The sequence below is a fragment of the Ambystoma mexicanum genome, chromosome 13 (assembly GCF_040938575.1).
Source record: "Ambystoma mexicanum isolate Mex_15411 chromosome 13, UKY_AmexF1_1, whole genome shotgun sequence".
In the NCBI taxonomy this organism is placed as follows: domain Eukaryota; kingdom Metazoa; phylum Chordata; class Amphibia; order Caudata; family Ambystomatidae; genus Ambystoma; species Ambystoma mexicanum.
The window spans coordinates 804698503-804770591 of record NC_090938.1 but is presented as its reverse complement, the minus strand read 5'-3'; positions in this window follow the sequence as shown (position 1 = coordinate 804770591).

The window sequence follows — 72089 nt, the reverse complement described above, 5'->3', positions numbered from 1 at the left end:
GACGCTGCATGGAAAGCACCATCGATAGCAATTTTCTTCAATACACATGTCTACCATGAACTCTCCCTGATGCTGTATGACATGTAGCATCGATAATCATTCACTCCGCGTGCCTACCATGAACTCTCCCGGATGCTGCATGACATGTGCCATAGATAGTCATTCACTGCACATGCCTACAACGACCTCTCCCTAACGCTGCATGACATATACCATCGATAGTCATTCACTGCACATGCGTACCGCAACCTCGCCCTGATGCTGCATGGCAAGTACCATCGATCGTCATTCACTTCACATGCCTACCACAACCTCTCCCTGATGCTGAATGGCAACTACAATTGATAGTCATTCACTGCACATGCCTACCACAAACTCTCCCTGACACTGCATAGCAAGTACTATCAATAATCATTCACTGCACATGCCTACCACAAACTCTCTGTGACGCTGCATGGCAAGTGCCATTGACAGTCATTCACTGCACATGACTACCACAAACTCACCCTTACGCTGCATGACATGCACGATCGATAATCATTCACGGCACATGCCTAAAATGAACTCTCCCTGACGCTGCATGGCAAGTACTATTGATAGTCATTCACTGCACATGTGTCCCACAACATCTCCCTGATGCTGCATGGCAAGTGCCATCGATAGCCGTTCACTTCAATACACATGCCTACCATGAGCTCTGCCTGACGCTGCATGCAAGTACTATTTATAGTCATTCACTGCACATGTGTCCCACAACATCTCCCTGATGCTGCATGGCAAGTGCCATCGATAGCCGTTCACTTCAATACACATGCCTACCATGAGCTCTGCCTGACGCTGCATGCAAGTACTATTTATAGTCATTCACTGCACATGTGTACCACAACATCTCCCTGATGCTGCATGGCAAGTACAATTGATAGTCATTCACTGCACATGCCTACCACAAATTCTCCCTCACACTGCATAGCAAGTACCATCAATAATAATTAACTGCACATGCCTACCACAAACTCTCTGTGACGCTGCATGGCAAGTACCATTGATAGTCATTCACTGCACATGACTACCACGAACTCTCCCTGATGCTGCATGACAGGTACGATCGATAGTCACTCACTGCACATGCCTAACATGAACTCTCCCTGAAGCTGAAGGGAAAGCACCATCGATAGCAATTTTCTTCAATACACATGTCTACCATGAACTCTCCCTAATGGTGCATGACATGTACCATCGATAATCATTCACTGCGGATGCCTACCATGAACTCTCCCTGATGTTGCATGACATGTACCATCGATAGTCATTCACTGCACATGCCTACAATGACCTCTCCCTGACACTGCATGGCAAGTACCTTCAATAGTCATTCACGGCACATGCCTACCATGAACTCTCCCTGGCTCTGCATGGCAAGTATAATCGATAGTCATTAACTGCACATGCCTAACCTGAACTCTCCCTGATGCTGCATGACATGAACCATCGATAGTCATTCACTGCACATGCCTACCATGAACTCTCCATGATGCTGCATGACATGTACCATCGATAGTAATTCACTGCACATGTCTACCATGAACTCTCCCTGATGCTGCATGACATGCACAATCGATAATCATTTACTGCGCATGCCTACCATGAACTCTCCCTGATGCTGCATGACATGTATCATCGATAATCATTCACTCCGCTTGCCTACCATGAACTCTCCCGGATGCTGCATCACATGTACCATAGATAGTCATTCACTCAGCTTGCCTACCATGAACTCTCCCGGATGCTGCATGACATGTACCATAGATAGTCATTCACTGCACATGCCTACAACGACCTCTCCCTAATGCTGCATGACATACACCATCGATAGTCATTCACTGCACATGCCTACAATGAACTCTCCCTAACGCTGCATGGCAAGTACCTTCGATAGTCATTCATGGCACATGCCTACTACAAACTCTCTGTGACGCTGCATGGCAAGTACCATTGACAGTCATTCACTGCACATGACTACCACAACCTCTCCCTGATGCTGCATGGCAACTACAATTGATAGTCATTCACTGCACATGCCTACCACAAACTCTCCCTGACACTGCATAGCAAGTACTATCAATAATCATTCACTCACATGCCTACCACAAACTCTCTGTGGCGCTGCATGGCAAGTACCATTGACAGTCATTCACTGCACATGACTACCACAAACTCTCCCTTATGCTGCATGACATGTACGATCGATGGTCATTCACAGAACATGCCTAAAATGAACTCTCTCTGACACTTCATGGCAAGTGCCATCGATAGCCGTTCACTTCAATACACATGCCTACCATGAACTCTCCCTGACGCTGCATGCAAGTACCATTGATAGTCATTCACTGCACATGTGTACCACAACCTCTCCTTGATGCTGCATGACATGTACCATTGATAATCATTCACTGTGCATGCCTACCATGAACTCTCCGTGATGCTGCATGACATGTACGATCGATAGTCATTCACAGCACATGCCTAAAATGAACTCTCTCTGACACTGCATGGCAAGTGCCATCGATAGCCGTTCACTTCAATACACATGCCTACCATGAACCCTCCCTGACGCTGCATGCAAGTACCATTGATAGTCAGTCACTGCACATGACTACCACAAACGCTCCCTGACGCTGCATGACATGTACCATCGATAATCATTCACTGCGCATGCCTACCATGAACTATCTGTGATGCTGCATGACATGTACCATCGATAGTCATTCACTGCACATGCCTAACCTGAACTCTCCCTGACGCTGCTTGACATGTACGATCGATAGTCATTCACTGCACATGCCTACCATGAACTCTCCATGATGCTGCATGACATGTACCATCGATAGTCATTCACTGCACATGCCTACCATGAACTCTCCCTGATGCTGCATGACATGTACCATCGATAGTCATTCACTGCACATGCATACAATGACCTCTCCCTAACGCTGCATGACATACACCATCGATAGTCATTCACTGCACATGCCTACCACAAACCCTCTGTGACGCTGCATGGCAAGTACCATCGATAGCCATTCACTTCAATACACATGCCTACCATGAACTCTCCCTGATGCTGCATGATATGAACCATCGATAGTCATTCACTGCACATGCCTACCATGAACTCTTCCTGACGCTGCATGACATGTACGATCGATAGTCATTCACTGCACATGCCTACCATGAACTCTCCATGATGCTGCATGTCATATACCATTGATAGTCATTCACTGCCCATGTCTACCATGAACTCTCCCTGATGTTGCATGACATGTACAATCGATAATCATTTACTGTCCATGCCTACCATGAACTCTCCCTGATGCTGCATGACATATACCATCGATAGTCATTCACTGCACATGCATACAACGACCTCTCCCTAAGCTGCATGACATACACCATCGATAGACATTCACTGCACATGCCTACCACAAACTCTCTGTGACGCTGCATGGCAAGTACCATTGATAGTCATTCACTGCACATGACTACCACAAACTCTCGCTGATGCTGCATGACAGGTACGATTAATAGTCATTCACTGCACATGCCTAACATGAACTCTCCCTGACGCTGCATGGAAAGCACCATCGATAGCAATTTTCTTCAATACACATGTCTACCATGAACTCTCCCTGATGCTGTATGACATGTACCATCGATAATCATTCACTCTGCGTGCCTACCATGAACTCTCCCGGATGCTGCATGACATGTACCATAGATAGTCATTCACTGCACATGCCTACAACGACCTCTCCCTAATGCTTCATGACATACACCATCGATAGTCATTCACTGCACATGCCTACCATGAACGCTCCGTGATGCTGCATGGCAAGTACCTTCGATAGTCATTCATGGCACATGCCTACCTTGAACTCTCCCTGGCTCTGCATGGTAAGTATCATCGATAGTCATTCACTGCACATGCCTAACATGAACTCTCCCTGATGGTGCATGGCAAGTACTAATGATAGTCATTCACTGCACATGTGTACCACAACCTCTCCCTGATGCTGCATGGCAAGTGCCATCGATCGTCATTCACTTCACAAGCCTACCATAACCTCCCCCTGATGCTGCATGGCAAGTACAATTGAGAGTCATTCACTGCACATGCCTACCACAAATTCTCCCTGACACTGCATAGCAAGTACCATCAATAATAATTAACTGCATGTGCCTACCACAAACTCTCTGTGACGCTGCATGGCAAGTACCATTGATAGTCATTCACTGCACATGACTACCACAAACTCTCCCTGACGCTGCATGGAAAGCACCATCGATAGCAATTTTCTTCAATACACATGTCTACCATGAACTCTCCCTGATGCTGTATGACATGTAGCATCGATAATCATTCACTCCGCGTGCCTACCATGAACTCTCCCGGATGCTGCATGACATGTGCCATAGATAGTCATTCACTGCACATGCCTACAACGACCTCTCCCTAATGCTTCATGACATACACCATCGATAGTCATTCACTGCACATGCCTACCATGAACTCTTCCTGACGCTGCATGGCAAGTACCTTCGATAGTCATTCACTGCACATGCCTAACATGAACTCTCCCTGACGCTGCATGGAAAGCACCATCGATAGCAATTTTCTTCAATACACATTTCTACCATGAACTATCCCTGATGCTGCATGACATGTACCATCGATAGTCATTCACAGCACATGCCTACCAGGAACTCTTCCTGACGCTGTATGGTAAGTACCATCGATAGTCATCCACTGCGCATGCCTACCATGAACTCTCCCTGGCTTTGCATGGCAAGTATCATCGATAGTCATTCACTGCACATGCCTAACCTGAACTCTCCCTGACGCTGCATAGCAAGTACCATCGATAGCCATTCACTTCAATACACATGCCTACCATGAACTCTCCCTGATGCTGCATGATATGAACCATCGATAGTCATTCACTGCACATGACTACCACAAACTCTCCCTAACGCTGCATGACAGGTACGATCAATAGTCATTCACTGCACATGCCTAACATGAACTCTCCCTGACGCTGCATGGAAAGCACCATCGATAGCAATTTTCTTCAATACACATGTCTAACATGAACTATCCCTGATGCTGCATGACATGTACCATCAATAATCATTCACTCCGCTTGCCTACCATGAACTCTCCCTGATGCTGCATGATATGAACCATCGATAGTCATTCACTGCACATGCCTACCATGAACTCTTCCTGACGCTGCATGACATGTACGATCGATAGTCATTCACTGCACATGCCTACCATGAACTCTCCATGATGCTGCATGTCATATACCATTGATAGTCATTCACTGCCCATGTCTACCATGAACTCTCCCTGATGTTGCATGACATGTACAATCGATAATCATTTACTGTCCATGCCTACCATGAACTCTCCCTGATGCTGCATGACATATACCATCGATAGTCATTCACTGCACATGCATACAACGACCTCTCCCTAAGCTGCATGACATACACCATCGATAGACATTCACTGCACATGCCTACCACAAACTCTCTGTGACGCTGCATGGCAAGTACCATTGATAGTCATTCACTGCACATGACTACCACAAACTCTCGCTGATGCTGCATGACAGGTACGATTAATAGTCATTCACTGCACATGCCTAACATGAACTCTCCCTGACGCTGCATGGAAAGCACCATCGATAGCAATTTTCTTCAATACACATGTCTACCATGAACTCTCCCTGATGCTGTATGACATGTACCATCGATAATCATTCACTCTGCGTGCCTACCATGAACTCTCCCGGATGCTGCATGACATGTACCATAGATAGTCATTCACTGCACATGCCTACAACGACCTCTCCCTAATGCTTCATGACATACACCATCGATAGTCATTCACTGCACATGCCTACCATGAACGCTCCGTGATGCTGCATGGCAAGTACCTTCGATAGTCATTCATGGCACATGCCTACCTTGAACTCTCCCTGGCTCTGCATGGTAAGTATCATCGATAGTCATTCACTGCACATGCCTAACATGAACTCTCCCTGATGGTGCATGGCAAGTACTAATGATAGTCATTCACTGCACATGTGTACCACAACCTCTCCCTGATGCTGCATGGCAAGTGCCATCGATCGTCATTCACTTCACAAGCCTACCATAACCTCCCCCTGATGCTGCATGGCAAGTACAATTGAGAGTCATTCACTGCACATGCCTACCACAAATTCTCCCTGACACTGCATAGCAAGTACCATCAATAATAATTAACTGCATGTGCCTACCACAAACTCTCTGTGACGCTGCATGGCAAGTACCATTGATAGTCATTCACTGCACATGACTACCACAAACTCTCCCTGACGCTGCATGGAAAGCACCATCGATAGCAATTTTCTTCAATACACATGTCTACCATGAACTCTCCCTGATGCTGTATGACATGTAGCATCGATAATCATTCACTCCGCGTGCCTACCATGAACTCTCCCGGATGCTGCATGACATGTGCCATAGATAGTCATTCACTGCACATGCCTACAACGACCTCTCCCTAATGCTTCATGACATACACCATCGATAGTCATTCACTGCACATGCCTACCATGAACTCTTCCTGACGCTGCATGGCAAGTACCTTCGATAGTCATTCACTGCACATGCCTAACATGAACTCTCCCTGACGCTGCATGGAAAGCACCATCGATAGCAATTTTCTTCAATACACATTTCTACCATGAACTATCCCTGATGCTGCATGACATGTACCATCGATAGTCATTCACAGCACATGCCTACCAGGAACTCTTCCTGACGCTGTATGGTAAGTACCATCGATAGTCATCCACTGCGCATGCCTACCATGAACTCTCCCTGGCTTTGCATGGCAAGTATCATCGATAGTCATTCACTGCACATGCCTAACCTGAACTCTCCCTGACGCTGCATAGCAAGTACCATCGATAGCCATTCACTTCAATACACATGCCTACCATGAACTCTCCCTGATGCTGCATGATATGAACCATCGATAGTCATTCACTGCACATGACTACCACAAACTCTCCCTAACGCTGCATGACAGGTACGATCAATAGTCATTCACTGCACATGTCTAACATGAACTATCCCTGATGCTGCATGACATGTACCATCAATAATCATTCACTCCGCTTGCCTACCATGAACTCTCCCGGATGCTGCCTGACATGTACCATAGATAGTCATTCACTGCACATGCCTACAACGACCTCTCCCTAATGCTGCATGCCATACACCATCGATAGTCATTCACTGCACATGCCTACCATGAACTCTCCCTGACGCTACATGGCAAGTACCTTCGATAGTCATTCATGGCACATGCCTACCACAAACTCTCTGTGACGCTGCATGGCAAGTACCATTGACAGTCATTCACTGCACATGACTACCACAAACTCTCCCTTACGCTGCATGACATGTACGATCGATAGTTATTCACGGCACATGCCTAAAATGAACTCTCTCTGACATTGCATGGCAAGTGCCATCGATAGCTGTTCACATCAATACACATGCCTACCATGAACTCTCTCTGACACTGCATATCAAGTACTCTCAGTAATCATTCACTGCACATGCCTACCTCAAACTCTTTGTGACGCTGCATGGAAAGTATCATTAATAGTCATTCACTCCACATGACTACCATGAACTCACCCTGACGCTGCATGACAAGTACCATCGATAGTCATTCACCACGCATGCCTACCATGAACTCTCCCTGACGCTGCATGACACGTACCATTGATAGTCATTCACTGCGCATGCCTACAACGACCTCTCTCTAATGCTGCATGACATACACCATCGATAGTCATTCTCTGCACATGCCTACCATGAACTCTCCCTGACGCTGCATGGCAAGTACCATTGATAGTCATTCACTGCACATGCCTACCAAGAACTCTCCCTGACGCTGCATGGCAAGTACCATTGATAGCCATTCACTGCACATGCCAACCACAAAAATTCCTTGATACCACATGACAAGCACCATCAATAGTCTTCACTACACATGCCTACCATAAGCTCTCACTGACGCTGCATGGTAAATACCATTGATAGTCATTCACTGCACATGCCTACCAAGAACTCTCCCTGATGCTGCATGACATGTACCATCGATAGTCATTCACAGCACATGCCTACCAGGAACTCTTCCTGACGCTGCGTGGTAAGTACCATCGATAGTCATCCACTGCGCATGCCTACCATGAACTCTCCCTAATGCTGCATGGCATGTACCATCGATAGTCATTCACTGGAAATGCCTACCATGAACTCTCCCTGATCCTGCATGGCAAGCAACATCAATAGTCATTCACTGTGCATGCCTACCATGAACTCTCCATGATGCTGCATGACATGTACCATCGATCGTCATTCACTTCACATGCCTTCCACAACCTCTCCCTGATGCTGAATGCAACTACAATTGATAGTCATTCACTGCACATGCCTACCACAAACTCTCCCTGACACTGCATAGCAAGTACTATCAATAATCATTCACTGCACATGCCTACCACAAACTCTCTGTGATGCTGCATGGCAAGTACCAATGATAGTCATTCACTGCACATGACTACCACAAACTCTCCCTTACGCTGCATGACATGTACGATCGATAGTCATTCACGGCACATGCCTAAAATGAACTCTCCCTGACGCTGCATGGCAAGTGCCATCGATAGCCGTTCACTTCAATACACATGCCTACCATGAACTCTCCCTGACACTGCAGGCAACTACAATTGATAGTCATTCACTGCACATGCCTACCACAAACTCTCCCTGACACTGCATAGCAAGTACTATCGATAATCATTCACTGCACATGCCTACCACAAACTCTCTGTGACGCTGCATGGCAAGTACCATTAATAGTCATTCACTGCACATGACTACCACAAACTCTCCCTTACGCTGCATGACATGTACGATCGATAGTGATTCACGGCACATGCCTAAAATGAACTCTCCCTGACGCTGCATGGCAAGTGCCATCGATAGCCGTTCACTTCAATACACATGCCTACCATGAACTCTCCCTGACGCTGCATGCAAGTACTATTGATAGTCATTCACTGCACATGTGTACCACAACCTCCCCCTGATGCTGCATGGCAAGTACAATTGATAGTCATTCACTGCACATGCCTACCACAAATTCTCCCTGACACTGCATAGCAAGTACCATCAATAATAATTAACTGCACATGCCTACCACAAACTCTCTGTGACACTGCATGGCAAATACCATTGATAGTCATTCACTGCACATGACTACCACAAACTCTCCCTGACGCTGCATGACTGGTACGATCGATAGTCATTCACTGCACATGCCTAACATGAACTCTCCCTGATGCTGCATGACATGTACCATCGATAGTCATCCACTGCGCATGCCTACCATGAACTCTCCCTAAAGCCGCATGGTAAGTACCATCGATAGTCATTCACTGCGCTTGCCTACCATGAACTCTCCCTGATGCTGCATAACATGTCTGATCGATAGTCATTCCCTGCACATGCCTAACATGAACTCTCCCTGATGCTGCATTGCAAGAACCATTGATAGCCATTCACTTCAGTACACAAGCCTACCACAAACTCTCCCTGATGCTGCATTACATGTGCAATCGATAGTCATTCACGGCACATGCCTACCAAACCTCTCCCTAACACTGCATGGGAAGAACCATCAATAGCCATCCACTTCATTACACATGCCTACCATGAACTCTCTGTGATGCTGCATGGCATGTACCATCGATAGTCATTCACTGGAAATGCCTACCATGAACTCTCCCTGATCCTGCATGGCAAGCAACATCAATAGTCATTCACTGTGCATGCCTACCATGAACTCTCCATGATGCTGCATGACATGTACCATCGATCGTCATTCACTTCACATGCCTTCCACAACCTCTCCCTGATGCTGAATGCAACTACAATTGATAGTCATTCACTGCACATGCCTACCACACACTCTCCCTGACACTGCATAGCAAGTACTATCAATAATCATTCACTGCACATGCCTACCACAAACTCTCTGTGATGCTGCATGGCAAGTACCATTGATAGTCATTCACTGCACATGACTACCACAAACTCTCCCTTACGCTGCATGACATGTACGATCGATAGTCATTCACGGCACATGCCTAAAATGAACTCTCCCTGACGCTGCATGGCAAGTGCCATCGATAGCCGTTCACTTCAATACACATGCCTACCATGAACTCTCCCTGACGCTGCATGCAAGTACTATTGATAGTCATTCACTGCACATGTGTACCACAACCTCTCCCTGATGCTGCATGGCAAGTGCCATCGATGGTCATTCACTTCACATGCCTACCATAACCTCCCCCTGATGCTGCATGGCAAGTACAATTGATAGTCATTCACTGCACATGCCTACCACAAATTCTCCCTGACACTGCATAGCAAGTACCATCAATAATAATTAACTGCACATGCCTACCACAAACTCTCTGTGACACTGCATGGCAAGTACCATTGATAGTCATTCACTGCATATGACTACCACGAACTCTCCCTGACGCTGCATGACAGGTACGATCGATAGTCATTCACTGCACATGCCTAACATGAACTCTCCCTGACGCTGCATGGAAAGCACCATCGATAGCAATTTTCTTCAATACACATGTCTACCATGAACTCTCCCTGATGTTGCATGACATGTACCAGCGATAATCATTCACTGCGCATGCCTACCATGAACTCTCCCTGATGCTGCATGACATGTACTATCGATAGTCATTCACTGCACATGCCTACAACGACCTCTCCCTGATGCTTCATGGCAAGTACCTTCGATAGTCATTCACGGCACATGCCTACCATGAACTCTCGTTGGCTCTGCATGGCAAGTATCATCGATAGTCATTCACTGCACATGCCTAACCTGAACTCTCCCTGATGCTGCATGGCAAGTACCATCGATAGCCATTCACTTCAATACACATGCCTACCATGAACTCTCCCTGATGCTACATGATATGAACCATCGATAGTCATTGACTGCACATGCCTACCATGAACTCTCCCTAATGCTGCATGACATGAACCATTGATAGTCATTCACTGCACATGCCTACCATGAACTCTTCCTGATGCTGCATGACATCTACGATCGATAGTCATTCAATGCACATGCCTACCATGAACTCTCCATGATGCTGTATGACATGTACCATCGATAGTCATTCACTGCACATGTCTACCATGAACAATCCCTGATGTTGCATGACATGTACAATCGATAATCATTTACTGCACATGCCTACCATGAACTCTCCCTGATGCTGCATGACATATACCATCGATAGTCATTAACTGCACATGCATACAACGACCTCTCCCTAACGCTGCATGACATACACCATCGATAGTCATTCACTGCAGATGCCTACCACAAACTCTCTGTGATGCTGCATGGCAAGTACCATTGATAGTCATTCACTGCACATGACTACCACAAACTCTCCCTGACGCTACATGACAGGTACGATCGATAGTCACTCACTGCACATGCCTAACATGAACTCTCCCTGACGTTGCATGGAAAGCACCATCGATAGCACTTTTCTTCAATACACATGTCTACCATGAACTCTCCCTGATGTTGCATGACATGTACCATTGATAATCATTCACTGCACATGCCTACCATGAACTCTCCCTGATGCTGCATGACATGTACCATCGATAGTCATTCACTGCACATGCCTACAACGACCTCTCCCTGACGCTGCATGGCAAGTACCTTCGATAGTCATTCACTGCACATGCCTACCATGAACTCTCCCTGGCTCTGCATGGCAAGTATCATCGATAGTCATTCACTGCACATGCCTAACCTGAACTCTCCCTGACGCTGCATGGCAATTACCATCGATAGCCATTCACTTCAATACACATGCCTACCATGAACTCTCCCTGATGCTGCATGATATGAACCCTCGATAGTCATTCACTGCACATGCCTACCATCAACTCTCCCTGATGCTGCATGACATGAACCATCGATAGTCATTCACTGCACATGCCTACCATGAACTCTCCCTGACACTGCATGACATGTACGATCGATAGTCATTCACTGCACATGCCTAACATGAACTCTCCATGATGCTGCATGACATGTACCATCGATAGTCATTCACTGCACATGTCTACCATGAATTCTCCCTGATGCTGCATGACATGTACAATCGATAGTCATTCACTGCACATGTCTACCATGAATTCTCCCTGATGCTGCATGACATGTACCATCGATAGTCATTCACTGCACATGCCTACAACGACCTCTCCCTGACTCTGCATGGCAAGTACCTTGGATAGTCATTCACTGCACATGCCTGCCATGAACTCTCCCTGATGCTGCATGAGATGTACCATCGATAGTCATTCACTGCACATGCATACAACGACCTCTCCCTAACGCTGCATGACATACACCATCGATAGTCATTCACTGCACATGCCTGCCACAAACTCTCTGTGACGCTGCATCACAAGTACCATTGATAGTCATTCACTGCACATGACTACCACAAACTCTCCCTGACGCTGCATGACAGGAACGATCGATAGTCATTCACTGCACATGCCTAACATGAACTCTCCCTGACGCTGCATGGAAAGCACCACCGATAGCAATTTTCTTCAATATACATGTCTACCATGAACTCTCCCTGATGCTGCATGACATGTACCATCAATAATCATTCACTCCGCTTGCCTACCATGAACTCTCCCGGATGCTGCATGACATGTACCATAGATAGTCATTCACTGCACATGCCTACAACGACCTCTCCCTAATGCTGCATGACATACACCATCGATAGTCATTCACTGCACATGCCTACCATGAACTCTCCCTGACGCTACATGGCAAGTACCTTCGATAGTCATTCATGGCACATGCCTACCACAAACTCTCTGTCATGCTGCATGGCAAGTACCATTGACAGTCATTCACTGCACATGACTACCACAAACTCTCCCTTACGCTGCATGACATGTACGATCGATAGTTATTCACGGCACATGCCTAAAATGAACTCTCTCTGATGCTGCATGGCAAGTGCCATCGATAGCCGTTCACTTCAATACACATGCCTACCATGAACTCTCTCTGACACTGCATAGCAAGTACTCTCAATAATTATTCACTGCACATGCCTACCTCAAACTCTCTGTGACGCTGCATGGAAAGTATCATTAATAGTCATTCACTCCACATGACTACCATGAACTCACCCTGACGCTGCATGACAAGTACCATCGATAGTCATTCACCGCGCATGCCTACCATGAACTCTCCCTGACGCTGCATGACACGTACCATTGATAGTCATTCACTGCGCATGCCTACAATGAACTCTCCCTGATGCTGCATGACAAGTACCATCGATAGTCATTCACTGCGCATGCCTACAATGAACTCTCCCTGACGCTGCATGACAAGTACCATCGATAGTCATTCACTGCACATGACTACCACAAACTCTCCCTGACGCTACATGACAGGTACGATCGATAGTCACTCACTGCACATGCCTAACATGAACTCTCCCTGACGCTGCATGGAAAGCACCATCGATAGCACTTTTCTTCAATACACATGTCTACCATGAACTCTCCCTGATGTTGCATGACATGTACCATTGATAATCATTCACTGCACATGCCTACCATGAACTCTCCCTGATGCTGCATGACATGTACCATCGATAGTCATTCACTGCACATGCCTACAACGACCTCTCCCTGACGCTGCATGGCAAGTACCTTCGATAGTCATTCACTGCACATGCCTACCATGAACTCTCCCTGACGCTGCATGGCAATTACCATCGATAGCCATTCACTTCAATACACATGCCTACCATGAACTCTCCCTGATGCTGCATGATATGAACCCTCGATAGTCATTCACTGCACATGCCTACCATCAACTCTCCCTGATGCTGCATGACATGAACCATCGATAGTCATTCACTGCACATGCCTACCATGAACTCTCCCTGACACTGCATGACATGTACGATCGATAGTCATTCACTGCACATGCCTAACATGAACTCTCCATGATGCTGCATGACATGTACCATCGATAGTCATTCACTGCACATGTCTACCATGAATTCTCCCTGATGCTGCATGACATGTACAATCGATAGTCATTCACTGCACATGTCTACCATGAATTCTCCCTGATGCTGCATGACATGTACCATCGATAGTCATTCACTGCACATGCCTACAACGACCTCTCCCTGACTCTGCATGGCAAGTACCTTGGATAGTCATTCACTGCACATGCCTGCCATGAACTCTCCCTGATGCTGCATGAGATGTACCATCGATAGTCATTCATTGCACATGCATACAACGACCTCTCCCTAACGCTGCATGACATACACCATCGATAGTCATTCACTGCACATGCCTGCCACAAACTCTCTGTGACGCTGCATCACAAGTACCATTGATAGTCATTCACTGCACATGACTACCACAAACTCTCCCTGACGCTGCATGACAGGAACGATCGATAGTCATTCACTGCACATGCCTAACATGAACTCTCCCTGACGCTGCATGGAAAGCACCACCGATAGCAATTTTCTTCAATATACATGTCTACCATGAACTCTCCCTGATGCTGCATGACATGTACCATCAATAATCATTCACTCCGCTTGCCTACCATGAACTCTCCCGGATGCTGCATGACATGTACCATAGATAGTCATTCACTGCACATGCCTACAACGACCTCTCCCTAATGCTGCATGACATACACCATCGATAGTCATTCACTGCACATGCCTACCATGAACTCTCCCTGACGCTACATGGCAAGTACCTTCGATAGTCATTCATGGCACATGCCTACCACAAACTCTCTGTGATGCTGCATGGCAAGTACCATTGACAGTCATTCACTGCACATGACTACCACAAACTCTCCCTTACGCTGCATGACATGTACGATCGATAGTTATTCACGGCACATGCCTAAAATGAACTCTCTCTGACGCTGCATGGCAAGTGCCATCGATAGCCATTCACTTCAATACACATGCCTACCATGAACTCTCTCTGACACTGCATAGCAAGTACTCTCAATAATTATTCACTGCACATGCCTACCTCAAACTCTCTGTGACGCTGCATGGAAAGTATCATTGATAGTCATTCACTCCACATGACTACCATGAACTCACCCTGACGCTGCATGACAAGTACCATCGATAGTCATTCACCGTGCATGCCTACCATGAACTCTCCCTGACGCTGCATGACACGTACCATTGATAGTCATTCACTGCGCATGCCTACAATGAACTCTCCCTGACGCTGCATGACAAGTACCATCGATAGTCATTCACTGCGCATGCCTACCATGAACTCTCCCTGACGCTGCATGACATGTACCATTGATAGTCATTCACTGCGCATGCCTACCATGAACTCTCCCTGACGCTGCATGACAAGTACCATCGATAGTCATTCACTGCACATGCCTACCATGAACTCTCCCTGACGCTGCATGACACGTACCATTGATAGTCATCCACTGCGCATGCCTACCATGAACTCTCCCTGACGCTGCATGACATGTACCATCAATAGTCATTCACTGCGCATGCCTACCATGAACTCTCCCTGGCTCTGCATGGCAAGTACCATCGATAGTCATTCACTGCCTCTATTTGCTTACAACAAAAGCAGATCTCTGAAATATCATCTGATTAAATCAGACTTCAGCCAAAAAAAAGAAGAATATCAATTCAGAGGGACTGTACCTTGCAACAATTGCAGCTGCTGTCACAATGTTATGAAAGGTCACTTCATCCACCATCTGCATAGTGGAAAAAAGATCTCACTAATGCACACCTCGCCCTGTGCCACAATGAACATAGTAGATGGGGAGAGCATAAGTCTAACATCCAAAACCATTCAATTAAAACCCCAGTGGCCCAACATTTTGATGAACAAAAACTCTCAATTGCTCAGATTCAATTTGTAGTCTTAGAACAGTTGAAACTTCCAAGGGGAGGAAATTTGACCAAACTTCTCCAACAGAGCGAAATATTTTGGATAGAAAAACTTGACACGATGTACCCTCGGGGGATCAATCTTGAATGGGACCTAAATTGTTATTTGTGATTGGAACTGGTTGCTAACATGTATGAATTTGCATATTGTTACTATTATTACTGACATATAACTTACAATTACTGTATGTAATTACAGACAGATGTAAAATATAGTGACATGTAACTGGTATAAAACATCAGGAAGATGCATCACCCCACTAAGGTAATTGAGACAGATATGTTGTGATTGAATATAAAGGCATTGATTATGTGCATTGAATTATTTTCAACTCCCACACAGGAGATTAGGATCACAGACACCTAGTAGTTATCAATGACTTGGAAGGATTTATCGAGATTCCTCAAATGACACAATATGAGGACTAGAACACGTAATTTAAAAACATTTAATATGTAGGGAGATCATGCAATACACTTCTTGATGAGAAGTAGAGCACTAGAAGAAAATAACTTTAGTCTAATTATTGAATGAGCGTGAATGTTTCCCAGAATAACTAACGCATAGAATATATCACCATACTCTCCCAAAATGGCGACCGACTTGTGCCGAGTAAACTAGAGCGAGCGCTCTAGTGGGGAAATCTTGTCCCGTTGCTAAGCGACGCTTTGTTTGCGGCGCAGCAGGTGGGGAAGGACACGCGAGCGGAGCTCCGTACGAGTCTCAAAGCTTCCCACTAGTGCAGGTAAGCCGCACCGACACGAGACGCCAAAAGACACGTTTCACAACACATCGAACGGTTGACAGTGAATCTCGCATCCTTCTTTCAGGAAAGCTATCACCAGTGTCCGGGTAGAATTCAAGATAGACCAAGAACAACCACGCTGGGAAGACCAGAGTTGGCATGGTAACCCGACAGCACTCTACAAGCAATATATTAATTGCTTTAAGGTAGGCATTTTGCCCCAATAACACACTGTATAAATGCGGACCCCGGAGTTAGGGTCTCCATGTTGAATACCTTTATTATTATTATCTCTAGTGGGAAATCCAAAGAGGTGCACAAACCACATTATTTCTCCTACCGATGTACATTATCCAATAGAGTCTCGCCCAGGAAAGACTGCACTGCGGGTAAGTCTCTTGCAACTTAAATGACTCTTATTGAGAATCACAGACTCTAGGTTGCGTGCAGGTGGACCCAGCGCTTTTTTACAGCACCTTGTCCCTCTCCGGACCACCGTGTATAAACCACAGAACATGTTAGTTACTGTATTTTATTAGCTCTTTCTTTCTTATCTGATAGCTACAAAGTCACGTCTTACAAGTATAGGCAGGGAGCCTGTAACAGAGAACCAATTTGCAGGTTAGTGTACATTAGCCATGGTATCAAGAGGATAGTACTTAACACATATTATGAACATTCGGAGTAGTAATGGAGAACATATTGTTTACGTTTTACAGCACATTGAAAAGAAAATCCAATATCTCAAACCTGAAGAAGGTCGGCACACGCCCGAAACGCGTAGTTTCAGATAGGGCATCACACTCTCTCTCAACCTATAGAGAACAAGGATTGCATACTATCAAGAGATGGATTGTATTCATGTGAAACAACAGATTGTAACATGAATTGAATATGTGAACACGGACCATAGCTATGAGGATGGACAGAAACGCAGTCGCGAAATCATATACACAAATATAAATGTATTTCACCAGATAAGACTCAAATGAAAAATACTGCACTGACAGAACAAGGACTGACTGTCAATGCAGTATTTTTCATTTGAGTCTATATGTATATATTCAGGGTCTGGAAATGCCAGCCCTCTGCCTTCTCCACCCTGGATCTGCTTCCAGAAGGATTCAGGTTCTTTTCTCTGCTTCTTTTAGGGGAATCATCTTGGTCCCTGCGGCTGTAGCCCTCTCTGTGGATAAACAAGGGGGGTCCTGGGAGGGTCTCTCTATTGGCCTATATCCCGGGTTACAGTCTCAACCATAGTCTTTAGCTCACCACCCTTTCACAGAAGAGAAATGTCCACTGCCTATCAGTCTTTCTCCTGCCCTGGGGCAGTCCAGCACCGAAATGCCTGGCACTTCTCTTCTGAACAAGATTACCAACAGCAACCCCATACACGTGTTTTGGCCTGGTTATGCCTCATCAGTGAGGGGGAGCTGTGCAAGAAGAGTGACCAAGGGTTCCACGTCTGGAGGAGAATTGCCTAACATTTCGGTGCTAGACTGGCCCACCTACATCCTCTGTGTGGGTAAGGTGGTTAGCTGGTGGTGAAATTGCTGTATTACATCTGCCCCAGGGCAGGACAAAGACGGATATGTTTTGGATATTTCTTCTCTGTGAAAGATAGTGGCCTAAATAATATGGGTAAGGCTCTTGCAACCAGGACTAATGTCTGGCAGAGAGAGTCCCAGGACCACTTTGTTAATTTGCCTTCTCTGAACCCACATGTATCCGTTCTAAAGTCCGCGGCCTCAGGTGCAAGGCCTTCATCTACACCAGTGCATAGACCGGGGATAGTGAGTGGGCACGGAGCCGCTGCCTGCCACTCCACTCACCCACGTCACGAGGCAGTCACTCCAGGGTGTCGCTCCCTTCATCAGGGCAGCTCTCACCTCCATTATCTTACACCTTAAGTCCTCGTTTTCCATTGGGTGTAGAATGGTTCGGAAGCGGAACCAGGACACAAGAGCTGCCTTGTGAAGCACGTCAGGGCCGTTCGGATTAGGCTTGCAGCATAGGACTGCGGCCACGGAGAGTAACCTGTTCCGTGCAGGAAATACGCCCGGGTCTCCACCAGCAACTAGATTTGAGGCGGGACTAGAAGCTGGAATTCCTGCCTCGTGAAAAGCAGGCGGAATCCAAAGGGTTCCAATGTAATGGCGGCGGCTATACACGTACATGGCGGCCGGCGTTACCGCTTCTTTCCTGGTGGGAATGCAAAAAAGGGCCAGAATCCCAGCATCTTCCAGAGTTCCAGGCCTTTTCTAGACCCACCCCAAGAAGCAATCACTACTCCCGGGAGTGGACCGCGGACACGCATGAGTTACTGCGCCGCTCCTACCAAGGAATATACGCGCCACTCAAAAGGACCTTATTGGCGTTACCTCTTGTACAGAGCTATGTTGAGATGCCCGCCTACTCTACAAGAATTTGACATTTTAAAGTCAATCATATATTCATCAATTGTTTTCTTTTTTATATAAAGATGTATTGCTGTCCAATGGAAACAAAGTGCAAAGTCGAATATGTTAACATGCATGTCCTCATAAACCCTCCTACTAGCACACTCATAATCCACGCCCTTGTGATATTTAACCTCTACAGTATAAATAAATATTTCAGGGACATTGGACAAGTAGATCATGGAAATCTAGATCAATAGAGCAATACTCATCTCTCTCTCTCTCTCTCTCTCTCTCTCTCTCTCTCTCTCTCTCTCTCTCTCTCTCTCTCTCTCTCTCTCTCTCTCTCTCTCTCTCTCTCTCTCTCTCTCTCTCTCTCTCTCTCTCTCTCTCTCTCTCTCTCTCTCTCTCTCTCTCTCTCTCTCTCTCTCTCTCTCTCTCTCTCTCTCTCTCTCTCTCTCTCTCTCTCTCTCTCTCTCTCTCTCTCTCTCTCTCTCTCTCTCTCTCCCATAGCACGAGCATAGTGTACAGGGATTGCTTTGTCCAGTGGCTCCAAATTCCTGAGTTCTAGTGACCAGTCTTTGGTGATTTCCTGATCCCTTCCCTTGGGAACCGACCTTGGCCTAGGAGGCCACATTTCTTGGGCTGGTAGCCAGCCAAGGGATCTCTAGGCAAGCATTTAATACACCCCCGCTCCTGATACCCCTGGACTCTCCTTCGACAGGTTCTCTGGAGGAGTCAGGATTGGACTGACTTAGGCTGGTGTTAACGGAATCCACCAGAAGACGGCGTGGCGTTGACTTGGATCATCGTCAAGACTCACCCAACATGTCCTGAGGATCCGTTGCACTCCCCGGAAGGTGTCCCTGGCACTTCAGAAGGTAGAACAGAACCTAAGCTCAGGGTGCAGACGATGCACCAAACGAGCGGATGGTGCCAGAATCAGAGGGTGGGAACCATCTATGCCAGGAAGCAAGCAAGAAGGAGAAGATCTTCGGAGAAGGCCTTTTGAGGGGACAGCACTGTGGCACCAAGGGACAGTGGTGCAGCGTGCCTTTCTGAGAACATTCCAAATATTGCCAATAGAAAGATACCTACGAAAGGATAGCCTGGCTGGGGCAGTAAGATGCATTAGAAGCCTCGACAACCAATTAGAGGCAGGTCTACTGTGGGTAAGGGGAGCATCGGTTACCCTGATGAACCTTGCACCAGGACGCAGGCACCTCAGATCACCGCATGGCTTTCCTGCAGGAGATCCAGTAGATCCTTTTCCAATCCACTTCTAAGTTTATTACCCTAGTTTGGGTCCATTTTTGATGCACAGTCCATCAAGGACATAAGAACGAAATTACGCCTCTCTGCAGTGGCTCAGAAGTTGCAGGAAAGACCACCTGCGCGCGTTCATGCAGGAGGGTGCACGCGCAGCTCCGCACTCGCAGCAGATGTTGCATGGCTGAGATGCACTTCTGCATCGCTGGCTGTTGCCCTCAGCCACCCATTACTGGATCACCGAAAAGGGGCGCTTCCCTGGTGAACCCAATCTTTTCTGCGTGCACGTCTGTGATCTGCTAAGACAGGGGGTGTTTTACATGAACCGATTCACTCTCGGAGCTGGAAGAGGTTCACAGAGAACGGTGTTAAAGAGTGGTGTTTAGAGAACAGTGTTAAAGAGTGGTGTTCACAGAGAACGGTGTTAAAGAGTGGTGTTTAGAGAACAGTGTTAAAGAGTGGGGTTCACAGAGAACAGTGTTAAAGAGTGGTGTTTAGAGAACAGTGTTAAAGAGTGGGGTTCACAGAGAACAGTGTTAAAGAGTGGTGTTTAGAGAACAGTGTTAAAGAGTGGTGTTTAGAGAACAGTGTTAAAGAGTGGGGTTCACAGAGAACAGTGTTAAAGAGTGGTGTTTAGAGAACAGTGTTAAAGAGTGGTGTTTAGAGAACAGTGTTAAAGAGTGGGGTTCACAGAGAACAGTGTTAAAGAGTGGGGCTCGGTGCAAGAGAAATTCATTAGCTGCTGGCAAATAATATTGGGCATGTTATCAGCAAACTGTATAGTTGCATTTCTCAAATTAAATATCAAAAAGAACCTGGATCTGCTTTTTATTAACATATAAGTGTGTTAAAAAGCCATATTAGATAAGGCCACAGATGATGCCACATCATTTGGTGTTATGTGTAAACAACCCCTTCATGCCACATAATTCGCCCATCCACGGTACGTGGTTTGGTCCTGCCTCTCCTTGCATAATATGCAGCATAAATAGCGCTGTCCATGCCACATAGTGCAGCCATCGGTGCCACACAATAGGGCCCTGCCCTGCCACATATAGCACGTTACTTGCCACCGCTCCCACATGCGCCCCCAAATCCTAGTGCTTTAGAGCCAGCTGATGCCAACTGCTCATCCACTGTGACCACTCAGACAGTTCTTGGGAAGACCACTATAGGAGCTGGTAGGGAATTATGGGTGCCCGCAAGTCATGCCCTCACCTGTGACAGACCCCTCCGCTCCTGCTGCAAAGAGTGAGGACACCCCAGTGTCTGACTGCACCCCAGCCCTCAAATGGGCTAGACGCATCTATCCCCAATGCTACAGCGTGATGGCGCACACACACACACACACACACACACACACACACACACACACACACACACACACACACACACACACACACACACACACACACACACACACACACACACACACACACACACACACACACACACACACACACACACACACACACACACACACACACACACACACACACACACACACACACACACACACACACACACACACACACACACACACACACACACACACACACACACACACACACACACACACACACACACACACACACACACACACACACACACACACACACACACACACACACACACACACACACACACACACACACACACACTCCCCCCTCCACTCTCTGCGAGTGGGCCTAACTGCTCCCAGCAGAGTGTAAATGGATGAGTATGAACTCCACACCATGAGGCACAACCTCACCTTTTAGGTGGAAGTTCTGGGAGCTCAGTCTCACTCAAAGGAGTTGAGCGTCACACGTTGGACGACAACTCCCCTTCTCAGCTTTGAGCATCATTAATTGACATCATTTTAGCCACTCAGTCGGAAATTCAAATCATGGACCACCGTCTCACTCATTCATTAATTGAGAATCATCTCAGCCATTGAGTCCAATATTCACATCATGGACCACCGTCTCACTCATTCATTAATTGGGAATCATCTCAGCCATTGAGTCCAATATTCACATCATGGACCACTGTCTCATTCATTCATTAATTGACACCATATCAGCCATTGAGTCCAATATTCACATCATGGACCACCGTCTCACTCATTCATTAATTGGGAATCATCTCAGCCATTGAGTCCAATATTCACATCATGGACCACCGTCTCACCCATTCATTAATTGGGAATCATCTCAGCCATTGAGTCCAATATTCACATCATGGACCACTGTCTCATTCATTCATTAATTGACACCATCTCAGCCATTGAGTCCAATATTCACATCATGGACCACCGTCTCACTCATTCATTAATTGGGAATCATCTCAGCCATTGAGTCGAATATTCACATCATGGACCACTGTCTCATTCATTCATTAATTGACACCATCTCAGCCATTGAGTCCAATATTCACATCATGAACCACCGTCTCACTCATTCATTAATTGGGAATCATCTCAGCCATTGGGTCCAATATTCACATCATGGACCAACATCTCACTCATTCATTGATTGGGAATCATCTCAGCCATTGAGTCCAATATTCACATCATGGACCACTGTCTCACTCATTCATTAATTGGCAATCATGTAAGCCATTGAGTCCAATATTCACATCATGGACCAGCGTCTGACTCATTCATTAATTGGGGATCATCTCAGCCATTGGGTCCAATATTCACATCATGGACCACTGTCTCACTCATTCATTAATTGCCAATCATCTCAGCCACTCAGTCGGAAATTCAAATCATGGACCACCGTCTCACTCATTCATTAATTGAGAATCATCTCAGCCATTGAGTCCAATATTCACATCATGGACCACCGTCTCACTCATTCATTAATTGGGAATCATCTCAGCCATTGAGTCCAATATTCACATCATGGACCACTGTCTCATTCATTCATTAATTGACACCATCTCAGCCATTGAGTCCAATATTCACATCATGGACCACCGTCTCACTCATTCATTAATTGGGAGTCATCTCAGCCATTGAGTCCAATATTCACATCATGGACCACCGTCTCACCCATTCATTAATTGGGAATCATCTCAGCCATTGAGTCCAATATTCACATCATGGACCACTGTCTCATTCATTCATTAATTGACACCATCTCAGCCATTGAGTCCAATATTCACATCATGGACCACCGTCTCACTCATTCATTAATTGGGAATCATCTCAGCCATTGAGTCGAATATTCACATCATGGACCACTGTCTCATTCATTCATTAATTGACACCATCTCAGCCATTGAGTCCAATATTCACATCATGAACCACCGTCTCACTCATTCATTAATTGGGAATCATCTCAGCCATTGGGTCCAATATTCACATCATGGACCAACGTCTCACTCATTCATTGATTGGGAATCATCTCAGCCATTGAGTCCAATATTCACATCATGGACCACTGTCTCACTCATTCATTAATTGGCAATCATGTAAGCCATTGAGTCCAATATTCACATCATGAACCACTGTCTCACTCATTCATTAATTGACAACATCTCAGCCATTGAGTTCAATATTCACATCATGGACCACCATCTCACTCATTCATTAATGGGGAATCATCTCAGCCATTGAGTCCAATATTCACATAATGGACCACCATCTCACTCATTCATTAATTGACACCATCTCAGACATTGAGTCCAATATTCACATCATGGACCACCGTCTCACTCATTCATTAATTGACACCATCTCAGCCATTGAGTCCAATATTCACATCATGAACCACCATCTCACTCATTCATTAATTGACACCATCTCAGCCATTAAGTCCTATATTCACATCATGGACCACTGTCTCACTCATTCATTAATTGGCCATCATCTCAGCACTGAGTCTGAGATTCACATCATGGCCCACAGTCTCAATCATTCCTTAATTGTCGATCATCTCAGGCAGTGTGGCTGAGATTCACATCATGAACCACTGTCTCACTCACTCATTAATTGACACCATCTCAGCCATTCAGTCCAATAGTCACATCACCGACCACTGTCTAACTCATTCATTAATTGGCCATCATCTCAGCTACTGAATCTGAAATTCACATCATGGACCACCATCTCACTCATTCATTAATTGGCAATCAACTCAGCCATTTGGTCTGAGATTCACATCATGAACCACTGTCTCACCCATTCATTAACTGGCAATCATCTCAGCCACTGAGTCTTAGATTCACCTCATGGACCACCGTCTCACTCATTCATTAATTGGCAATCATCTCAGCCATTGGGTCTGAGATTCACATCATGAACCACTGTCTCACTCATTCATTATTAGCAATCATCTCAGCCATTGAGTCTGAGATTCACCTCATGGACCACTGTCTCACTCATTCATTTATTGGCAATAATCTCAGCCATTGGGTCTGAGATTCACATCATGAACCACTGTCTCACTCATTCATTAATTGACAATCATCTCAGCCACTGAGTCTGAGATTCACATCATCGACCACTGTCTCACTCATTCATTAATTGGGAATCATCTCAGCCATTGAGTCTGAGATTCACATCATGGACCACTGTCTCACTCTTTCATTAATTGGGAATCATCTCAGCCATTGTGGCTGCGATTTACATCATGAAGTACCGTCTCATTATTTAGTTGACAATCAGCCACTGAGTCTGAGATTCACACCATGGACCACTGTCTCACTCATTCATTAATTTTCAATCATCTCAGCCATTGAGCCTGTAATTCACATCATGGACCACAGTCTCACTCATGTATTAATTGACAATCATCTCAGCCACTGAGTCTGAGATTCACATCATGGACCACCATCTCACTCATTCATTAATTGGCAATCTTCTCAACCACTAAGTCCAATATTCACATCATGGACCACCGTCTCACTCATTCATTAATTGGGAATCATCTCAGCCATTGAGTCCAATATTCACATCATGGACCAGCGTCTCACTCATTCATTAATTGGGAATCATCTCAGCCTTTGAGTCTGAGATTCATATCATGGACCACCGTCTCACTCATTCATTAATTGACACCATCTCAGCCATTGAGTCCAATATTCACATCATGGACCACTGTCTCACTCATTCATTAATTGGGAATCATCTCAGCCATTGAGTCCAATATTCACATCATGGACCACCATCTCACTCATTCATTAATTGGGAATCATCTCAGCCATTGAGTCCAATATTCACATCATGGACCAGCGTCTCACTCATTCATTAATTGGGAATCATCTCAGCCTTTGAGTCTGAGATTCACATCATGGCCCACCGTCTCACTCATTCAATAATTGCCAATCATCTCAGCCATTGAGTCTAATATTCACATCATGGACCACTGTCTCATTCATTCATTAATTGACACCATCTCAGCCATTGAGTCCAATATTCACATCATGAACCACCGTCTCACTCATTCATTAATTGGGAATCATCTCAGCCATTGAGTCCAATATTCACATCATGGACCACTGTCTCACTCATTCATTAATTGACACCATCTCAGCCATTGAGTCCAATATTCACATCATGGACCACTGCCTCACTCATTCATTAATTGGCAATCATCTCAGCCACTCAGTCTAAAATTCACATCATGGACCACCGTCTCACTGATTCATTAATTGACAACATCTCAGCCATTGAGTTCAATATTCAGATCACGGACCACCATCGCACTCATTCATTAATTGGGAATCATCTCAGCCATTGAGTCCAATATTCACATAATGGACCACCATCTCACTTATTCATTAATTGACACCATTTCAGCCATTGAGTCCAATATTCACATTATGAACCACCGTCTCACTCATTCATTAATTGACACCATCTCAGCCATTGAGTCCAATATTCACATCATGGACCACTGTCTCACTCATTCATTAATTGGCCATCATCTCAGCACTGAGTCTGAGATTCGCATCATGGCCCACAGTCTCACTCATTCCTTAATTGTCCATCATCTCAGCACTGAGTCTGAGATTCACATCATGGACCACCATCTCACTCATTCATTAATTGGCAATCAACTCAGCCATTTGGTCTGAGATTCACATCATGAACCACTGTCTCACCCATTCATTAACTGGCAATCATCTCAGCCACTGAGTCTTAGATTCACCTCATGGACCACCGTCTCACTTATTCATTAATTGGCAATCATCTCAGCCATTGGGTCTGAGATTCACATCATGAACCACTGTCTCACTCATTCATTATTGGCAATCATCTAAGCCATTGAGTCTGAGATTCACCTCATGGACCACTGTCTCACTCATTCATTTATTGGCAATAATCTCAGCCATTGGGTCTGAGATTCACATCATGAACCACTGTCTCACTCATTCATTAATTGACAATCATCTCAGCCACTGAGTCTGAGATTCACATCATTGACCACTGTCTCACTCATTCATTAATTGGGAATCATCTCAGCCATTGAGTCTGAGATTCACATCATGGACCACTGTCTCACTCTTTCATTAATTGGGAATCATCTCAGCCATTGTGTCTGCGATTTACATCATGAACTACTGTCTCATTATTTAATTGACAAACAGCCACTGAGTCTGAGATTCACATCATGGACCACTGTCTCACTCATTCTTTAATTTTCAATCATCTCAGCCATTGAGTCTGTAATTCACATCATGGACCACAGTCTCACTCGTGTATTAATTGACAATCATCTCAGCCACTGAGTCTGAAATTCACATCATGGACCACCATCTCACTCATTCATTAATTGGCAATCTTCTCAACCACTGAGTCTGAGATTCACATCATGGACCACTGCCTCACTCATTAATTAATTGGCAATCGCCTCAACCACTGAGTCTGAGATTCACATTGTGGAGCACTGTCTCACTCATTCATGAATTGTCAATCATCTCAGCCACTGAGTCTGAGATTCACATCATGGACCATTGTCTCACTCATTCATTAATTGGCAATCATCTGAGGCATTTAATCTGTGATTCGCATCAGGGAGCACAGTTGCACTCATGTATTAATTGACAATCATCTCAACCACTGAGTCTGAGATTCGCCTCATGGACCAGTCTCGCTCATTAATTAATTGCCAATTATCTTAGCCATTGGGTCTGAGATTCACATCACAAACCACCGTCTCACTCATTCATTAATTGGGAATCATCTCAGCCACTGAGTCTGAGATTCACACGATGGACCGCTGTCTCACTCATTCATTAATTGGGAATCATCTCAGCCACTGAGTCTGAGATTCACATCATGAACCACTGTCTCATTCATTATTTGACAATCAGCCACTGAGTCTGAGATTCACATCATGGACCACTGTCTCACTCATTCATTAATTGTTAATCATCTCAGCCACTGAGTCTGAGATTCACATCATGGACCACTGTCTCACTCATTCATTAATTGGGAATCATCTCAGCCATTGAGTCCAATATTCACATCATGGACCACCGTCTCACCCATTCATTAATTGGGAATCATCTCAGCCATTGAGTCCAATATTCACATCATGGACCACTGTCTCATTCATTCATTAATTGACACCATCTCAGCCATTGAGTCCAATATTCACATCATGGACCACCGTCTCACTCATTCATTAATTGGGAATCATCTCAGCCATTGAGTCGAATATTCACATCATGGACCACTGTCTCATTCATTCATTAATTGACACCATCTCAGCCATTGAGTCCAATATTCACATCATGAACCACCGTCTCACTCATTCATTAATTGGGAATCATCTCAGCCATTGGGTCCAATATTCACATCATGGACCACCGTCTCACTCATTCATTAATTGGGAATCATCTCAGCCATTGAGTCCAATATTCACATCATGGACCACTGTCTCATTCATTCATTAATTGACACCATCTCAGCCATTGAGTCCAATATTCACATCATGGACCACCGTCTCACTCATTCATTAATTGGGAGTCATCTCAGCCATTGAGTCCAATATTCACATCATGGACCACCGTCTCACCCATTCATTAATTGGGAATCATCTCAGCCATTGAGTCCAATATTCACATCATGGACCACTGTCTCATTCATTCATTAATTGACACCATCTCAGCCATTGAGTCCAATATTCACATCATGGACCACCGTCTCACTCATTCATTAATTGGGAATCATCTCAGCCATTGAGTCGAATATTCACATCATGGACCACTGTCTCATTCATTCATTAATTGACACCATCTCAGCCATTGAGTCCAATATTCACATCATGAACCACCGTCTCACTCATTCATTAATTGGGAATCATCTCAGCCATTGGGTCCAATATTCACATCATGGACCAACGTCTCACTCATTCATTGATTGGGAATCATCTCAGCCATTGAGTCCAATATTCACATCATGGACCACTGTCTCACTCATTCATTAATTGGCAATCATGTAAGCCATTGAGTCCAATATTCACATCATGAACCACTGTCTCACTCATTCATTAATTGACAACATCTCAGCCATTGAGTTCAATATTCACATCATGGACCACCATCTCACTCATTCATTAATGGGGAATCATCTCAGCCATTGAGTCCAATATTCACATAATGGACCACCATCTCACTCATTCATTAATTGACACCATCTCAGACATTGAGTCCAATATTCACATCATGGACCACCGTCTCACTCATTCATTAATTGACACCATCTCAGCCATTAAGTCCTATATTCACATCATGGACCACTGTCTCACTCATTCATTAATTGGCCATCATCTCAGCACTGAGTCTGAGATTCACATCATGGCCCACAGTCTCAATCATTCCTTAATTGTCGATCATCTCAGGCAGTGTGGCTGAGATTCACATCATGAACCACTGTCTCACTCACTCATTAATTGACACCATCTCAGCCATTCAGTCCAATAGTCACATCACCGACCACTGTCTAACTCATTCATTAATTGGCCATCATCTCAGCTACTGAATCTGAAATTCACATCATGGACCACCATCTCACTCATTCATTAATTGGCAATCAACTCAGCCATTTGGTCTGAGATTCACATCATGAACCACTGTCTCACCCATTCATTAACTGGCAATCATCTCAGCCACTGAGTCTTAGATTCACCTCATGGACCACCGTCTCACTCATTCATTAATTGGCAATCATCTCAGCCATTGGGTCTGAGATTCACATCATGAACCACTGTCTCACTCATTCATTATTAGCAATCATCTCAGCCATTGAGTCTGAGATTCACCTCATGGACCACTGTCTCACTCATTCATTTATTGGCAATAATCTCAGCCATTGGGTCTGAGATTCACATCATGAACCACTGTCTCACTCATTCATTAATTGACAATCATCTCAGCCACTGAGTCTGAGATTCACATCATCGACCACTGTCTCACTCATTCATTAATTGGGAATCATCTCAGCCATTGAGTCTGAGATTCACATCATGGACCACTGTCTCACTCTTTCATTAATTGGGAATCATCTCAGCCATTGTGGCTGCGATTTACATCATGAAGTACCGTCTCATTATTTAGTTGACAATCAGCCACTGAGTCTGAGATTCACACCATGGACCACTGTCTCACTCATTCATTAATTTTCAATCATCTCAGCCATTGAGCCTGTAATTCACATCATGGACCACAGTCTCACTCATGTATTAATTGACAATCATCTCAGCCACTGAGTCTGAGATTCACATCATGGACCACCATCTCACTCATTCATTAATTGGCAATCTTCTCAACCACTAAGTCCAATATTCACATCATGGACCACCGTCTCACTCATTCATTAATTGGGAATCATCTCAGCCATTGAGTCCAATATTCACATCATGGACCAGCGTCTCACTCATTCATTAATTGGGAATCATCTCAGCCTTTGAGTCTGAGATTCATATCATGGACCACCGTCTCACTCATTCATTAATTGACACCATCTCAGCCATTGAGTCCAATATTCACATCATGGACCACTGTCTCACTCATTCATTAATTGGGAATCATCTCAGCCATTGAGTCCAATATTCACATCATGGACCACCATCTCACTCATTCATTAATTGGGAATCATCTCAGCCATTGAGTCCAATATTCACATCATGGACCAGCGTCTCACTCATTCATTAATTGGGAATCATCTCAGCCTTTGAGTCTGAGATTCACATCATGGCCCACCGTCTCACTCATTCAATAATTGCCAATCATCTCAGCCATTGAGTCTAATATTCACATCATGGACCACTGTCTCATTCATTCATTAATTGACACCATCTCAGCCATTGAGTCCAATATTCACATCATGAACCACCGTCTCACTCATTCATTAATTGGGAATCATCTCAGCCATTGAGTCCAATATTCACATCATGGACCACTGTCTCACTCATTCATTAATTGACACCATCTCAGCCATTGAGTCCAATATTCACATCATGGACCACTGCCTCACTCATTCATTAATTGGCAATCATCTCAGCCACTCAGTCTAAAATTCACATCATGGACCACCGTCTCACTGATTCATTAATTGACAACATCTCAGCCATTGAGTTCAATATTCAGATCACGGACCACCATCGCACTCATTCATTAATTGGGAATCATCTCAGCCATTGAGTCCAATATTCACATAATGGACCACCATCTCACTTATTCATTAATTGACACCATTTCAGCCATTGAGTCCAATATTCACATTATGAACCACCGTCTCACTCATTCATTAATTGACACCATCTCAGCCATTGAGTCCAATATTCACATCATGGACCACTGTCTCACTCATTCATTAATTGGCCATCATCTCAGCACTGAGTCTGAGATTCGCATCATGGCCCACAGTCTCACTCATTCCTTAATTGTCCATCATCTCAGCACTGAGTCTGAGATTCACATCATGGACCACCATCTCACTCATTCATTAATTGGCAATCAACTCAGCCATTTGGTCTGAGATTCACATCATGAACCACTGTCTCACCCATTCATTAACTGGCAATCATCTCAGCCACTGAGTCTTAGATTCACCTCATGGACCACCGTCTCACTTATTCATTAATTGGCAATCATCTCAGCCATTGGGTCTGAGATTCACATCATGAACCACTGTCTCACTCATTCATTATTGGCAATCATCTAAGCCATTGAGTCTGAGATTCACCTCATGGACCACTGTCTCACTCATTCATTTATTGGCAATAATCTCAGCCATTGGGTCTGAGATTCACATCATGAACCACTGTCTCACTCATTCATTAATTGACAATCATCTCAGCCACTGAGTCTGAGATTCACATCATTGACCACTGTCTCACTCATTCATTAATTGGGAATCATCTCAGCCATTGAGTCTGAGATTCACATCATGGACCACTGTCTCACTCTTTCATTAATTGGGAATCATCTCAGCCATTGTGTCTGCGATTTACATCATGAACTACTGTCTCATTATTTAATTGACAAACAGCCACTGAGTCTGAGATTCACATCATGGACCACTGTCTCACTCATTCTTTAATTTTCAATCATCTCAGCCATTGAGTCTGTAATTCACATCATGGACCACAGTCTCACTCGTGTATTAATTGACAATCATCTCAGCCACTGAGTCTGAAATTCACATCATGGACCACCATCTCACTCATTCATTAATTGGCAATCTTCTCAACCACTGAGTCTGAGATTCACATCATGGACCACTGCCTCACTCATTAATTAATTGGCAATCGCCTCAACCACTGAGTCTGAGATTCACATTGTGGAGCACTGTCTCACTCATTCATGAATTGTCAATCATCTCAGCCATTGTGGCTGCGATTTACATCATGAAGTACCGTCTCATTATTTAGTTGACAATCAGCCACTGAGTCTGAGATTCACACCATGGACCACTGTCTCACTCATTCATTAATTTTCAATCATCTCAGCCATTGAGCCTGTAATTCACATCATGGACCACAGTCTCACTCATGTATTAATTGACAATCATCTCAGCCACTGAGTCTGAGATTCACATCATGGACCACCATCTCACTCATTCATTAATTGGCAATCTTCTCAACCACTAAGTCCAATATTCACATCATGGACCACCGTCTCACTCATTCATTAATTGGGAATCATCTCAGCCATTGAGTCCAATATTCACATCATGGACCAGCGTCTCACTCATTCATTAATTGGGAATCATCTCAGCCTTTGAGTCTGAGATTCATATCATGGACCACCGTCTCACTCATTCATTAATTGACACCATCTCAGCCATTGAGTCCAATATTCACATCATGGACCACTGTCTCACTCATTCATTAATTGGGAATCATCTCAGCCATTGAGTCCAATATTCACATCATGGACCACCATCTCACTCATTCATTAATTGGGAATCATCTCAGCCATTGAGTCCAATATTCACATCATGGACCAGCGTCTCACTCATTCATTAATTGGGAATCATCTCAGCCTTTGAGTCTGAGATTCACATCATGGCCCACCGTCTCACTCATTCAATAATTGCCAATCATCTCAGCCATTGAGTCTAATATTCACATCATGGACCACTGTCTCATTCATTCATTAATTGACACCATCTCAGCCATTGAGTCCAATATTCACATCATGAACCACCGTCTCACTCATTCATTAATTGGGAATCATCTCAGCCATTGAGTCCAATATTCACATCATGGACCACTGTCTCACTCATTCATTAATTGACACCATCTCAGCCATTGAGTCCAATATTCACATCATGGACCACTGCCTCACTCATTCATTAATTGGCAATCATCTCAGCCACTCAGTCTAAAATTCACATCATGGACCACCGTCTCACTGATTCATTAATTGACAACATCTCAGCCATTGAGTTCAATATTCAGATCACGGACCACCATCGCACTCATTCATTAATTGGGAATCATCTCAGCCATTGAGTCCAATATTCACATAATGGACCACCATCTCACTTATTCATTAATTGACACCATTTCAGCCATTGAGTCCAATATTCACATTATGAACCACCGTCTCACTCATTCATTAATTGACACCATCTCAGCCATTGAGTCCAATATTCACATCATGGACCACTGTCTCACTCATTCATTAATTGGCCATCATCTCAGCACTGAGTCTGAGATTCGCATCATGGCCCACAGTCTCACTCATTCCTTAATTGTCCATCATCTCAGCACTGAGTCTGAGATTCACATCATGGACCACCATCTCACTCATTCATTAATTGGCAATCAACTCAGCCATTTGGTCTGAGATTCACATCATGAACCACTGTCTCACCCATTCATTAACTGGCAATCATCTCAGCCACTGAGTCTTAGATTCACCTCATGGACCACCGTCTCACTTATTCATTAATTGGCAATCATCTCAGCCATTGGGTCTGAGATTCACATCATGAACCACTGTCTCACTCATTCATTATTGGCAATCATCTAAGCCATTGAGTCTGAGATTCACCTCATGGACCACTGTCTCACTCATTCATTTATTGGCAATAATCTCAGCCATTGGGTCTGAGATTCACATCATGAACCACTGTCTCACTCATTCATTAATTGACAATCATCTCAGCCACTGAGTCTGAGATTCACATCATTGACCACTGTCTCACTCATTCATTAATTGGGAATCATCTCAGCCATTGAGTCTGAGATTCACATCATGGACCACTGTCTCACTCTTTCATTAATTGGGAATCATCTCAGCCATTGTGTCTGCGATTTACATCATGAACTACTGTCTCATTATTTAATTGACAAACAGCCACTGAGTCTGAGATTCACATCATGGACCACTGTCTCACTCATTCTTTAATTTTCAATCATCTCAGCCATTGAGTCTGTAATTCACATCATGGACCACAGTCTCACTCGTGTATTAATTGACAATCATCTCAGCCACTGAGTCTGAAATTCACATCATGGACCACCATCTCACTCATTCATTAATTGGCAATCTTCTCAACCACTGAGTCTGAGATTCACATCATGGACCACTGCCTCACTCATTAATTAATTGGCAATCGCCTCAACCACTGAGTCTGAGATTCACATTGTGGAGCACTGTCTCACTCATTCATGAATTGTCAATCATCTCAGCCACTGAGTCTGAGATTCACATCATGGACCATTGTCTCACTCATTCATTAATTGGCAATCATCTGAGGCATTTAATCTGTGATTCGCATCAGGGAGCACAGTTGCACTCATGTATTAATTGACAATCATCTCAACCACTGAGTCTGAGATTCGCCTCATGGACCAGTCTCGCTCATTAATTAATTGCCAATTATCTTAGCCATTGGGTCTGAGATTCACATCACAAACCACCGTCTCACTCATTCATTAATTGGGAATCATCTCAGCCACTGAGTCTGAGATTCACACGATGGACCGCTGTCTCACTCATTCATTAATTGGGAATCATCTCAGCCACTGAGTCTGAGATTCACATCATGAACCACTGTCTCATTCATTATTTGACAATCAGCCACTGAGTCTGAGATTCACATCATGGACCACTGTCTCACTCATTCATTAATTGTTAATCATCTCAGCCACTGAGTCTGAGATTCACATCATGGACCACTGTCTCACTCATTCATTAATTGGGAATCATCTCAGCCATTGAGTCCAATATTCACATCATGGACCACCGTCTCACCCATTCATTAATTGGGAATCATCTCAGCCATTGAGTCCAATATTCACATCATGGACCACTGTCTCATTCATTCATTAATTGACACCATCTCAGCCATTGAGTCCAATATTCACATCATGGACCACCGTCTCACTCATTCATTAATTGGGAATCATCTCAGCCATTGAGTCGAATATTCACATCATGGACCACTGTCTCATTCATTCATTAATTGACACCATCTCAGCCATTGAGTCCAATATTCACATCATGAACCACCGTCTCACTCATTCATTAATTGGGAATCATCTCAGCCATTGGGTCCAATATTCACATCATGGACCAACGTCTCACTCATTCATTGATTGGGAATCATCTCAGCCATTGAGTCCAATATTCACATCATGGACCACTGTCTCACTCATTCATTAATTGGCAATCATGTAAGCCATTGAGTCCAATATTCACATCATGAACCACTGTCTCACTCATTCATTAATTGACAACATCTCAGCCATTGAGTTCAATATTCACATCATGGACCACCATCTCACTCATTCATTAATGGGGAATCATCTCAGCCATTGAGTCCAATATTCACATAATGGACCACCATCTCACTCATTCATTAATTGACACCATCTCAGCCATTGAGTCCAATATTCACATCATGGACCACCGTCTCACTCATTCATTAATTGACACCATCTCAGCCATTGAGTCCAATATTCACATCATGAACCACCATCTCACTCATTCATTAATTGACACCATCTCAGCCATTAAGTCCTATATTCACATCATGGACCACTGTCTCACTCATTCATTAATTGGCCATCATCTCAGCACTGAGTCTGAGATTCACATCATGGCCCACAGTCTCAATCATTCCTTAATTGTCGATCATCTCAGGCAGTGTGGCTGAGATTCACATCATGAACCACTGTCTCACTCACTCATTAATTGACACCATCTCAGCCATTCAGTCCAATAGTCACATTACCGACCACTGTCTAACTCATTCATTAATTGGCCATCATCTCAGCTACTGAATCTGAAATTCACATCATGGACCACCATCTCACTCATTCATTAATTGGCAATCAAATCAGCCATTTGGTCTGAGATTCACATCATGAACCACTGTCTCACCCATTCATTAACTGGCAATCATCTCAGCCACTGAGTCTTAGATTCACCTCATGGACCACCGTCTCACTCATTCATTAATTGGCAATCATCTCAGCCATTGGGTCTGAGATTCACATCATGAACCACTGTCTCACTCATTCATTATTAGCAATCATCTCAGCCATTGAGTCTGAGATTCACCTCATGGACCACTGTCTCACTCATTCATTTATTGGCAATAATCTCAGCCATTGGGTCTGAGATTCACATCATGAACCACTGTCTCACTCATTCATTAATTGACAATCATCTCAGCCACTGAGTCTGAGATTCACATCATCGACCACTGTCTCACTCATTCATTAATTGGGAATCATCTCAGCCATTGAGTCTGAGATTCACATCATGGACCACTGTCTCACTCTTTCATTAATTGGGAATCATCTCAGCCATTGTGGCTGCGATTTACATCATGAAGTACCGTCTCATTATTTAGTTGACAATCAGCCACTGAGTCTGAGATTCACACCATGGACCACTGTCTCACTCATTCATTAATTTTCAATCATCTCAGCCATTGAGCCTGTAATTCACATCATGGACCACAGTCTCACTCATGTATTAATTGACAATCATCTCAGCCACTGAGTCTGAGATTCACATCATGGACCACCATCTCACTCATTCATTAATTGGCAATCTTCTCAACCACTAAGTCCAATATTCACATCATGGACCACCGTCTCACTCATTCATTAATTGGGAATCATCTCAGCCATTGAGTCCAATATTCACATCATGGACCAGCGTCTCACTCATTCATTAATTGGGAATCATCTCAGCCTTTGAGTCTGAGATTCATATCATGGACCACCGTCTCACTCATTCATTAATTGACACCATCTCAGCCATTGAGTCCAATATTCACATCATGGACCACTGTCTCACTCATTCATTAATTGGGAATCATCTCAGCCATTGAGTCCAATATTCACATCATGGACCACCATCTCACTCATTCATTAATTGGGAATCATCTCAGCCATTGAGTCCAATATTCACATCATGGACCAGCGTCTCACTCATTCATTAATTGGGAATCATCTCAGCCTTTGAGTCTGAGATTCACATCATGGCCCACCGTCTCACTCATTCAATAATTGCCAATCATCTCAGCCATTGAGTCTAATATTCACATCATGGACCACTGTCTCATTCATTCATTAATTGACACCATCTCAGCCATTGAGTCCAATATTCACATCATGAACCACCGTCTCACTCATTCATTAATTGGGAATCATCTCAGCCATTGAGTCCAATATTCACATCATGGACCACTGTCTCACTCATTCATTAATTGACACCATCTCAGTCATTGAGTCCAATATTCACATCATGGACCACTGTCTCATTCATTCATTAATTGACACCATCTCAGCCATTGAGTCCAATATTCACATCATGAACCACCGTCTCACTCATTCATTAATTGGGAATCATCTCAGCCATTGAGTCCAATATTCACATCATGGACCACTGTCTCACTCATTCATTAATTGACACCATCTCAGTCATTGAGTCCAATATTCACATCATGGACCAGCGTCTCACTCATTCATTAATTGGGAATCATCTCAGCCTTTGAGTCTGAGATTCATATCATGGACCACCGTCTCACTCATTCATTAATTGACACCATCTCAGCCATTGAGTCCAATATTCACATCATGGACCACTGTCTCACTCATTCATTAATTGGGAATCATCTCAGCCATTGAGTCCAATATTCACATCATGGACCACCATCTCACTCATTCATTAATTGGGAATCATCTCAGCCATTGAGTCCAATATTCACATCATGGACCAGCGTCTCACTCATTCATTAATTGGGAATCATCTCAGCCTTTGAGTCTGAGATTCACATCATGGCCCACCGTCTCACTCATTCAATAATTGCCAATCATCTCAGCCATTGAGTCTAATATTCACATCATGGACCACTGTCTCATTCATTCATTAATTGACACCATCTCAGCCATTGAGTCCAATATTCACATCATGAACCACCGTCTCACTCATTCATTAATTGGGAATCATCTCAGCCATTGAGTCCAATATTCACATCATGGACCACTGTCTCACTCATTCATTAATTGACACCATCTCAGTCATTGAGTCCAATATTCACATCATGGACCACTGCCTCACTCATTCATTAATTGGCAATCATCTCAGCCACTCAGTCTAAAATTCACATCATGGACCACCGTCTCACTGATTCATTAATTGACAACATCTCAGCCATTGAGTTCAATATTCAGATCACGGACCACCATCGCACTCATTCATTAATTGGGAATCATCTCAGCCATTGAGTCCAATATTCACATAATGGACCACCATCTCACTTATTCATTAATTGACACCATTTCAGCCATTGAGTCCAATATTCACATTATGAACCACCGTCTCACTCATTCATTAATTGACACCATCTCAGCCATTGAGTCCAATATTCACATCATGGACCACTGTCTCACTCATTCATTAATTGGCCATCATCTCAGCACTGAGTCTGAGATTCGCATCATGGCCCACAGTCTCACTCATTCCTTAATTGTCCATCATCTCAGCACTGAGTCTGAGATTCACATCATGGACCACCATCTCACTCATTCATTAATTGGCAATCAACTCAGCCATTTGGTCTGAGATTCACATCATGAACCACTGTCTCACCCATTCATTAACTGGCAATCATCTCAGCCACTGAGTCTTAGATTCACCTCATGGACCACCGTCTCACTTATTCATTAATTGGCAATCATCTCAGCCATTGGGTCTGAGATTCACATCATGAACCACTGTCTCACTCATTCATTATTGGCAATCATCTAAGCCATTGAGTCTGAGATTCACCTCATGGACCACTGTCTCACTCATTCATTTATTGGCAATAATCTCAGCCATTGGGTCTGAGATTCACATCATGAACCACTGTCTCACTGATTCATTAATTGACAACATCTCAGCCATTGAGTTCAATATTCAGATCACGGACCACCATCGCACTCATTCATTAATTGGGAATCATCTCAGCCATTGAGTCCAATATTCACATAATGGACCACCATCTCACTTATTCATTAATTGACACCATTTCAGCCATTGAGTCCAATATTCACATTATGAACCACCGTCTCACTCATTCATTAATTGACACCATCTCAGCCATTGAGTCCAATATTCACATCATGGACCACTGTCTCACTCATTCATTAATTGGCCATCATCTCAGCACTGAGTCTGAGATTCGCATCATGGCCCACAGTCTCACTCATTCCTTAATTGTCCATCATCTCAGCACTGAGTCTGAGATTCACATCATGGACCACCATCTCACTCATTCATTAATTGGCAATCAACTCAGCCATTTGGTCTGAGATTCACATCATGAACCACTGTCTCACCCATTCATTAACTGGCAATCATCTCAGCCACTGAGTCTTAGATTCACCTCATGGACCACCGTCTCACTTATTCATTAATTGGCAATCATCTCAGCCATTGGGTCTGAGATTCACATCATGAACCACTGTCTCACTCATTCATTATTGGCAATCATCTAAGCCATTGAGTCTGAGATTCACCTCATGGACCACTGTCTCACTCATTCATTTATTGGCAATAATCTCAGCCATTGGGTCTGAGATTCACATCATGAACCACTGTCTCACTCATTCATTAATTGACAATCATCTCAGCCACTGAGTCTGAGATTCACATCATTGACCACTGTCTCACTCATTCATTAATTGGGAATCATCTCAGCCATTGAGTCTGAGATTCACATCATGGACCACTGTCTCACTCTTTCATTAATTGGGAATCATCTCAGCCATTGTGTCTGCGATTTACATCATGAACTACTGTCTCATTATTTAATTGACAAACAGCCACTGAGTCTGAGATTCACATCATGGACCACTGTCTCACTCATTCTTTAATTTTCAATCATCTCAGCCATTGAGTCTGTAATTCACATCATGGACCACAGTCTCACTCGTGTATTAATTGACAATCATCTCAGCCACTGAGTCTGAAATTCACATCATGGACCACCATCTCACTCATTCATTAATTGGCAATCTTCTCAACCACTGAGTCTGAGATTCACATCATGGACCACTGCCTCACTCATTAATTAATTGGCAATCGCCTCAACCACTGAGTCTGAGATTCACATTGTGGAGCACTGTCTCACTCATTCATGAATTGTCAATCATCTCAGCCACTGAGTCTGAGATTCACATCATGGACCATTGTCTCACTCATTCATTAATTGGCAATCATCTGAGGCATTTAATCTGTGATTCGCATCAGGGAGCACAGTTGCACTCATGTATTAATTGACAATCATCTCAACCACTGAGTCTGAGATTCGCCTCATGGACCAGTCTCGCTCATTAATTAATTGCCAATTATCTTAGCCATTGGGTCTGAGATTCACATCACAAACCACCGTCTCACTCATTCATTAATTGGGAATCATCTCAGCCACTGAGTCTGAGATTCACACGATGGACCGGTGTCTCACTCATTCATTAATTGGGAATCATCTCAGCCACTGAGTCTGAGATTCACATCATGAACCACTGTCTCATTCATTATTTGACAATCAGCCACTGAGTCTGAGATTCACATCAGGGACCACTGTCTCACTCATTCATTAATTGTTAATCATCTCAGCCACTGAGTCTGAGATTCACATCATGGACCACTGTCTCACTCATTCATTAATTGTCAATCATCTCAGCCATTGAGTCCAATATTCACATTATGAACCACCGTCTCACTCATTCATTAATTGACACCATCTCAGCCATTGAGTCCAATATTCACATCATGGACCACTGTCTCACTCATTCATTAATTGGCCATCATCTCAGCACTGAGTCTGAGATTCGCATCATGGCCCACAGTCTCACTCATTCCTTAATTGTCCATCATCTCAGCACTGAGTCTGAGATTCACATCATGAACCACTGTCTCACCCATTCATTAACTGGCAATCATCTCAGCCACTGAGTCTTAGATTCACCTCATGGACCACCATCTCACTTATTCATTAATTGGCAATCATCTCAGCCATTGGGTCTGAGATTCACATCATGAACCACTGTCTCACTCATTCATTATTGGCAATCATCTAAGCCATTGAGTCTGAGATTCACCTCATGGACCACTGTCTCACTCATTCATTTATTGGCAATAATCTCAGCCATTGGGTCTGAGATTCACATCATGAACCACTGTCTCACTCATTCATTAATTGACAATCATCTCAGCCACTGAGTCTGAGATTCACATCATTGACCACTGTCTCACTCATTCATTAATTGGGAATCATCTCAGCCATTGAGTCTGAGATTCACATCATGGACCACTGTCTCACCCTTTCATTAATTGGGAATCATCTCAGCCATTGGGTCCAATATTCACATCATGGACCAACATCTCACTCATTCATTGATTGGGAATCATCTCAGCCATTGAGTCCAATATTCACATCATGGACCACTGTCTCACTCATTCATTAATTGGCAATCATGTAAGCCATTGAGTCCAATATTCACATCATGGACCAGCGTCTGACTCATTCATTAATTGGGGATCATCTCAGCCATTGGGTCCAATATTCACATCATGGACCACTGTCTCACTCATTCATTAATTGCCAATCATCTCAGCCACTCAGTCGGAAATTCAAATCATGGACCACCGTCTCACTCATTCATTAATTGAGAATCATCTCAGCCATTGAGTCCAATATTCACATCATGGACCACCGTCTCACTCATTCATTAATTGGGAATCATCTCAGCCATTGAGTCCAATATTCACATCATGGACCACTGTCTCATTCATTCATTAATTGACACCATCTCAGCCATTGAGTCCAATATTCACATCATGGACCACCGTCTCACTCATTCATTAATTGGGAATCATCTCAGCCATTGAGTCCAATATTCACATCATGGACCACCGTCTCACCCATTCATTAATTGGGAATCATCTCAGCCATTGAGTCCAATATTCACATCATGGACCACTGTCTCATTCATTCATTAATTGACACCATCTCAGCCATTGAGTCCAATATTCACATCATGGACCACCGTCTCACTCATTCATTAATTGGGAATCATCTCAGCCATTGAGTCGAATATTCACATCATGGACCACTGTCTCATTCATTCATTAATTGACACCATCTCAGCCATTGAGTCCAATATTCACATCATGAACCACCGTCTCACTCATTCATTAATTGGGAATCATCTCAGCCATTGGGTCCAATATTCACATCATGGACCAACGTCTCACTCATTCATTGATTGGGAATCATCTCAGCCATTGAGTCCAATATTCACATCATGGACCACTGTCTCACTCATTCATTAATTGGCAATCATGTAAGCCATTGAGTCCAATATTCACATCATGGACCAGCGTCTGACTCATTCATTAATTGGGAATCATCTCAGCCATTGAGTCTGAGATTCACATCATGGACCACCGTCTCACTCATTCATTAATTGGCAATCATCTCAGCCATTGGGTCCAATATTCACATCATGGACCACTGTCTCACTCATTCATTAATTGCCAATCATCTCAGCCACTCAGTCTGAAATTCACATCATGGACCACCGTCTCACTCATTCATTAATTGAGAATCATCTCAGCCATTGAGTCCAATATTCACATCATGGACCACTGTCTCATTGTTAAGGAAGGAAGAAGGCAATGAATATGGCAAGGGAAATGTGCACGGAATCGCACAGTGAACAACTTTGAATCTAACAACGTGCATACAATACCCAAGACTCGCGTATACTAAAACCCAGGAGTGCAAATAGAGTGAAACAATAATACCAATATATGAAAAGGGATGTGGGGTAAGCACTTAGAACCTCCTTATGACTGAAAGGAAAGTCGGCAAACTCCTTACCCACTATGCTATTACAGATACTGACAGCGCTAAGCCCACGTAGAGGGCAAGCAAGGACAGGATCTGTGAGCTGACACTCTGGATGATACTGAATAAGGAACTTAGAAACAGTACTCACGAGGACCAGAAAGACCACTTGAATGTCAGTAAACCCACAAACCCAGTTGATCAAACAGGGACCCAGAAGGCTATAACAGCAATGGGTGGAGGATAACTAAATACATAAGACCCAGGTCAAGGGGCAAGTAGGAATAGTGATTATAGAATAGTGAGGAAAACAAAAGGCTTTCACACAGGGACTAGTTACAACAGCACCCCACACCTAATAGTCAATGGGAAATAAATGCAGAAGTGCAATGGAAAACATGGAATGGATCCCAATAGAAAGTAAGGATCAGGAGCAGGGAAAATGATATCACAAAAGGAAACCTTTCCCACCCATCCAAGGAGAAAAGGCAGGAAGCTAAATCTATAAAGGGAAAGACTAATGCATCAAGTTTTTCAGTAGCAAAGGACAGCATCAAAGAAACAGAGAACAAAGGCAAATTGGGCAGCATCAAAAGGGTAAAGCACAGAGAAAGGCTGCCTGCAGACAGAGGAAGACAGAAAGTGAAATCCAGAAAGCAGAAATCAATTAAGCACATAAATCCGAAATCCAGGGCAGAGGAACAAGAAACAGGAACTAGGAACTAGGCACAAAAGCTAGGAACAAGGAACAAGGGACCAGTCACAACAGGAACACTGCAACAATGACCAGCGCTGGACTGAAGTAAACTGAGGCTTTTAAAGCTGCTTAACGAGCACACCCCTCAGGTGTGCCGCCTGCTGCACCTGCAGCCACAGTTGTTGCCTATCCTCCACCCAACCTTGTCCTGCAAGGGAGGAGGTGAGGCAGTAAGCCAGGCATTCTGGGAAGCATAGTCATTAGATTAAAGTAGCATGCTGGCTTCCAAAAACCAGGAATGGATCCGGAAGGGAAGTAACTTGGAAAATAAGGTTTTAGCGCTCCCAATTCATCACAGCACTGGAGCATAAGGTTTGGAGGAAATGTCCAGTAGGGAAAAAACCCCAAAACATGCCCCCAAGTGACAGGAACGGGAGCGAAGGGAGCGAGCCGTGACACTCATTCATTCATTAATTGACACCATCTCAGCCATTGAGTCCAATATTCACATCATGGACCACCGCCTCACTCATTCTTTAATTGGGAATCATCTCAGCCATTGAGTCCAATATTCACATCATGGACCACCGTCTCACTCATTCATTAATTGGGAATCATCTCAGCCATTGAGTCCAATATTCACATCATGGACCACTGTCTCATTAATTCATTAATTGACACCATCTCAGCCATTGAGTCCAATATTCACATCATGGACCACCGTCTCACTCATTCATTAATTGGGAATCATCTCAGCCATTGAGTCGAATATTCACATCATGGACCACTGTCTCATTCATTCATTAATTGACACCATCTCAGCCATTGAGTCCAATATTCATATCATGAACCGTCTCACTCATTCATTAATTGGGAATCATGTCAGCCATTAAGTCCAATATTCACATCATGGACCACTGTCTCACTCATTCATTAATTGACACCATCTCAGCAATTGAGTCCAATATTCACATCATGGACCAACATCTCACTCATTCATTAATTGGGAATCATCTCAGCCATTGAGTCCAATATTCACATCATGGACCACTGTCTCACTCAATCATTAATTGGCAATCATGTAAGCCATTGAGTCTGAGATTCACATCATGGACCACCATCTCACTCATTCATTAATTGGCAATCATCTCAGCCATTGGATCCAATATTCACATCATGGACCACTGTCTCATTCATTCATTAATTGACACCATCTCAGCCTTTGAGTCCAATATTCACATCATGGACCACCGTCTCACTCATTCATTAATTGGGAAACATCTCAGCCATTGAGTCCAATATTCACATCATGGACCAGCGTCTCACTCATTCATTAATTGGGAATCATCTCAGCCTTTGAGTCTGAGATTCACATCATGGACCACCGCCTCACTCATTCATTAATTGGCAATCATCTCAGCCATTGGGTCCAATATTCACATCATGGACCACTGTCTCATTCATTCATTAATTGACACCATCTCAGCCATTGAGTCCAATATTCACATCATGAACCACCATCTCACTCATTCATTAATTGGGAATCATCTCAGCCATTGAGTCCAATATTCACATCATGGACCACTGTCTCACTCATTCATTAATTGAAACCATCTCAGCCATTGAGTCCAATATTCACATCATGGACCACTGTCACACTCATTCATTAATTGGCAATCATCTCAGCCACTCAGTCTAAAATTCACATCATGAACCACTGTCTCACTCATTCATTAATTGACAACATCTCAGCCATTGAGTTCAATATTCACATCATGGACCACCATCTCACTCATTCATTAATGGGGAATCATCTCAGCCATTGAGTCCAATATTCACATAATGGACCACCATCTCACTCATTCATTAATTGACACCATCTCCATCTCAGCCATTGAGTCCAATATTCACATCATGGACCACCGTCTCACTCATTCATTAATTGACACCATCTCAGCCATTGAGTCCAATATTCACATCATGAACCACCATCTCACTCATTCATTAATTGACACCATCTCAGCCATTAAGTCCTATATTCACATCATGGACCACTGTCTCACTCATTCATTAATTGGCCATCATCTCAGCACTGAGTCTGAGATTCACATCATGGCCCACAGTCTCACTCATTCCTTAATTGTCGATCATCTCAGGCAGTGTGGCTGAGATTCACATCATGAACCACTGTCTCACTCACTCATTAATTGACACCATCTCAGCCATTCAGTCCAATAGTCACATCACCGACCACTGTCTAACTCATTCATTAATTGGCCATCATCTCAGCTACTGAATCTGAAATTCACATCATGGACCACCATCTCACTCAATCATTAATTGGCAATCAACTCAGCCATTTGGTCTGAGATTCACATCATGAACCACTGTCTCACCCATTCATTAACTGGCAATCATCTCAGCCACTGAGTCTTAGATTCACCTCATGGACCACCGTCTCACTCATTCATTAATTGGCAATCATCTCAGCCATTGGGTCTGAGATTCACATCATGAACCACTGTCTCACTCATTCATTATTAGCAATCATCTCAGCCATTGAGTCTGAGATTCACCTCATGGACCACTGTCTCACTCATTCATTTATTGGCAATAATCTCAGCCATTGGGTCTGAGATTCACATCATGAACCACTGTCTCACTCATTCATTAATTGACAATCATCTCAGCCACTGAGTCTGAGATTCACATCATCGACCACTGTCTCACTCATTCATTAATTGGGAATCATCTCAGCCATTGAGTCTGAGATTCACATCATGGACCACTGTCTCACTCTTTCATTAATTGGGAATCATCTCAGCCATTGTGGCTGCGATTTACATCATGAAGTACCGTCTCATTATTTAGTTGACAATCAGCCACTGAGTCTGAGATTCACACCATGGACCACTGTCTCACTCATTCATTAATTTTCAATCATCTCAGCCATTGAGCCTGTAATTCACATCATGGACCACAGTCTCACTCATGTATTAATTGACAATCATCTCAGCCACTGAGTCTGAGATTCACATCATGGACCACCATCTCACTCATTCATTAATTGGCAATCTTCTCAACCACTAAGTCCAATATTCACATCATGGACCACCGTCTCACTCATTCATTAATTGGGAATCATCTCAGCCATTGAGTCCAATATTCACATCATGGACCAGCGTCTCACTCATTCATTAATTGGGAATCATCTCAGCCTTTGAGTCTGAGATTCACATCATGGCCCACCGTCTCACTCATTCAATAATTGCCAATCATCTCAGCCATTGAGTCTAATATTCACATCATGGACCACTGTCTCATTCATTCATTAATTGACACCATCTCAGCCATTGAGTCCAATCTTCACATCATGAACCACCGTCTCACTCATTCATTAATTGGGAATCATCTCAGCCATTGAGTCCAATATTCACATCATGGACCACTGTCTCACTCATTCATTAATTGACACCATCTCAGCCATTGAGTCCAATATTCACATCATGGACCACTGCCTCACTCATTCATTAATTGGCAATCATCTCAGCCACTCAGTCTAAAATTCACATCATGGACCACCGTCTCACTGATTCATTAATTGACAACATCTCAGCCATTGAGTTCAATATTCAGATCACGGACCACCATCGCACTCATTCATTAATTGGGAATCATCTCAGCCATTGAGTCCAATATTCACATAATGGACCACCATCTCACTTATTCATTAATTGACACCATTTCAGCCATTGAGTCCAATATTCACATTATGAACCACCGTCTCACTCATTCATTAATTGACACCATCTCAGCCATTGAGTCCAATATTCACATCATGGACCACTGTCTCACTCATTCATTAATTGGCCATCATCTCAGCACTGAGTCTGAGATTCGCATCATGGCCCACAGTCTCACTCATTCCTTAATTGTCCATCATCTCAGCACTGAGTCTGAGATTCACATCATGGACCACCATCTCACTCATTCATTAATTGGCAATCAACTCAGCCATTTGGTCTGAGATTCACATCATGAACCACTGTCTCACCCATTCATTAACTGGCAATCATCTCAGCCACTGAGTCTTAGATTCACCTCATGGACCACCGTCTCACTTATTCATTAATTGGCAATCATCTCAGCCATTGGGTCTGAGATTCACATCATGAACCACTGTCTCACTCATTCATTATTGGCAATCATCTAAGCCATTGAGTCTGAGATTCACCTCATGGACCACTGTCTCACTCATTCATTTATTGGCAATAATCTCAGCCATTGGGTCTGAGATTCACATCATGAACCACTGTCTCACTCATTCATTAATTGACAATCATCTCAGCCACTGAGTCTGAGATTCACATCATTGACCACTGTCTCACTCATTCATTAATTGGGAATCATCTCAGCCATTGAGTCTGAGATTCACATCATGGACCACTGTCTCACTCTTTCATTAATTGGGAATCATCTCAGCCATTGTGTCTGCGATTTACATCATGAACTACTGTCTCATTATTTAATTGACAAACAGCCACTGAGTCTGAGATTCACATCATGGACCACTGTCTCACTCATTCTTTAATTTTCAATCATCTCAGCCATTGAGTCTGTAATTCACATCATGGACCACAGTCTCACTCGTGTATTAATTGACAATCATCTCAGCCACTGAGTCTGAAATTCACATCATGGACCACCATCTCACTCATTCATTAATTGGCAATCTTCTCAACCACTGAGTCTGAGATTCACATCATGGACCACTGCCTCACTCATTAATTAATTGGCAATCGCCTCAACCACTGAGTCTGAGATTCACATTGTGGAGCACTGTCTCACTCATTCATGAATTGTCAATCATCTCAGCCACTGAGTCTGAGATTCACATCATGGACCATTGTCTCACTCATTCATTAATTGGCAATCATCTGAGGCATTTAATCTGTGATTCGCATCAGGGAGCACAGTTGCACTCATGTATTAATTGACAATCATCTCAACCACTGAGTCTGAGATTCGCCTCATGGACCAGTCTCGCTCATTAATTAATTGCCAATTATCTTAGCCATTGGGTCTGAGATTCACATCACAAACCACCGTCTCACTCATTCATTAATTGGGAATCATCTCAGCCACTGAGTCTGAGATTCACACGATGGACCGCTGTCTCACTCATTCATTAATTGGGAATCATCTCAGCCACTGAGTCTGAGATTCACATCATGAACCACTGTCTCATTCATTATTTGACAATCAGCCACTGAGTCTGAGATTCACATCATGGACCACTGTCTCACTCATTCATTAATTGTTAATCATCTCAGCCACTGAGTCTGAGATTCACATCATGGACCACTGTCTCACTCATTCATTAATTGTCAATCATCTCAGCCATTGAGTCCAATATTCACATCATGGACCTCTGTCTCATTCATTCATTAATTGACACCATCTCAGCCATTGAGTCCAATATTCACATCATGGACCACCATCTCACTCATTCATTAATTGGGAATCATCTCAGCCATTGAGTCCAATATTCACATCATGGACCACCGTCTCACTCATTCATTAATTGGGAATCATCACAGCCATTGAGTCCAATATTCACATCATGGACCACTGTCTCATTCATTCATTAATTGACACCATCTTAGTCATTGAGACCAATATTCACATCATGGACCACCGTCTCACTCATTCATTAATTGGGAATCATCTCAGCAATTGAGTTGAATATTCACATCATGGACCACTGTCTCATTCATTCATTAATTGACACCATCTCAGCCACTGAGTCCAATATTCACATCATGAACCACCGTCTCACTCATTCATTAATTGCCAATCATGTAAGCCATTGAGTCTGAGATTCACATCATGGACCACCGTCTCACTCATTCATTAATTGGCAATCATCTCAGCCATTGGGTCCAATATTCACATCATGGACCACTGTCTCACTCATTCATTAATTGCCAATCATCTCAGCATTTGAGTCCAATATTCACATCATGGACCAGCATCTCACTCATTCATTAATTGGGAATCATCTCAGCCATTGTGTCTGCGATTTACATCATGAACTACTGTCTCATTATTTAATTGACAATCAGCCACTGAGTCTGAGATTCACATCATGGACCACTGTCTCACTCATTCTTTAATTTTCAATCATCTCAGCCATTGAGTCTGTAATTCACATCATGGACCACAGTCTCACTCGTGTATTAATTGACAATCATCTCAGCCACTGAGTCTGAAATTCACATCATGGACCACCATCTCACTCATTCATTAATTGGCAATCTTCTCAACCACTGAGTCTGAGATTCACATCATGGACCACTGCCTCACTCATTAATTAATTGGCAATCGCCTCAACCACTGAGTCTGAGATTCACATTGTGGAGCACTGTCTCACTCATTCATGAATTGTCAATCATCTCAGCCACTGAGTATGAGATTCACATCATGGACCATTGTCTCACTCATTCATTAATTGGCAATCATCTGAGGCATTTAATCTGTGATTCGCATCAGGGAGCACAGTTGCACTCATGTATTAATTGACAATCATCTCAACCACTGAGTCTGAGATTCGCCTCATGGACCACTGTCTCGCTCATTAATTAATTGCCAATTATCTTAGCCATTGGGTCTGAGATTCACATCACAAACCACCGTCTCACTCATTCATTAATTGGGAATCATCTCAGCCACTGAGTCTGAGATTCACACGATGGACCGCTGTCTCACTCATTCATTAATTGGGAATCATCTCAGCCACTGAGTCTGAGATTCACATCATGAACCACTGTCTCATTCATTATTTGACAATCAGCCAGTGAGTCTGAGATTCACATCATGGACCACTGTCTCACTTATTCATTAATTGTTAATCATCTCAGCCACTGAGTCTGAGATTCACATCATGGACCACTGTCTCACTCATTCATTAATTGTCGATCATCTCAGCCATTGAGTCCAATATTCACATCATGGACCTCTGTCTCATTCATTCATTAATTGACACCATCTCAGCCATTGAGTCCAATATTCACATCATGGACCACCGTCTCACTCATTCATTAATTGGGAATCATCTCAGCCATTGAGTCCAATATTCACATCATGGACCACCGTCTCACTCATTCATTAATTGGGAGTCATCACAGCCATTGAGTCCAATATTCACATCATGGACCACTGTCTCATTCATTCATTAATTGACACCATCTTAGTCATTGAGACCAATATTCACATCATGGACCACCGTCTCACTCATTCATTAATTGACACCATCTCAGCCATTGAGTCCAATATTCACATCATGGACCACTGTCTCACTCATTCATTAATTGGCAATCATCTCAGCCACTCAGTCTAAAATTCACATCATGGACCAGCGTCTCACTCATTCATTAATTGACAACATCTCAGCCATTGAGTTCAATATTCACATCATGGACCACCGTCTCACTCATTCATTAAATGGGAATCATCTCAGCCATTGAGTCAAATATTCTCATAATGGACCACCATCTCACTCATTCATTAATTGACACCATCTCAGCCATTGAGTCCAATATTCACATCATGGACCACCATCTCACTCATTCATTAATTGACACCATCTCAGCCATTGAGTTCAATATTCACATCATGGACCACTGTCTCACTCATTTATTAATTGACACCATCTCAGCCATTGAGTCCAATATTCACATCATGGACCACTGTCTAACTCATTCATTAATTGTCGATCATCTCAGGCAGTGTAGCTGAGATTCACATTGTGAACCACTGTCTCACTCAATCATTAATTGACACCATCTCAGCCATTCAGTACAATATTCACATCACGGACCACTGTCTAACTCATTCATTAATTGGCCATCATCTCAGCCACTGAATCTGAAATTCACATCATGGACCACCATCACACTCATTCATTAATTGGCAATCAACTCAGCCATTTGGTCTGAGATTCACATCATGAACCACTGTCTCACCCATTCATTAACTGGCAATCATCTCAGCCACTGAGTCTTAGATTCACCTCATGGACCACCGTCTCACTCATTCATTAATTGGCAATCATCTCAGCCATTGGGTCTGAGATTCACATCATGAACCACTGTCTCACTCATTCATTATTGGCAATCATCTCAGCCATTGAGTCTGAGATTCACATCATGGACCACTGTCTCACTCATTCATTTATTGGCAATAATCTCAGCCATTGGGTCTGAGATTCACATCATGAACCACTGTCTCACTCATTCATTAATTGACAATCATCTCAGCCACTGAGTCTGAGATTCACATAATTGACCACTGTCTCACTCATTCATTAATTGGGAATCATCTCAGCCATTGAGTCTGAGATTCACATCATCGACCACTGTCTCACTCTTTCAGTAATTGGGAATCATCTCAGCCATTGTGTCTGCGATTTTCATCATGAACTACTGTCTCATTATTTAATTGACAATCAGCCACTGAGTCTGAGATTCACATCATGGACCACTGTCTCACTCATTCATTAATTTTCAATCATCTCAGCCATTGAGTCTGTAATTCACATCATCGACCACAGTCTCACTCATGTATTAATTGACAATCATCTCAGCCACTGAGTCTGAGATTCACATCATGGACCACCATCTCACTCATTCATTAATTGGCAATCTTCTCAACCACTGAGTCTGAGATTCACATCATGGACCACCATCTCACTCATTCATTAATTGCCAATCATCTCAGCCACTGAGTCTGAGATTCACATCATGGACCATCGTCTCACTCATTCATTAATTGGCAATCATCTGAGTCCTTTAATCTGTGATTCGCATCAGGGAGCACAGTCGCACTCATGTATTAATTGACAATCATCTCAACCACTGAGTCTGAGATTCGCCTCATGGACCACTGTCTCACTCATTAATTAATTGGCAATTATCTCAGCCAAATGGTCTGAGATTCACATCACAAACCACCGTCTCACTCATTCATTAATTGGGAATCATCTCAGCCACTGAGTCTGAGATTCACATGATGGACCGCTGTCTCACTCATTCATTAATTGGGAATCATCTCAGCCACTGAGTCTGAGATTCACATCATGAACCACCACTGTCTCATTCATTACTTGACAATCAGCCACTGAGTCTGAGATTCACATCATGGACCACTGTCTCACTCATTCATTAGTTGCAATCATCTCAGCTACTGGGTCTGAGATTCACATCATGGACCACTGTCTCACTCATTCATTAATTGGGAATCATCTCAGCCATTGAGTCCAATATTCACATCATGGACCAGCGTCTCACTCATTCATTAATTGGGAATCATCTCAGCCATTGAGTCTGAGATTCACATCATGGACAACCGTCTCACTCATTCATTAATTGGCAATCATCTCAGCCATTGGGTCCAATATTCACATCATGGACCACTGTCTCATTCATTCATTAATTGACACCATCTCAGCCATTGAGTCCAATATTCACATCATGAACCACCGTCTCACTCATTCATTAATTGGGAATCATCTCAGCCATTGAGTCCAATATTCACATCATGGACCACTGTCTCACTCATTCTTTAATTGACACCATCTCAGCCATTGAGTCCAATATTCACATCATGGACCACTGTCTCAGTCATTCATTAATTGGCAATCATCTCAGCCACTCAGTCTAAAATTCACATCATGGACCAGCATCTCACTCATTCATTAATTGACAACATCTCAGCCATTGAGTTCAATATTCACATCATGGACCACCGTCTCACTCATTCATTAAATGGGAATCATCTCAGCCATTGAGTCCAATATTCACATAATGGACCACCGTCTCACTCATTCATTAATTGACACCATCTCAGCCATTGAGTCCAATATTCACATCATGGACCACCGTCTCACTCATTCATTAATTGGGAATCATCTCAGCCATTGAGTCCAATATTCACATCATGGACCACCGTCTCACTCATTCATTAATTGGGAGTCATCACAGCCATTGAGTCCAATATTCACATCATGGACCACTGTCTCATTCATTCATTAATTGACACCATCTTAGTCATTGAGACCAATATTCACATCATGGACCACCGTCTCACTCATTCATTAATTGACACCATCTCAGCCATTGAGTCCAATATTCACATCATGGACCACTGTCTCACTCATTCATTAATTGGCAATCATCTCAGCCACTCAGTCTAAAATTCACATCATGGACCAGCGTCTCACTCATTCATTAATTGACAACATCTCAGCCATTGAGTTCAATATTCACATCATGGACCACCGTCTCACTCATTCATTAAATGGGAATCATCTCAGCCATTGAGTCAAATATTCTCATAATGGACCACCATCTCACTCATTCATTAATTGACACCATCTCAGCCATTGAGTCCAATATTCACATCATGGACCACCATCTCACTCATTCATTAATTGACACCATCTCAGCCATTGAGTTCAATATTCACATCATGGACCACTGTCTCACTCATTTATTAATTGACACCATCTCAGCCATTGAGTCCAATATTCACATCATGGACCACTGTCTAACTCATTCATTAATTGTCGATCATCTCAGGCAGTGTAGCTGAGATTCACATTGTGAACCACTGTCTCACTCAATCATTAATTGACACCATCTCAGCCATTCAGTACAATATTCACATCACGGACCACTGTCTAACTCATTCATTAATTGGCCATCATCTCAGCCACTGAATCTGAAATTCACATCATGGACCACCATCACACTCATTCATTAATTGGCAATCAACTCAGCCATTTGGTCTGAGATTCACATCATGAACCACTGTCTCACCCATTCATTAACTGGCAATCATCTCAGCCACTGAGTCTTAGATTCACCTCATGGACCACCGTCTCACTCATTCATTAATTGGCAATCATCTCAGCCATTGGGTCTGAGATTCACATCATGAACCACTGTCTCACTCATTCATTATTGGCAATCATCTCAGCCATTGAGTCTGAGATTCACATCATGGACCACTGTCTCACTCATTCATTTATTGGCAATAATCTCAGCCATTGGGTCTGAGATTCACATCATGAACCACTGTCTCACTCATTCATTAATTGACAATCATCTCAGCCACTGAGTCTGAGATTCACATAATTGACCACTGTCTCACTCATTCATTAATTGGGAATCATCTCAGCCATTGAGTCTGAGATTCACATCATCGACCACTGTCTCACTCTTTCAGTAATTGGGAATCATCTCAGCCATTGTGTCTGCGATTTTCATCATGAACTACTGTCTCATTATTTAATTGACAATCAGCCACTGAGTCTGAGATTCACATCATGGACCACTGTCTCACTCATTCATTAATTTTCAATCATCTCAGCCATTGAGTCTGTAATTCACATCATCGACCACAGTCTCACTCATGTATTAATTGACAATCATCTCAGCCACTGAGTCTGAGATTCACATCATGGACCACCATCTCACTCATTCATTAATTGGCAATCTTCTCAACCACTGAGTCTGAGATTCACATCATGGACCACCAACTCACTCATTCATTAATTGCCAATCATCTCAGCCACTGAGTCTGAGATTCACATCATGGACCATCGTCTCACTCATTCATTAATTGGCAATCATCTGAGTCCTTTAATCTGTGATTCGCATCAGGGAGCACAGTCGCACTCATGTATTAATTGACAATCATCTCAACCACTGAGTCTGAGATTCGCCTCATGGACCACTGTCTCACTCATTAATTAATTGGCAATTATCTCAGCCAAATGGTCTGAGATTCACATCACAAACCACCGTCTCACTCATTCATTAATTGGGAATCATCTCAGCCACTGAGTCTGAGATTCACATGATGGACCGCTGTCTCACTCATTCATTAATTGGGAATCATCTCAGCCACTGAGTCTGAGATTCACATCATGAACCACCACTGTCTCATTCATTACTTGACAATCAGCCACTGAGTCTGAGATTCACATCATGGACCACTGTCTCACTCATTCATTAGTTGCAATCATCTCAGCTACTGGGTCTGAGATTCACATCATGGACCACTGTCTCACTCATTCATTAATTGGGAATCATCTCAGCCATTGAGTCCAATATTCACATCATGGACCAGCGTCTCACTCATTCATTAATTGGGAATCATCTCAGCCATTGAGTCTGAGATTCACATCATGGACAACCGTCTCACTCATTCATTAATTGGCAATCATCTCAGCCATTGGGTCCAATATTCACATCATGGACCACTGTCTCATTCATTCATTAATTGACACCATCTCAGCCATTGAGTCCAATATTCACATCATGAACCACCGTCTCACTCATTCATTAATTGGGAATCATCTCAGCCATTGAGTCCAATATTCACATCATGGACCACTGTCTCACTCATTCTTTAATTGACACCATCTCAGCCATTGAGTCCAATATTCACATCATGGACCACTGTCTCAGTCATTCATTAATCGGCAATCATCTCAGCCACTCAGTCTAAAATTCACATCATGGACCAGCATCTCACTCATTCATTAATTGACAACATCTCAGCCATTGAGTTCAATATTCACATCATGGACCACCGTCTCACTCATTCATTAAATGGGAATCATCTCAGCCATTGAGTCCAATATTCACATAATGGACCACCATCTCACTCATTCATTAATTGACACCATCTCAGCCATTGAGTCCAATATTCACATCATGGACCACCGTCTCACTCATTCATTAATTGACACCATCTCAGCCATTGAGTTAAATATTCACATCATGGACCACCGTCTCACTGATTCATTAATTGACACCATCTCAGCCATTGAGTCCAATATTCACATCATGGACCACCGTCTCACTCATTCATTAAATGACACCATCTCAGCCATTGAGTCCAATATTCACATCATGGACCACTGTCTCACTCATTCATTAATTGGCCATCATCTCAGCACTGAGTCTGAGATTCACATCATCGACCACAGTCTCACTCATTCCTTAATTGTCGATCATCTCAGGCAGTGTAGCTGAGATTCACATTGTGAACCACTGTCTCACTCACTCATTAATTGACACCATCTCAGCCATTCAGTACAATATTCACATCACGGACCACTGTCTAACTCATTCATTAATTGGCCATCATCTCAGCCACTGAATCTGAAATTCACATCATGGACCACCATCTCACTCATTCATTAATTGGCAATCAACTCAGCCATTTGGTCTGAGATTCACATCATGAACCACTGTCTCACCCATTCATTAACTGGCAATCATCTCAGCCACTGAGTCTTAGATTCACCTCATGGACCACCGTCTCACTGATTCATTAATTGGCAATCATCTCAGCCATTGGGTCTGAGATTCACATCATGAACCACTGTCTCACTCATTCATTAATTGACAATCATCTCAGCCACTGAGTCTGAGATTCACATCATTGACCACTGTCTCACTCATTCATTAATTGGGAATCATCTCAGCCATGGAGTCTGAGATTCACATCATGGACCACTGTCTCACTCTTTCATTAATTGGGAATCATCTCAGCCATTGTGTCTGCGATTTACATCATGAACTACTGTCTCATTATTTAATTGACAATCAGCCACTGAGTCTGAGATTCACATCATGGACCACTATCTCACTCATTCATTAATTTTCAATCATCTCAGCCATTGAGTCTGTAATTCACATCATCGACCACAGTCTCACACATGTATTAATTAACAATCATCTCAGCCACTGAGTCTGAGATTCACATCATGGACCACTGTCTCACTCATTAATTAATTGGCAATCGCCTCAACCACTGAGTCTGAGATTCACATTGTGGACCACTGTCTCACTCATTCATGAATTGTCAATCATCTCAGCCACTGAGTCTGAGATTCACATCATGAACCATCGTCTCACTCATTCATTAATTGGCAATCATCTGAGGCCTTTAATCTGTGATTCGCATCAGGGAGCACAGTCGCACTCATGTATTAATTGACAATCATCTCAACCACTGAGTCTGAGATTCGCCTCATGGACCACTGTCTCACTCATTAATTGGCAATTATCTCAGCCAAATGGTCTGAGATTCACATCACAAACCAACGTCTCACTCATTCATTAATTGGGAATCATCTCAGCCACTGAGTCTGAGATTCACATGATGGACCGCTGTCTCACTCATTCATTAATTGGGAATCATCTCAGCCACTGAGTCTGAGATTCACATCATGAACCACTGTCTCATTCATTACTTGACAATCAGCCACTGAGTCTGAGATTCACATCATGGACCACTGTCCCACCCATTCATTAATTGGCAATCATCTCAGCCACTGAGTCTGAGATTCACATCATGGACCACTGTCTCACTCATTCATTAATTTGCAATTATCTCAACTACTGAGTCTGAGATTCACCTCATGGACCACTGTCTCACTCATTCATTTATTGGTAATCATCTCATCCATTGGGTCTGAGATTCACATCATGGACCACTGGCTCGCTCATTCATTAATTGTCAATCATCTCAGCCACTTAGTATGTGATTCACATCATGGCCAACTAGCTCACTCATTCATTAATTGGGAATCATTTCAGCCATTGAGTATGAGATTCACATCATGGACCACTGTCTCACTCATTCATTAATTGACAATCATCTCAGCCACTGAGTCTGAGATTCACATCATGGCCAGCTAGCTCACTCATTCATTAATTGGGAATCATTTCAGCCATTGAGTCTGAGATTCACATCATGGCCAACTAGCTCACTCATTCATTAATTGGGAATCATTTCAGCCATTGAGTATGAGATTCACATCATGGACCACTGTCTCACTCATTCATTAATTGGGAATCATCTCAGCCATTGTGTCTGAGATTCACATCATGGCCACAGTCTCATTCATTAATTGACAATCAGCCACTGAGTCTGAGATTCACATCATGGACCACTGGCTCACTCATTCATTAATTGGCAATCTTCTCAACCACTGAGTCTGAGATTCACATCATGGACCACTGTCTCACTCATTCATTAATTGGCAGTCTTCTCAACCACTGAGTCTGAGATTCACATCATGGACCACTGTCTCACTCATTAATTAATTGGCAATCGCCTCAACCACTGAGTCTGAGATTCACATTGTGGACCACTGTCTCACTCATTCATTAATTGGGAATCATCTCAGCCATTGTGTCTGAGATTCACATCATGGCCACTGTCTCATTCATTAATTGACAATCAGCCACTGAGTCTGAGATTCACATCATGGACCACTGGCTCACTCATTCATTAATTGGCAATCTTCTCAACCACTGAGTCTGAGATTCACATCATGGACCACTGTCTCACTCATTCATTAATTTGCAATCTTCTCAACCACTGAGTCTGTAATTCACATCATCGACCACAGTCTCACTCATGTATTAATTAACAATCATCTCAGCCACTGAGTCTGAGATTCACATCATGGACCACTGTCTCACTCATTAATTAATTGGCAATCGCCTCAACCACTGAGTCTGAGATTCACATTGTGGACCACTGTCTCACTCATTCATGAATTGTCAATCATCTCAGCCACTGAGTCTGAGATTCACATCATGAACCATCGTCTCACTCATTCATTAATTGGCAATCATCTGAGGCCTTTAATCTGTGATTCGCATCAGGGAGCACAGTCGCACTCATGTATTAATTGACAATCATCTCAACCACTGAGTCTGAGATTCGCCTCATGGACCACTGTCTCACTCATTAATTGGCAATTATCTCAGTCAAATGGTCTGAGATTCACATCATGGACCACTGTCTCACTCATTCATTAATTTGCAATCTTCTCAACCACTGAGTCTGTAATTCACATCATCGACCACAGTCTCACTCATGTATTAATTAACAATCATCTCAGCCACTGAGTCTGAGATTCACATCATGGACCACTGTCTCACTCATTAATTAATTGGCAATCGCCTCAACCACTGAGTCTGAGATTCACATTGTGGACCACTGTCTCACTCATTCATGAATTGTCAATCATCTCAGCCACTGAGTCTGAGATTCACATCATGAACCATCGTCTCACTCATTCATTAATTGGCAATCATCTGAGGCCTTTAATCTGTGATTCGCATCAGGGAGCACAGTCGCACTCATGTATTAATTGACAATCATCTCAACCACTGAGTCTGAGATTCGCCTCATGGACCACTGTCTCACTCATTAATTGGCAATTATCTCAGTCAAATGGTCTGAGATTCACATCACAAACCAACGTCTCACTCATTCATTAATTGGGAATCATCTCAGCCACTGAGTCTGAGATTCACATGATGGACCGCTGTCTCACTCATTCATTAATTGGGAATCATCTCAGCCACTGAGTCTGAGATTCACATCATGAACCACTGTCTCATTCATTACTTGACAATCAGCCACTGAGTCTGAGATTCACATCATGGACCACTGTCCCACCCATTCATTAATTGTCAATCATCTCAGCCACTGAGTCTGAGATTCACATCATGGACCACTGTCTCACTCATTCATTAATTTGCAATTATCTCAACTACTGAGTCTGAGATTCACCTCATGGACCACTGTCTCACTCATTCATTTATTGGTAATCATCTCATCCATTGGGTCTGAGATTCACATCATGGACCACTGGCTCGCTCATTCATTAATTGTCAATCATCTCAGCCACTTAGTATGTGATTCACATCATGGCCAACTAGTTCACTCATTCATTAATTGGGAATCATTTCAGCCATTGAGTATGAGATTCACATCATGGACCACTGTATCACTCATTCATTAATTGACAATCATCTCAGCCACTGAGTCTGAGATTCACATCATGGCCAGCTAGCTCACTCATTCATTAATTGGGAATCATTTCAGCCATTGAGTCTGAGATTCACATCATGGCCAACTAGCTCACTCATTCATTAATTGGGAATCATTTCAGCCATTGAGTATGAGATTCACATCATGGACCACTGTCTCACTCATTCATTAATTGGGAATCATCTCAGCCATTGTGTCTGAGATTCACATCATGGCCACTGTCTCATTCATTAATTGACAATCAGCCACTGAGTCTGAGATTCACATCATGGACCACTGGCTCACTCATTCATTAATTGGCAATCTTCTCAACCACTGAGTCTGAGATTCACATCATGGACCACTGTCTCACTCATTCATTAATTGGCAATCTTCTCAACCACTGAGTCTGAGATTCACATCATGGACCACTGTCTCACTCATTAATTAATTGGCAATCGCCTCAACCACTGAGTCTGAGATTCACATTGTGGACCACTGTCTCACTCATTCATGAATTGTCAATCATCTCAGCCACTGAGTCTGAGATTCACATCATGGACCATCGTCTCACTCATTCATTAATTGGCAATCATCTGAGGCATTTAATCTGTGATTCGCATCAGGGAGCACAGTCGCACTCATGTATCAATTGACAATCATCTCAACCACTGAGTCTGAGATTCGCCTCATGGACCACTGTCTCACTCATTAATTAATTGGCAATTATCTCAGCCATTGGGTCTGAGATTGAGATGCACATCACAAACCACCATGTCACTCATTCATTAATTGGGAATCATCTCAGCCACTGAGTCTAAGATTCACATCATGGACCACTGTCTCACTCGTTCATTAATTGGGAATCATCTCAGCCATTGAGTATGAGATTCACATCATGGACCACTGTCTCACTCATTCATTAATTGGGAATCATCTCAGCCAGTGTGCCTGAGATTCACATCATGGACCACTGTCTCATTCATTAATTGACAATCAGCCACTGAGTCTGAGATTCACATCATGGACCACTGTCTCACTCATTCATTAGTTGTCAATCATCTCAGCTACTGAGTCTGAGATTCACATCATGGACCACTGTCTCACTCATTCATTAATTGGGAATCATCTCAGCCATTGAGTCCAATATTCACATCATGGACCAGCGTCTCACTCATTCATTAATTGGGAATCATCTCAGCCATTGAGTCTGAGATTCACATCATGGACAACCGTCTCACTCATTCATTAATTGGCAATCATCTCAGCCATTGGGTCCAATATTCACATCATGGACCACTGTCTCATTCATTCATTAATTGACACCATCTCAGCCATTGAGTCCAATATTCACATCATGAACCACCGTCTCACTCATTCATTAATTGGGAATCATCTCAGCCATTGAGTCTGAGATTCACATCATGGACCACTGTCTCACTCATTCATTTATTGGCAATAATCTCAGCCATTGGGTCTGAGATTCACATCATGAACCACTGTCTCACTCATTCATTAATTGACAATCATCTCAGCCACTGAGTCTGAGATTCACATCATTGACCACTGTCTCACTCATTCATTAATTGGGAATCTTCTCAGACATTGAGTCTGAGATTCACATCATGGACCACTGTCTCACTCTTTCATTAATTGGGAATCATCTCAGCCATTGTGTCTGCGATTTACATCATAAACTACTGTCTCATTATTTAATTGACAATCAGCCACTGAGTCTGAGATTCACATCATGGACCACTGTCTCACTCATTCATTAATTTTCAATCATCTCAGCCATTGAGTCTGTAATTCACATCATCGACCACAGTCTCACTCATGTATTAATTGACAATCATCTCAACCACTGAGTCTGAGATTCACATCATGGACCACCATCTCACTAATTCATTAATTGGCAATCATCTCAGCCACTGTGTCTGAGATTCACATCATGGACCATCGTCTCACTCATTCATTAATTGGCAATCATCTGAGGCCTTTAATCTGTGATTCGCATCAGGGAGCACAGTCGCACTCATGTATTAATTGACAATCATCTCAACCACTGAGTCTGAGATTCGCCTCATGGACCACTGTCTCACTCATTAATTAATTGGCAATTATCTCAGCCAAATGGTCTGAGATTCACATCACAATCCACCGTCTCACTCATTCATTAATTGGGAATCATCTCAGCCACTGAGTCTGAGATTCACATGATGGACCGCTGTCTCACTCATTCATTAATTGGGAATCATCTCAGCCACTGAGTCTGAGATTCACATCATGAACCACTGTCTCATTCATTACTTGACAATCAGCCACTGAGTCTGAGATTCACATCATGGACCACTGTCTCACTCATTCATTAGTTGTCAATCATCTCAGCCACTGAGTCTGAGATTCACATTATTGACCACTGTCTCACTCATTCATTAATTGGGAATCATCTCAGCCATTGAGTCTGAGATTCACATCATGGACCACTGTCTCACTCTTTCATTAATTGGGAATCATCTCAGCCATTGTGTCTGCGATTTACATCATGAACTACTGTCTCATTATTTAATTGACAATCAGCCACTAGTCTGAGATTCACATCATCGACCACTGTCTCACTCATTCATTAATTTTCAATCATCTCAGCCATTGAGTCTGTAATTCACATCATCGACCACAGTCTCACTCATGTATTAATTGACAATCATCTCAGCCACTGAGTCTGAGATTCACATCATGGACCACCATCTCACTCATTCATTAATTGGCAATCTTCTCAACCACTGAGTCTGAGATTCACATCATGGACCACCATCTCACTCATTCATTAATTGGCAATCATCTCAGCCACTGAGTCTGAGATTCACATCATGGACCATCGTCTCACTCATTCATTAATTGGCAATCATCTGAGGCCTTTAATCTGTGATTCGCATCAGGGAGCACAGTCGCACTCATGTATTAATTGACAATCATCTCAACCACTGAGTCCGAGATTCGCCTCATGGACCACTGTCTCACTCATTAATTAATTGGCAATTATCTCAGCCAAATGGTCTGAGATTCACATCACAAACAACCGTCTCACTCATTCATTAATTGGGAATCATCTCAGCCACTGAGTCTGAGATTCACATGATGGACCCCTGTCTCACTCATTCATTAATTGGGAATCATCTCAGCCACTGAGTCTGAGATTCACATCATGAACCACTGTCTCATTCATTACTTGACAATCAGCCAGTGAGTCTGAGATTCACACCATGGACCACTGTCTCACTCATTCATTAGTTGTCAATCATCTCAGCTACTGAGTCTGAGATTCACATCATGGACCACTGTCTCACTCATTCATTAATTGGGAATCATCTCAGCCATTGAGTCCAATATTCACATCATGGACCAGCGTCTCACTCATTCATTAATTGGGAATCATCTCAGCCATTGAGTCCAATATTCACATCATGGACCACTGTCTCACTCATTCATTAATTGACACCATCTCAGCCATTGAGTCCAATATTCACATCATGGACCACTGTCTCACTCATTCATTAATTGGGAATCATCTCAGCCATTGAGTCCAATATTCACATCATGGACCACTGTCTCACTCATTCATTAATTGACACCATCTCAGCCATTGAGTCCAATATTCACATCATGGACCACTGTCTCACTCATTCATTAATTGGCAATCATCTCAGCCATTGGGTCCAATATTCACATCATGGACCACTGTCTCATTCATTCATTAATTGACACCATCTCAGCCATTGAGTCCAATATTCACATCATGAACCACCGTCTCACTCATTCATTAATTGGGAATCATCTCAGCCATTGAGTCCAATATTCACATCATGGACCACTGTCTCACTCATTCATTAATTGACACCATCTCAGCCATTGAGTCCAATATTCACATCATGGACCACTGTCTCACTCATTCATTAATTGGCAATCATCTCAGCCACTCAGTCTAAAATTCACATCATGGACCAGCATCTCACTCATTCATTAATTGACAACATCTCAGCCATTGAGTTCAATATTCACATCATGGACCACCGTCTCACTCATTCATTAAATGGGAATCATCTCAGCCATTGAGTCCAATATTCACATAATGGACCACCATCTCACTCATTCATTAATTGACACCATCTCGGCCATTGAGTCCAATATTCACATCATGGACCACCGTCTCACTCATTCATTAATTGACACCATCTCAGCCATTGAGTTCAATATTCACATCATGGACCACCGTCTCACTCATTCATTAATTGACACCATCTCAGCCATTGAGTCCAATATTCACATCATGGACCACCGTCTCACTCATTCATTAAATGACACCATCTCAGCCATTGAGTCCAATATTCACATCATGGACCACTGTCTCACTCATTCATTAATTGGCCATCATCTCAGCACTGAGTCTGAGATTCACATCATCGACCACAGTCTCACTCATTCCTTAATTGTCGATCATCTCAGGCAGTGTAGCTGAGATTCACATCGTGAACCACTGTCTCACTCACTCATTAATTGACACCATCTCAGCCATTCAGTACAATATTCACATCACGGACCACTGTCTCACTCATTCATTAATTTTCAATCATCTCAGCCATTGAGTCTGTAATTCACATCATCGACCACAGTCTCACTCATGTATTAATTGACAATCATCTCAGCCACTGAGTCTGAGATTCACATCATGGACCACCATCTCACTCATTCATTAATTGGCAATCTTCTCAACCACTGAGTCTGAGATTCACATCATGGACCACCATCTCACTCATTCATTAATTGGCAATCATCTCAGCCACTGAGTTTGAGATTCACATCATGGACCATCGTCTCACTCATTCATTAATTGGCAATCATCTGAGGCCTTTAATCTGTGATTCGCATCAGGGAGCACAGTCGCACTCATGTACTAATTGACAATCATCTCAACCACTGAGTCTGAGATTCGCCTCATGGACCACTGTCTCACTCATTAATTAATTGGCAATTATCTCAGCCAAATGGTCTGAGATTCACATCACAAACCACCGTCTCACTCATTCATTAATTGGGAATCATCTCAGCCACTGAGTATGAGATTCACATGATGGACCGCTGTCTCACTCATTCATTAATTGGGAATCATCTCAGCCACTGAGTCTGAGATTCACATCATGGACCACTGTCTCACTCATTCATTAATTGGGAATCATCTCAGCCATTGAGTCCAATATTCACATCATGGACCAGCGTCTCACTCATTCATTAATTGGGAATCATCTCAGCCATTGAGTCTGAGATTCACATCATGGACAACCGTCTCACTCATTCATTAATTGGCAATCATCTCAGCCATCGGGTCCAATATTCACATCATGGACCACTGTCTCATTCATTCATTAATTGACACCATCTCAGCCATTGAGTCCAATATTCACATCATGAACCACCGTCTCACTCATTCATTAATTGGGAATCATCTCAGCCATTGAGTCCAATATTCACATCATGGACCACTGTCTCACTCATTCATTAATTGACACCATCTCAGCCATTGAGTCCAATATTCACATCATGGACCACTGTCTCACTCATTCATTAATTGGCAATCATCTCAGCCACTCAGTCTAAAATTCACATCATGGACCAGCATCTCACTCATTCATTAATTGACAACATCTCAGCCATTGAGTTCAATATTCACATCATGGACCACCGTCTCACTCATTCATTAAATGGGAATCATCTCAGCCATTGAGTCCAATATTCACATAATGGACCACCATCTCAGTCATTCATTAATTGACACCATCTCGGCCATTGAGTCCAATATTCACATCATGGACCACCGTCTCACTCATTCATTAATTGACACCATCTCAGCCATTGAGTTCAATATTCACATCATGGACCACCGTCTCACTCATTCATTAATTGACACCATCTCAGCCATTGAGTCCAATATTCACATCATGGACCACCGTCTCACTCATTCATTAAATGACACCATCTCAGCCATTGAGTCCAATATTCACATCATGGACCACTGTCTCACTCATTCATTAATTGGCCATCATCTCAGCACTGAGTCTGAGATTCACATCATCGACCACAGTCTCACTCATTCCTTAATTGTCGATCATCTCAGGCAGTGTAGCTGAGATTCACATCGTGAACCACTGTCTCACTCACTCATTAATTGACACCATCTCAGCCATTCAGTACAATATTCACATCACGGACCACTGTCTCACTCATTCATTAATTTTCAATCATCTCAGCCATTGAGTCTGTAATTCACATCATCGACCACAGTCTCACTCATGTATTAATTGACAATCATCTCAGCCACTGAGTCTGAGATTCACATCATGGACCACCATCTCACTCATTCATTAATTGGCAATCTTCTCAACCACTGAGTCTGAGATTCACATCATGGACCACCATCTCACTCATTCATTAATTGGCAATCATCTCAGCCACTGAGTTTGAGATTCACATCATGGACCATCGTCTCACTCATTCATTAATTGGCAATCATCTGAGGCCTTTAATCTGTGATTCGCATCAGGGAGCACAGTCGCACTCATGTATTAATTGACAATCATCTCAACCACTGAGTCTGAGATTCGCCTCATGGACCACTGTCTCACTCATTAATTAATTGGCAATTATCTCAGCCAAATGGTCTGAGATTCACATCACAAACCACCGTCTCACTCATTCATTAATTGGGAATCATCTCAGCCACTGAGTATGAGATTCACATGATGGACCGCTGTCTCACTCATTCATTAATTGGGAATCATCTCAGCCACTGAGTCTGAGATTCACATCATGGACCACTGTCTCACTCATTCATTAATTGGGAATCATCTCAGCCATTGAGTCCAATATTCACATCATGGACCAGCGTCTCACTCATTCATTAATTGGGAATCATCTCAGCCATTGAGTCTGAGATTCACATCATGGACAACCGTCTCACTCATTCATTAATTGGCAATCATCTCAGCCATCGGGTCCAAAATTCACATCATGGACCACTGTCTCATTCATTCATTAATTGACACCATCTCAGCCATTGAGTCCAATATTCACATAATGAACCACCGTCTCACTCATTCATTAATTGGGAATCATCTCAGCCATTGAGTCCAATATTCACATCATGGGCCACTGTCTCACTCATTCATTAATTGACACCATCTCAGCCATTGAGTCCAATATTCACATCATGGACCACTGTCTCACTCATTCATTAATTGGCAATCATCTCAGCCACTCAGTCTAAAATTCACATCATGGACCAGCATCTCACTCATTCATTAATTGACAACATCTCAGCCATTGAGTTCAATATTCACATCATGGACCACCGTCTCACTCATTCATTAATTGACACCATCTCAGCCATTGAGTTCAATATTCACATCATGGACCACCGTCTCACTCATTCATTAATTGACACCATCTCAGCCATTGAGTCCAATATTCACATCATGGGCCACCGTCTCACTCATTCATTAAATGACACCATCTCAGCCATTGAGTCCAATATTCACATCATGGACCACTGTCTCACTCATTCATTAATTGGCCATCATCTCAGCACTGAGTCTGAGATTCACATCATCGACCACAGTCTCACTCATTCCTTAATTGTCGATCATCTCAGGCAGTGTAGCTGAGATTCACATCGTGAACCACTGTCTCACTCACTCATTAATTGACACCATCTCAGCCATTCAGTACAATATTCACATCACGGACCACTGTCTAACTCATTCATTAATTGGCCATCATCTCAGCCCCTGAATCTGAAATTCACATCATGGACCACCATCTCACTCATTCATTAATTGGCAATCAACTCAGCCATTTGGTCTGAGATTCACATCATGAACCACTGTCTCACCCATTCATTAACTGGCAATCATCTCAGCCACTGAGTCTTAGATTCACCTCATGGACCACCGTCTCACTCATTCATTAATTGGCAATCATCTCAGCCATTGGGTCTGAGATTCACATCATGAACCACTGTCTCACTCATTCATTAATTGACAATCATCTCAGCCACTGGGTCTGAGATTCACATCATTGACCACTGTCTCACTCATTCATTAATTGGGAATCATCTCAGCCATGGAGTCTGAGATTCACATCATGGACCACTGTCTCACTCTTTCATTAATTGGGAATCATCTCAGCCATTGTGTCTGCGATTTACATCATGAACTACTGTCTCATTATTTAATTGACAATCAGCCACTGAGTCTGAGATTCACATCATGGACCACTGTCTCACCCATTCATTAATTTTCAATCATCTCAGCCATTGAGTCTGTAATTCACATCATCGACCACAGTCTCACTCATGTATTAATTAACAATCATCTCAGCCACTGAGTCTGAGATTCACATCATGGACCACTGTCTCACTCATTAATTAATTGGCAATCGCCTCAACCACTGAGTCTGAGATTCACATTGTGGACCACTGTCTCACTCATTCATGAATTGTCAATCATCTCAGCCACTGAGTCTGAGATTCACATCATGGACCATCGTCTCACTCATTCATTAATTGGCAATCATCTGAGGCCTTTAATCTGTGATTCGCATCAGGGAGCACAGTCGCACTCATGTATTAATTGACAATCATCTCAACCACTGAGTCTGAGATTCGCCTCATGGACCACTGTCTCACTCATTAATTGGCAATTATCTCAGCCAAATGGTCTGAGATTCACATCACAAATCACCGTCTCACTCATTCATTAATTGGGAATCATCTCAGCCACTGAGTCTGAGATTCACATGATGGACCGCTGTCTCACTCATTCATTAATTGGGAATCATCTCAGCCACTGAGTCTGAGATTCACATGATGGACCGCTGTCTCACTCATTCATTAATTGGGAATCATCTCAGCCACTGAGTCTGAGATTCACATCATGGACCACTGTCTCACTCATTCATTAATTGGGAATCATCTCAGCCATTGAGTCCAATATTCACATCATGGACCAGCGTCTCACTCATTCATTAATTGGGAATCATCTCAGCCATTGAGTCTGAGATTCACATCATGGACAACCGTCTCACTCATTCATTAATTGGCAATCATCTCAGCCATTGGGTCCAAAATTCACATCATGGACCACTGTCTCATTCATTCATTAATTGACACCATCTCAGCCATTGAGTCCAATATTCACATCATGAACCACCGTCTCACGCATTCATTAATTGGGAATCATCTCAGCCATTGAGTCCAATATTCACATCATGGACCACTGTCTCACTCATTCATTAATTGACACCATCTCAGCCATTGAGTCCAATATTCACATCATGGACCACTGTCTCACTCTTTCATTAATTGGCAATCATCTCAGCCACTCAGTCTAAAATTCACATCATGGACCAGCATCTCACTCATTCATTAATTGACAACATCTCAGCCATTGAGTTCAATATTCACATCATGGACCACCGTCTCACTCATTCATTAAATGGGAATCATCTCAGCCATTGAGTCCAATATTCACATAATGGACCACCATCTCACTCATTCATTAATTGACACCATCTCAGCCATTGAGTCAAATATTCACATCATGGACCACCGTCTCACTAATTCATTAATTGACACCATCTCAGCCATTGAGTTCAATATTCACATCATGGACCACCGTCTCACTCATTCATTAATTGACACATCTCAGCCATTGAGTCCAATATTCACATCATGGGCCACCGTCTCACTCATTCATTAAATGACACCATCTCAGCCATTGAGTCCAATATTCACATCATGGACCACTGTCTCACTCATTCATTAATTGGCCATCATCTCAGCACTGAGTCTGAGATTCACATCATCGACCACAGTCTCACTCATTCCTTAATTGTCGATCATCTCAGCCACTGAGTCTGAGATTCACATCATGGACCACTGTCTCACTCATTAATTAATTGGCAATCGCCTCAACCACTGAGTCTGAGATTCACATTGTGGACCACTGTCTCACTCATTCATGAATTGTCAATCATCTCAGCCACTGAGTCTGAGATTCACATCATGGACCATCGTCTCACTCATTCATTAATTGGCAATCATCTGAGGCCTTTAATCTGTGATTCGCATCAGGGAGCACAGTCGCACTCATGTATTAATTGACAATCATCTCAACCACTGAGTCTGAGATTCGCCTCATGGACCACTGTCTCACTCATTAATTGGCAATTATCTCAGCCAAATGGTCTAAGATTCACATCACAAACCACCGTCTCACTCATTCATTAATTGGGAATCATCTCAGCCACTGAGTCTGAGATTCACATGATGGACCGCTGTCTCACTCATTCATTAATTGGGAATCATCTCAGCCACTGAGTCTGAGATTCACATGATGGACCGCTGTCTCACTCATTCATTAATTGGGAATCATCTCAGCCACTGAGTCTGAGATTCACATCATGGACCACTGTCTCACTCATTCATTAATTGGGAATCATCTCAGCCATTGAGTCCAATATTCACATCATGGACCAGCGTCTCACTCATTCATTAATTGGGAATCATCTCAGCCATTGAGTCTGAGATTCACATCATGGACAACCGTCTCACTCATTCATTAATTGGCAATCATCTCAGCCATTGGGTCCAAAATTCACATCATGGACCACTGTCTCATTCATTCATTAATTGACACCATCTCAGCCATTGAGTCCAATATTCACATCATGAACCACCGTCTCACGCATTCATTAATTGGGAATCATCTCAGCCATTGAGTCCAATATTCACATCATGGACCACTGTCTCACTCATTCATTAATTGACACCATCTCAGCCATTGAGTCCAATATTCACATCATGGACCACTGTCTCACTCATTCATTAATTGGCAATCATCTCAGCCACTCAGTCTAAAATTCACATCATGGACCAGCATCTCACTCATTCATTAATTGACAACATCTCAGCCATTGAGTTCAATA